At 36.9% G+C, this 72,089-nt stretch overlaps 4 protein-coding genes and 2 long non-coding RNA genes across 8 annotated transcripts in view; 3 read left to right on the top strand and 3 right to left on the bottom strand.

Annotated features, from left to right (window-relative positions):
* Window positions 1-85, top strand: part of LOC147832499 (uncharacterized) — a 3,550-nt gene extending 3,465 nt beyond the window's left edge. The window contains exon 2 of the long non-coding RNA XR_015516614.1: window positions 1-85. This exon is cut by the window's left edge and continues 613 nt beyond it. This is a non-coding gene — a long non-coding RNA (uncharacterized LOC147832499).
* The window catches only part of nudc (nudC nuclear distribution protein), a 12,170-nt gene extending 11,189 nt beyond the window's left edge, over window positions 1-981 (bottom strand). Inside the window, 2 exon segments of the mRNA NM_200919.1 lie at window positions 8-85; window positions 810-981. Of these exon segments, the coding sequence (NP_957213.1) occupies window positions 8-85; window positions 810-884 (153 nt within the window). The 5' untranslated portion in view covers window positions 885-981.
* A 2,095-nt stretch (window positions 982-3,076) lies between these two features.
* Window positions 3,077-5,710, top strand: nr0b2b (nuclear receptor subfamily 0, group B, member 2b). Its single transcript, NM_001386343.1, has 2 exons — window positions 3,077-3,760; window positions 5,331-5,710. Exons 1-2 carry the CDS (start codon window positions 3,277-3,279, stop codon window positions 5,588-5,590), a joined length of 744 nt encoding a protein of 247 aa, NP_001373272.1. The 5' UTR covers window positions 3,077-3,276; the 3' UTR covers window positions 5,591-5,710.
* Window positions 5,711-26,319: 20,609 nt separating this feature from the next.
* LOC147832498 (uncharacterized) lies at window positions 26,320-30,857 on the top strand. Its single transcript, XR_015516611.1, has 3 exons — window positions 26,320-27,879; window positions 27,928-28,236; window positions 29,482-30,857. It is a non-coding gene; the product is annotated as an uncharacterized LOC147832498 (long non-coding RNA).
* kdf1b (keratinocyte differentiation factor 1b) lies at window positions 30,085-45,000 on the bottom strand. 3 transcript variants are annotated; one of them, XR_015516594.1, is made up of 5 exons: window positions 44,769-45,000; window positions 42,383-43,315; window positions 39,312-39,380; window positions 31,394-32,954; window positions 30,085-30,479 (listed from the first exon to the last, which is right to left on the bottom strand). XR_015516594.1 is itself a non-coding variant. In XM_087295562.1 (5 exons), the coding sequence occupies exons 3-5, from the start codon at window positions 43,236-43,238 to the stop codon at window positions 32,875-32,877; spliced, it is 1,005 nt and encodes a 334-aa protein (XP_087151688.1). In that variant the 5' UTR covers window positions 43,239-43,315; window positions 44,581-44,636; window positions 44,769-45,000; the 3' UTR covers window positions 30,085-32,874. The 3 variants fall into 3 exon arrangements, 2 of the variants coding, with proteins under 2 accessions (XP_087151688.1, XP_087151686.1); XM_087295562.1 differs by adding an exon at window positions 44,581-44,636 and having other exon boundaries at window positions 30,085-32,954; XM_087295560.1 differs by having other exon boundaries at window positions 30,085-32,954.
* A 1,106-nt stretch (window positions 45,001-46,106) lies between these two features.
* zgc:175136 lies at window positions 46,107-49,726 on the bottom strand. Its single transcript, NM_001114581.2, has 5 exons — window positions 49,636-49,726; window positions 49,506-49,558; window positions 47,734-49,431; window positions 47,515-47,645; window positions 46,107-46,302 (listed from the first exon to the last, which is right to left on the bottom strand). Exons 1-4 carry the CDS (start codon window positions 49,656-49,658, stop codon window positions 47,539-47,541), a joined length of 1,881 nt encoding a protein of 626 aa, NP_001108053.2. The 5' UTR covers window positions 49,659-49,726; the 3' UTR covers window positions 46,107-46,302; window positions 47,515-47,538.
* Window positions 49,727-72,089: the final 22,363 nt, after the last annotated feature.

The following is a 72,089-nucleotide window of genomic DNA, read 5'->3' as shown; positions in this document are numbered from 1 at the left end:
ACAAAACCTTCTCTGGGGCTCCAGATTCTCCTCCTGTGAAGAAATCCGTTTTCCTCCTTAGAAAACTAAAGAATGTGTTTACCAGCTGCAAAAATATAAGAAATTAAAAGTAAAAAAAAATAGCGGAATATCATAACATCAAACCATTTATAGAGGTAAAGTTAGTTTTATATTCGCACATTTGTTCATTGAGCAGACTCTATATTGTTTACCATGTTACTTTAAATATTTGATCGAAATTAGCATGCAAGTATAACTACTAAACAACATTAACACTATCTGATTTATTGTGAACAATGTTGTACTTTGATAGTCATTGGCTGCTAATATGATTTCCCTTAAATTTAAAATTTGTAAAGAATACTTTTCTGAAAATATATCATTAAGGAGAATGTCTAAATATCCAAATATAAAACCAACTTTACCTTTATAAATTATTCACGTTTTACTGTGTGTGTGTGTATACACACACACATTTATATATATATATATATATATATATATATATATATATATATATATATATATATATATATGGCTGACAGTCGCATTAATTATGGATTTTGAACATTTTATTTTATAAGAGTAACGTTTACCCATAGAAATTACGGTAAATAAATCATACCGTTTACATGTTGAGCTGAACATGTCCTTGTGCTATTATAACTAATATATGCATAAGGTATATAAGTATTGTAACAAGGTATATAAGTATTGTAATATTATTATTTTTAATTATAGCAAGTCATCATGCATCAGTTACGTTAGCTCCTCTGTTAGCATGCAGCTGCAAATATTGACACATTTACCTCCTGAACTCCTCCTTCATGCTGCTGCGCCATTGCAAGCAACATCCCATCAAATCTTTCGTCATCGTCACCCATTTTCACTAATTCCAGAAGAAAACAGCTAAATAAAATAGGCGATTTGACGGGTGATGCTAAGAATCACGCTACCACCGGTGTGTTGCCCTAACTATTTCCTAGATACAACAACCGCCCGTACACGCTTGAGGACCAATCAGATCATGGAGCTCTGAAGGACATGAGCGCAAACCAATCCATTTTATGTATCGTAGTGGGTAAGGCGGCTCTTAGCTTCCAAAAGGAGAGAGAGGAACTTACTGTAGCGGAACTTTCTAGAGACATGCGAGTAACAGAGTGATGTGAAAAATGAATATACATTTTTGAGATTTCATTTTTATAAGGCATATGAAATGCTCTTGATAACGAAAATCGTAAACATATAGAGTAAACTGCTAAACAAGACCATAAATTAAAACGAATCAATATTTTACACTGCAAAAAATGCTTTTCTTAGATTTTTTTGCCTCAAAAAGTTCTCAAATCAAGAAGCATTTTCTAGACAAGCAAAACATTTTGTCTTGTTTTAAGAAATAATATGCCAAAATGAAGTGAGTTTTTCCTTAAATCAAGCTAAATAATCCGCCAACGGGGTAAGCAAAATATTCTTATCACAAATCAAAAAACAAGATTATTTTGCTTACCCCATTGGCAGATTATTACCTTGATTTAAGAAAAAACTCAATTCAATTTGGCATATTATAACTTAAAACAAGTTGTTTTGCTTGTTTAGAAAATGCTTCTTGATTTAAGAACTTTTAGAAATTTGGACAAGAAACAAGACAAAAAATGTAAGAAAAGCATTTACAGTGTATGCAGAAGACCAGCCAGACAAAATAGCTTCAATCAAATCAATTTATTTTCCACTATAGGTTAACTAATTGTACTTTCCCTATATTGACATTTATAAAAGTTGTTTATCATTAATGGATATTACTTAATAGAATAGGCGGTTCATTCCGCTGTGGCGACCGCTGATTAATAAGGGACTAAGCCAAAAGGAAAATAAAAAATTAACTTAATAGAATGCATTGTGTTGATGACAATGTGGTCAGGCTATTTAATCATTATTTATAAATAATACATTGTGTACTAATTATTTAATAAGTAAAACATTTTTGTTGCAAATATGAAATGCTATGATTCAATAATTAAAAGGTTATTTTCATGTTATCATTTTGAATAAAGATTATGTTATTGAATCTGAGGTTACTTATCTCCTGATTTGACTTGTCTGCTTCTGAAGACAGATGGTGATTATTAATATAATAAAGTCAGGTGAATGACCAAGAGTGCAACCAGTGACTAAGATAACAAATCACTGGTTCTGTTATCTCAGAATTTCATAAGGTTTACGCTATAATATAAAATAAGTATTAAGGATATTGAAATAGTTAATACATGAACATACCTTTTAAACATAGCCACAAGCCTCCTGTAAATGTAAGACAAGATCTTGAAACATTGTCAAATATGAGACATGCCATTTTGCTGCAACAAAGTCTATTATCAATTGTTATTTAGCATATTTTGACCATATTTGTACAGATTACATATATTATATTTTATAAATTGTCATAGTCTGGTAAATGTTATGAGTTGTTGTTGTTTTTTTTAGATTTGGATCCAGAATCTGCAATAAATATTGAATTGAACTAAGTTTAAAATGAATATAGAAAGCATGTTGAGATCAATGTGTCAATTTTCCCTAACTTCCATTAAAAATTTCAAGGATGAAATTGAGCGTAAAATTTGGCCATACTTTGATCTTTACATGAGTCTTTTAATGTAATTTATTTGTTCAGAAAACATGACAAGATTTTTTGCCATTTAAACCACTGAATATATTTATTTATTTTAAACAAAATAGCATTTTTGTGGTACAGTTTCTTCTGGAAATCTTAAAAAGATGCATGATATTCATTCCATTGTATAGAAAGAAAAGAATGACACTTTGTTCATCAAAGTGAAAACTCCCTTTTCATCTTAGACCCTTAATTCTTATGTTTAAATTAAATTAAAATAAAATAGCAAGGAAAGCAAAACACTTTTATCAATTATTACTAGTCTTTAATGATACTGAAAGCCAAATCTGAGATAATATGACTCTGTTAGTCCTTGGTGACTTGGCACAGGCTGATTTAATGACCGTTAAACATGATAAATGTCATTAACCTCTGCTTTCCCTATGCTGACCGTGAATCAGCCCCTGCTGCGTGAACCTTACCGGCTCCACGTGGAGGAAACCTCTTTCTTCAAAGCAAACAGTGATACTCTCAATAAGGTCAAGGCTGCAGATTATTCAAGGAACCGCTATAAATAGGTCTGAGAAATCCAACTGGAGTCATTTTAGTGTGCAAAACTAGACCTGAGACAACATCAACCATTTCAAATTGGGAGTAAATCAGCAGAAATGAGAAAACACCTTCATCCTCATGGGATTCTCTTCAATATCTTGACTCGTAAACCTGAATTTGCGTACTTCACTTCTCCAGAACCATGCCACTGTAACTTTGAGTGCTTTGTGAGTTTGAAAAACCCAGAGATCACTTGCCCTGCTGCTTTTCAGGTCCTGACGAAAAGCATTCACTTCATGCAGAGCTCACTTTCCCACCAAAATCTGTCTTCCAGTGAGAGGCTCTGTCTTCTTCAGAAACGATGGGTTCCTCTCTTTATTCTGGGTCTTGCGCAAGAGAACATCTCTTTTGAGGTGATGGACTTTCCAGTTGGCAGCATCCTTAGAAACATACTGCTGAGCGGTCAGCAGAAACCAGACGACTGTCCGCTCACTCTGGCTAAAGTGAACAAACTCAAGATGTTTCTAGACAAAGTATGGAGTCTGCAGCTGAGTTTGAAAGAGTATGCCTGTCTTAAGGGAGCTATACTGTTCAGTCAAGGTAAGATTTTAAACAAAATGACAGTCTCAAATCTGTATCAAAAATATGATGACAAAATTGTAAGCGAAATCAATAAAGCCTACTTAAGTGCATTTAAAAAGAGAGACTTTCATAATTGTATCCTAAGAATCCTAACATATTTTTTAAAATAAAAAAATGACACTACATTGAGCACATTTTCAGTTCATTTCTTTTAAAAAAGATGCTAGTCTTTAAAGTATATAGTCCAGTGTTCAGCATACACCCCTTTTTGAAAACGAATATTTAGGAATATCTCAGTGAATACAGCCAATATTTTGTTTGTGCTAACAAAACAATTAAATCCATTAAAATAACAGTTTGATCACAACATCTTTAGGAATAGATAACAAATTTACTTCAAACAAGTTAATCCAAAAAAAAAGTACAAATACTTAATTTATCAACTAAATTTTATGATTTCTTGATTTTTCCTGTTTAATAAATTTTTATCAAATATTTTCCCCAACATGTTAATTTGGGTGTGCTAATTTTTGGTTTGTGATCTTAAGTTTTTATTTATTTCTTTCTCACCCTCACCCTCAAGTGGTTCCAAATTTACGTTCATGAGTTTCTTTCTTCAGCTGAACTCAGAAGAACTGTAAACCTGCAACTATTGACTTCTATGGGAAAAACAAATACTATGAAAGTCAATGGTTATCAGTTTACAGCTTTCTTTAAAATATTTTATCTTATCCCATAATGGTTTGTAACAAGACAGGGATAAGTAAATGATGACAGAATTATTTTTATGGGTGAATTAATCCTTTAAGTCCCTCTGAAATCAAAATTATTTTTGTGTGTGTGTGTGTGTTTTAGTATCATTATGTTAGCAATGAATTTATAAACTATATTCCCAAAACGCTGACAAAATACACATTTAAAAGTTTTAAAAGTTAGCATTTTCTAACTGGATCAAAATCTGGATCAACAGATTTAGTTTGGATTTTATTAAGATGGTCTGATAAAGCAAATTCTCTCTAGGCTCTAAAGTGTTCTGCCCCATACAAGACACTTTTGCTGCAGCTGATTTTGGTCACTTATTCACATGTAACCGACCTTGTGGTTTGCCTAAACATTTAAATATTAAAAAATATATAACCAGTGTACCATGTATAACTATAGCAATAAGAGAAAGAATCCCAACAGTCTGGATGCTGAAATGCATAGGCACATGAACACTTATAGCACACTCATCAACAAACATAGCTTTTCACAGCTTCTCAGAACCAAAACTGTGAATGTACGTATATGATTTGAAAAATACTAACTATGGACTAATGACATTTAATTTCCTTCAAAATCCATCAGAAAACCTTTTAAAAAATAATGTTGTAGGTTAATGAAAATGTATGTTTTAGAAATGGTTTATAATAATGGAGAAAAAACTGTGCAGCTACAGGAAAATAGCACATATTTTAAAAATGTGCATTTTTTAGTGTAGCATTAATTCTATATTGTTTCGGGTTGTCTTTACACAATATTAATATAATATTTAAAATGTGGAAGTGATCATCACATTATGATGTATATGTGACTTTTGTGCCATCAGTTTTAGATAGCCCTGGACTGAAGAGCTCATTAGTGATAGCAGGACTGCAGGAGGAGTTTGCACATGACCTGCACATGCTTATTCTCTCCCGTCAGCGCTCCGAAGAACACTGGACAATCATGGACGTTTTGTTTACAGCCTGCACTTTACAGATGGAGGCCAGAAGCATGGTGACAGAACTGTTTTTCAGACCCATCATGGGCAAGATGGATATCCAGGAACTTCTCAATGAGATTATCAACAACAATGTAGGATTATAAACACATTTAACTGAATGTTTGACAAACTAAAAGATACAACGTCTTTTTTTTTGGCATAGATATGCATATTACATTTTTACAAATAAAAGCCCAAAATACTTTATACCAAGAGTTGTTGTTATACCTTTTTGAAAAAAGATATTAAACACACCCTTTAAAATATAATAAATATATTCTCTTAAACTATTATTAATTTCCTAAAGCTAATAAAATAAAGAAAGTTCAGTCACAGCATAAGCTTAATTTTTCGTTAAGGTGTCAAAAATCTTTTATGCTCCATAGGAAAGTGAAAGTCAGTCTAGAGTTTGGAATAAAATGTAAATTGTTTGAGTAAATTGTTTATTTACAGATCATTTATTAGTTTATGGAGATTAAACCTATGACCTAGGTGGCTAATATCATGCTCAAACATTTTAATAGCATCAACAGACAAAAAAAAAAAAAAAGTTTGACGTGACATTCATTAAAAAGAAAGACGTAAACTGAAGTCTGGACAACTGCAGAAAACTTAAGCAAAAAAAAAAAAAAAATTAAATAAATAAAATAAATAAATAAATTAATTGCCCCCCTGGTGGCTGGAAGTAGTATCACTCAGAAATCCCACCTTCATCATATCCTCCTACTTGTATTTATACAGGCAGTAGGAGCGCTGTTTCTCATCGATGGTAGGCCACATTTTCAACTGTCGCCTAGACTGCAAAGGTAGACGCCACCCAGCTCTTCGAGCAACGTGCTGTAATTTTTGCTTGTTTAAATCTTAGTTTTATTCCATTTGTAGCTGTTTTAAAGGGCGAAGTGTGCTTCCCACAATGCATTGCGGCAATGAACGACCAATCAAGGGGATTGCTGCGTTCCAGACCTGTCTTTTCTGCCTTCTGTGTGGAAATCATGTCGAGATTGCCAAACAATAACGTGTACTAGGACGTGGGAGTGTGAGGTGGGCCTGGGGGACACGTAAAGGGCCGTGGACACGTACAACTCGCCCAAACTCACCCTCCGTTGGCCGTTTTATTTGACAGATGATCCGGCCGCTATGCTTTGACCACGGCCCGAGGACCATGAACAGAGACCCAGGCATGCAAACGATTAATCCGCCCTCTTACTGTTTCGTAGATCCGTCACTTTTTGTCTTGCTTGATATTTCGTCTTTTTGTGCTTTGAATTATGGTTTGAATTATGGGGTATCGGTATACTTATACAAGTAGTGACTTTATTCTTCAATGCGGAAGTTGTCGTGTTTTCAGTGCAGTTTTTTCCTTTGCTGCTATCTCCGTGGTCTCTGACCAGGGGGAAGCCAAGCCTTCCCCAGCCTAACACACGCTCCGCAGTCTGTCCTTGGGAATATTACAAATCTTCTTTGCTTCTTTATTAACGATGTTCTCCAAACTTATGTAGTAGTCCCCAGTCTCTTGAAGGAAACAAACCGAATTTGGCTTTGATCTAGTTCATCTTTTTTATGCACATGAAACTTGTTCATAATAATAAAAAGTTGCACCAGAAAGATATTTTTTTTTTGCATTTATTGACAAAATAACTGCAAATGGGTCGTTATCACTATAAAGTGCTTTTGATGTCCCACAAGACGGGATCAATCCTTTATGAACATAATGCGAAATAATGAAACTCTCATGTTTCAATATGGTTGGTTAAACCTTCACACACACGCAGGTAGAATTGAATGTGTTTTGAAATATGTTTTTTGTCAATCTGTCCATGTTCTTTCAATAAACGGATGTGATTTTTCCATGTCACACCGCTCAGCCGACTTCAGTGAGTACAAAATGTAGGTCGATTAGATCAAATGAAGAAAGATTTTAAAAAATTCTCATTGTCTCTAACAAGTTATTTGACCAAAAAAAAAGCTTAATTTTAATAACTATTTTGTTTTCTTAACAGTATTATTCATTTTGAATGTGCCCTTGAAATTGCTCTCCACCCTGTCACGATGTGGTAAATGCCCCTTTAAGAAACCGTCTGATGTACTCATTGGCATCCCTGTGCCCGTTTTTCCCTTCCTTCAGAGGAGGGTAAAACATCCGCTGTGACACAGTAACTACATTTATGTTTCCTATTTTTCCTCATGTTGTGTTTGAAATTGAATGTTGTCAAGGTTAACATGTCCACCCTGTCATAGTCAAATAGTAATAAAAAAAAGTCAGAAATCTAAACTATAAGTTACAAACCATCTACAAAGAACTTCCCATTCATTTGCATATTTGCAAAACACCTTGTGTGATTTCTTAATTAGCCAATACGGGCCAGTTAATATTGTTTGAAAGTTTGACAAAGTATTTTAGATCTTGGGTTTTATTTGGAAAAGATCGTGCAACGATTGCATATTTTATAGGGAAATAAATGTTTCGTCCATTATTTCATTATTGTATATAGACAATAATCCATAATCCATAATCTGTAAAGTTGGGCTCCAGGGTTATTTTTTCTACCCAAATGTGAGGCATTACCCAAGGCGTTCGGGTAATTTTTGGGGGTTATTTTTGCAGTCTTGGGTAGTTTTTGGGTAGTGCTATGTAACCCAAACTTGGGTTATTTTCTGGGTTATTTTCATGCCAGCTTCTTGGGTCAACTCACAGCAGGGGCTGACTAGGATGCCACATATTAAATATATATATATATATATATATATAATTTTCCAAACATTTATAGACGTAATGTAATACTGACAGCTATAATACTAATTTGTTTAAATGCAATGAAAATAGTGTAAATTAAACGCAGATTCCTTGCATTTTCATATAATTAAAATGAGATTTATGCCCATAGTAGCCCTTGGTCAGACCTTTCTGAATTTTCAAATTTCTTACTACCACCTTTTGTACACCTGTAATCAAAGCTGCACATCTCCCACCATACTTCAGTGACGCTGAGTCAAAACAACCCACCTGCTGGGTCATCTTTCGCGGGCATTTTTGGATCACGGCAGGAGGAGGAAGGCACATTTGAGAGCAGACTGTCTTCGGCATTTCAGGCCAAATAAAGGTTTGTATTTGTATTCGTATCATTTCTCATCATAGTATCATCTCATAAATCATAGAGATTATAATCCAAGGTTAGCTTTATTCAAGGCGGCCCACGCGCGAATCACGTGTGACCCGCATGTACGTTGTTATATTTTTGTCCCGGTCTAACAAGTGGATCTATTTAATGTTAACCGCACATGATTTTAGTCCACAACATCACTCGAGTAAACCATGTAAGTTATAGTCGCATCATCAAGGGTGTAGTCACATTAGGCGCTCTGTAATGTGCCCGCTGCCCGGTTCGTGAGTGCCCGTGCTGCGTCTGAGGCGAGCGCGGTTAGTTTCGCCGGCCATTGCCCGCTAAAGAGGTGCGTCAGAGCGGGCTTTGCGTGAAGTTTGAGCACCTTACCCCAAGCGAACGCTGAACTGGTAATGTACTTTGTCTGGAACTGGTTGGTGAAAAAGCTGCAAATTTCTCGCTGAACTGCAACTCAGCTGTAACCTTGCAATGGTCCCGAATACCGATAAGCACACGTGAACATTTCTCAGCGACAAAAGAGAAAAGTCAGCAAACTGCTAGAGACAGCCCATCGTCTCCGCATCACAAACTACTCAAAATAATGAACCATAAAGCTATGTTTATTGTTCAGATGTTCTGCTTCATACAGAAACGATCACAACAGAATAAATGACCTTTTTGAGTGTGATGCTTTAACTATGAATAAATTACAACGTGATTCGAGGTAAAAACAATGGATTTAAATTTAGATTCATTCAAGGAAACGTTTATTCTTAGTCATTAAATTATTATTATTATTAGTCATTAAACCCTGTTTAATCATTTCGTAGACTGTTCTATTGTAATAATAGACTGCAGCAATTTTCACAGAAACAGTTAAACTGCATGTTAATTTGTTGAGTTGTGTTTTTGGTGGGACTCATGGTGGGAGAATAGTGATATCTATTTAAATTCAATATTAAATATAGTTAAGATGAATATGAAAAAATAAACTTCTTTCTAAAAGAAATTTGTAAACTTTCCTCAAGAATGGAGTTTTATCATTCTGAGTTTATTCAACTCTTGTGAGTATGAATGCATTTTTTGCATTGATATAATAAAATAAAGATTTAATACATTTTGTCTTTGTTCCAGATTTTAATTCAGACCCACACTAAACTGTCTTGGTGGCAAGCCACCGCCTTTCGCTTTTTTTCACTTTTGTCTCATCTGGCATGTATGTCTAATTTTTTTTTTTTTTTTTTTGCTGCTATGCCCATTGCTACTATCACTGTGGAATTAAAAACTTTGTCATCAGTTACTCTCTTGTATGTACACTATTTAACTAAGTTTAGAACATCATCTACATGAAATCTAAATAATTTTAAATATGATTATGGGGTTTAATCTATAAGAAATTCTGTTTTTAAAATAAACAAATTGTTATATTTAAATAAATACTTTTTTAACTAGGGTGACGCAGTGGCGATGACCTGGTTGTTTTTATGTGGTTAATGATTTTAAAAGAAAAAAAAATTACATTTAAAAATAACCTATTTTTTAAATCAAATCAACCTATTATTTAAGTAAAAATAACCAATTATTGGGTAGAAAAAACAACCCAATTGTGGGGTTAAAAATAATAACCCAATTACTTGGGTTAATTTAACCCCTGATTTGTTCTGTCCCATATTTACCCAGCAGTAGGGTTAAAAACAACAATTTGGGTAGTTTTTAACCCTGTGTTTTTTAGTGTGCTGGTAAAGAGACACGGGTCCTTTCTGAAAAGATACATTTTACAATCACACTGCAATGAAAACATACTTAAACTACTTAGATTTTGTCCATGACATGGTTGACACAATTTGAGGTTTGTTTACTCTTTGTTTGCTTGCAGTTTATTTATAAAAAGGGCCCGAGCTCGACCAACATTCATTTCTTACAGCCTAAAGTCTAATTATTGCAACAGCTGTGTGTTTAATTAAAAAAAGATTTTTTTCTTTTTTTTTTTGTAATTCTGACGTATCAAAGGCACTTTATAGTGATAATGACCCTTATGTTTGTGTGTTAGTGTTTGTGTGTGTGTGTATATATATATTTTGCGCATTTCCACTATCGGGCCAGTGCGAGCCAGGGCTTTTATCGGGCCAGGCCAGGCCAATTGCTCGGGAGGTTGAGCAGTGAGGCTGAAATCATGTTGCGTTTCGACTGTCGGGCTAGTAGCTCGCAGCGCGTCACGCAAACCCCCGAATCGAACGTCACTCAATCCGCCCACTTCAGCGGGAATCAGGCAGATAAAGCACACCATCACATCATCACAAAACTATTAAAATTAGCACAACCAAAACAAACAAATCACATGTTACTGTACAGCAGTACAATGTATGTCTATACGCACATGCCTGTGTGTTCTCATTCATCATATTCATTTACTCGCCGACCGGCTGTTGGCATCGAAATCCAGTGGTCTTGCCACTAACGGAGGGACCCAGCGCAGGGAGTGCACACATCCATAATATACAACCATATATATAAAATTCTCCGTTAATAACTCGATATAAAATGTATTTTATAACATCCTCAGTTAGACAGGCGCTGTCCAACATTCAGCCCAAATGGTCTGGAGAGAACTGAAACATGAACTTTTCCCTATAGGCTTTATGACACTGAATAGGTGATTCCCTTTATGTAAAGATGTTGCTTATTATATCTTAGGTAAAGGAAAGTGTTAAGTGTTTCAGCACATAAGAGCAGCACATAATAAATTATAGCCTATATTGTGTTGCGTTCAGCAGCTATGCACTAACAAAGCTCTTTATGTATTTAAAATTTCCTTTTTTAATTTTACCACGTCATATGAAAACATACACACTTGTTTGAGGACCCAGAACACATTTTGAACTTGCAGTTTTCCCCGATGTGTCTGTAAAGTGCTGCGCAGCTGGAAGACAGAAAAAAGGTCGCCTAGTTTCTGCTTTCACTCACCCCGAAAATGCTCTGTTTGCATGATTTGATTAATATCATCGTTTCCAAATACTTTATAAATAATATTTAAAACATTCTCCGGTGTTTATTGTTTTTAGAAAATGTCTAAAATCTTTTTTTTAGAGAGGCTTTAGAAAAATGAAAGTTTAATATGGCTTTGATTGTTATAGCTAGCTTTTGTTAGTTTTATATTGGTTTATTTATTTATTGTGATTTTATTATATCTGATATTTGTAATTCTTTAAATTATTTCAATATAGCTTAGGCTATTTTATCTAGATATGACAATATATTGTTTTGAGCTTACAAAAGTGGACACGAAAATTGTAAAGTTCAATGTCTTTCTGTTGTATTCATAGTGTATTATCTCCAAAATAAATAAAAACAATAAAAAGAAAAGAAAAAAGCCGCTCGCGGCATCAACAGATCTGTGAAGGGAGCATTCTTTTCCTCTGTCTCACACATACAGGCATCTAAACGCGCACAAACACACCTTTTAAACCTGACAGAAACTCTCGAAAACCTTTACTGTCTGCTGTGTCTTTAATATGGTGTAAAGATTATTATGCATTATTGAAACATCAAGGAGGATGCAGCAAAGAAGTCACTTATAAATTAAAACTACTTTATTTTATGCAACAGCCTTAAGGCTGATTTATACCTCTGTGTTAAACGCAGGCGTACGCTACGGAGTTGATGCATAGCCCTTTGCCGTGGCCGTCGGCGTCGCTGATGTGCACCTCTCAAAAAATGTAACTACACGTCGCAACAACGCGTAGCGCAAGCTCTGTGATTGGTCGGCTTGGTAGCGCTGACGAGTCTGGGCGGGACCGAGAGCCGCACGAGTGGCGCTAGCCCAATGGAGTGATTGTTTACAAGTGTGGAGTCCCGTGAAGGAGCTCTGGATGGAAAGTTTTGTTTTGTGTTTACCTCATGGTTAAAGTTGCTGCACGTCCGCCGGTTCCTGCCTCAAAATGAGCGAGTTTGAGCCACTTGTACATCCCGAAAGTGTTCAGGAAAAGCAAAACAGCAGCGAAGAAACTCGACACAGAGGAACATTTACACCTCACTGCCAACTAGCGTTTCGGAGATGTTAATGCAGACCAACAGAGACAGCGCGCAGAAGTATAAATGCACAGCCACGCGCGTTGCATGCGCCGTGGGTTACGCCGGTCACTTGACGCAGAAATATAAACCAGGCTTTACTTTTAAAAGAGAAACATAAGGGTGATCATACGCAAAAAGACCCCAGCCTATAATTTGTTGCAGATGTTTTCTTTCCCTTATTTATTTATTTGTTTATGTGTTTGGCGCATGTACTTGTGTGCGATCGGAAAACTGTGCCCGTCTCTCCTTTTACTCTGGCCCGAAGCCCCAGTTGGCCCTAGGGGTATTCGGCGGGCCGAAAAAAGGCCCCAAGAAAGCCCCGATTTGGCCCGATTAGGCCCCGGAAGTGACAGTGGAAACGCGACTGGCCTTGGCTCTCCCTGGCTCGCTCGCTTAAAGGCTGATTTATACTTCTGCGTCAAACGGCGGCGTATGCTACGGCGCAGACGCATAGCCCTTCACCGTGGGCGTCGGCGTCACTGACGTGCACCTCTCAAAGAATGTAAGTAAAGGTCGCAACAACGCGTAGCGCAAGCTCTGTGATTGGTCGGCTTGGTAGCGCTGACGAGTCTGGGCGGGAACGAGAGCCGTGTGAATGGTGCGAGCCTGATGGAGCAATTGTTTAAAAGTGTGGAGTACCGTGAAGGAGCTCCGGATGGAAATTTTTGTTTTGTGTTTACCTCATAGTTAAAGTTGCTGCAAGTCCGCCGGTTCCTGCCTCAAAATGAGCGAGTTTGAGCCACTTGTACATTCCTGTAGTGTTCAGGAAAAGCAACACAGCAGCGAAGAAACTCGACACAGAGGAACATTTACACCCCACTGCCAACTAGCGTTTCGGAAGTGTTAATGCAGACCAACAGAGACAGCGTGCAGAAGTATAAATGCACAGCTATGCGCGTTGCGTGCGCAGTGGGTTACGCCAGTCACTTGACGCAGAAGTATAAACCTAAGATTCAAATAATTTTTTTTCTTTTTTTTCTGTGATTTCCTACATCCTTTAGGTTAAAAAAAATCTACAATTTAGAATTTTTTATATATTTTTTTTTACCACAGGACCATTTTAGTTTGAAACGACCGCCAAACTCAGACAACAAAACTGTAGAGGATATGGTAAATGGATATTAAACCAAAATTAATTTAACAAAAACTAAACAAAAGCCCCGGTGACGCGGTGGCACAGTAGGTAGTGCTGTCGCCTCACAGCAAGAAGGTCACTGGTTCGAGCCTCAGCTGGGTCAGTTTGCGTTTCTGTGTGGAGTTTGCATGTCCTATGTGTGGGTTTTCTCTGGGTGCTCCGGTTTCCCCCACAGCCCAAAGATATGTAGTACAGGTGAATTGGGTAAATTGTCTGAGGTGTATGAGTGTGTATGGATGTTTCTCAGAGATGGGTTGCAGCTGGAAGGGCATCCGCTGCGTAAAACATATGCTGGATAAGTTGGCAGTTCATTCCACTGTGGCGACCCCAGATTAATATAACTAAGCCGAAAATAAAATAAATGAATGAATAAACAAAAGCCATTTTTTCCTTTTGTATTGAAATTCCTGAAAGAAGTGATGTTAATCCAAAACAAATTTAACATAAAAGCGATTAAAAACTGATTTTCATTTTTTAATAATCTCTAATTCTCTGTCTGATAGTTAGACTCTAAATCAGAGTCTCCCTTAACTATCTTATAAAGAATCCTCTCTGCTTCAGTTCTGCCCCCTACAACATGCAGTCATTAATTACATTAAGATGGTCCTGGTGTCCACTATGGTGGACATTTAAAAAAGGATGATATTTTGAAACTCAAACAAGTAAACAGCTTTGAAAGCTAAATGTATAGTTCTTGACACTTTAATAAATAAATATATATGTAAAAATAATAGTAAAAAAACATTTAAAAAGCAAAATTTTACATGCCTCTCTCCTTCCCATAAAATGTGCTTGTTTGTATGCCGGCCATTTTGGATGCAGTGTAAGAAGTGCCATGCCAGCCAATCTAATTACAAATCACTAGAAAGCCCAGGATGTATTCTATAATTTATTTGTATAAATTAATTTTATACAAATATATATTTTCACATAATTTTTAAGCATCATGCTGATTTTTTAATAACTGGGTTTTGTCTGTTATAAAATTGTAAGATACCATTATTGTTCACCCTGCTGAAAAAAAAAACAGCTGGCAAGGTATGTTTTGATGCCGGTCTTGCTGGTTTCAGAGCTGGTCACTGAAACCAGCCCAACCAGCATCGAGACCAGCATTGAAATCAGCAAGACCACATACCAGCATTAAAACTTACCAGCATATGCTGTTTTTTTTTGTTTAACAGGGCAGACGACATATACTATTTATTCATAAAGTTTTAATTTTATTTGTTTATTTGTTGTTTTATTTTGTATATATATATATATATATATATATATATATATATATATATATATATATATATATATATATATATTTTTTTTTTTTTTTTTTTATTCAACACAATGGAAAATATTTTTTCTTTTTAGAATATTTATTAGTGATGCATGCAATGATTACAGAATAACCAAAAAAAAAAAAAAAATGCAAAGAATGGCAATCACTGATTTTTGAAATCACCTTCAACAATTGCAAAAAGAGACTGAAAGAGCAGAAGCACAGCTTCATCTGATAGAGGAACAACTGACTCTGACCAAACTGCAGAAAACCAAGGCCAGACTTGAGATTCGCCTCCTAAAGGCTTTGCTCAGCAAGCTGATCTCTCCACATCAGATGAGGAAGTCTGAACTTATTGTGGAGTTTTTGACATTAAGTCTTTTTTTATTTACATCTATATTTGAAACTTATTATAAATATCCTCAATGTACAGTGTTTGTGGTGTAAGTCTCAGATGAGGGGACTGCTGGAAGAGGATGGGGTGTTTTTTTTTTTTTTTTTAAATGTGTGTGTGTTTTCATTTCAAATAAAAATAAAGTTTTATTGACCCCACACTGGCTATTCTACTTGTTGCTCTTTACATAGGCCTATCTGTCCATCTACATTGTGATTGAGCACTGGTAATCCAGATTTAGTGATCCTGAAAAGTTCATATCCGGATCAGATTGATTCAATCCAATGTTGCTTTAAAAAAGTGGCTCAAAAATTAAGCTGGATTACTTGATCATGGATCGCAAAAACAGGATTACTAAATCCAAATCAATTTTATCCAGATTAAACCTTTTGAAAAACCGGGCCCAGAAGATGGGTACACTGTAATCATAAAGGGATGTTCATGGCCAACAGCAACACAATGGCAGGCTGTAGCGTTGACACGATGCTCAATTGATACTAATGTGCCCAAAGTGTGCCGAGAAAATATCCCCCACACCATTATATCAACCACACCCAGCCTGAACCGTTAATACAAGGCAGGATTCATCCATCCTTTCATGTTGTGGACGCTAAATTCTGACTCTACCATACAAAGCACACAGCAGAAATAAAGACTTATCAGACCAGGCAACATTTTTCGATTCTTTTACTGTCCAGTTTTGGTGAGGCTGTGCAAACTGTAGTCTCAGTGTCCTGTTCTATCAGCTAGAACCAGTCAGGTCATTCCCCTCTGACCTCTGGCATCAACAAGGAATTTTTGCCCACAGAATTGCCACTCACTGGATATATTCTCTTTTTCTGATATTCTCTGTAAACCCTAGAGATGGTCGTGTGTGAAAATCCCAGTAGATCACCAGTTTCTGAAATATGTCTGGCACTAACAACCATGCTAAGTGCAAAGTTAATTCACCTTAATTCACCTTTCTTACCCATTCTGATGAGATCGTCTTGACCATGCTACATGCCTAAATGCAATGAGTTGTTGCCATGTGATTGGCTGGTAAGAACTTTGCATTAACGAGCAGTTGAACAGGTGAACCTAATAAAGTGGACAGTGAATGTACTTGTAAGGACAAAGTGTCAAACATGACCTGTGAACATTTAAACAGCCTTTTGCACACTCCTGCAGATACAAAATAAGAATCTGCTGCTTTATCTCCCATACAGTCTTGCTAAAATCTATGCATGTACTTATAGCATTAAACAAAATAAACCTTTAGTTAAAATATAAGCAGCACCGATTAAACATTGATGAAGAACTGCATACTGATGAGGAAAAACCTACACATTCACAGATTTTGTGATGAAATACTTTCTTCATGCAAACCATATTTAAAGATTGAAACTAAATTTAGCTGCTTTATTTTAAAGGTTCAATGAAGGTGCATTGTAAAAAAAAAAAATCACATAATAATCATTAGCAGTTTTACATGTTTTTGGGATTCATGTTTTTTTTTTTTTTTTGAATTGCATAAGTGACTTTTATTAACATTTTTTAATAATATACTGTCTGGGTTGTTGTTGTATATAACTTGCCAGTATCTTCAGTATCTGCCCGTATATTTAACTGGCTCATTTCTATTATTTGATTAATATGTCAACTAAAGTCACTTTGATAAACTGTTTAATTTTCAACATCAAAAATCGACAGAGCAGAGATCAAGGTCCCATAATGCAATAAACACACCTAAATAAACTAAAAACACTTGTAAATCACAGAAATACGGAAACTGTTAATCAACAGAGACGTTTTACAGTGTAGGCTATTTTTGACCTTTAGGACAAACTACATAAGTAGAATTGAAAAAATCACATAAGCGTTAACAGAAGAAAGAAATATAAATGGGCTTAGAACTTTTAAGGTATTATAGACAGAGCTTGACATTAACTTTTTTGATTACCAGCCACTGCAGCTAGTAGTTTTCCAACATAACTAGCCACTCTCCATTTTCACTAGCCACAATTTTATTGTTGGGAAATTATATTTTATACACATAAATATGACTTTGACATGCTACAATTACTTGATTTAGATTTTCTGTTATCTCCACATTAGTCCTCATTCATTTCACTTTTTACAGTATGTGTCATGTATGAGCTTGCTCAATGTTCATAAGCAATTGAGTCATGGTATTACAACTAGTTTTTATTTCACATAATTTCCAGAGCTCAAAATAAAAGATTTACCAAATGTATCTCTAACCACACTAAACATAAACATTTAATTATTTCGTAGCCACAAATTTTAAATGTGTCAAAACAAAGCAAATTATAGTATACTATATACTTTTTATTTAACAAAACATATGCATAGTAATCCATAATCACCGCTTAACTATACTTAAATGGGGGGGTTAATCTCCCATTAAAGCAATGTTATTGTAAAAAAAATTATAATTAAACCATATTAACGCAAAAGAAAGCAGGTAAAAACACACCGTGTGATAATGAAAGAATGATCACACACACGGGTAGTGTTGGACCCATAAATAATCTGTTCAAAGAATGGTTAAAGTGAAAGCAACTGGCGCTACTTACAATTAGTCAGCTTTGGAAATCTTGAAAGCAGTAAGACAGTGGGTGCATGTTCATCACGTTTTGTCTAGTCTATTTGAAAAAGAACTGATCAAATCAGTTGTGTTTAGCAGGGGCGTAGATTTAGGGTGGACGGTGGGGACGTGTCCCCACCAATATCCACCAACTACTGAAATATCCCCACCAATAATTTAATTCACTTAAAAATATTGCGCTGTCAGTATAAACCAGTATAAAAGGGTTAAATCACATTCTCTCCTCGAGTCGCCCCCAAACACATATGAACATTGTGATTGGCTGTACCTTTCCCTGCTGTCACGTGAGAGGCTGCTTTCAGATGCAAGCAGCGGCAAAACTGCGCGGGGGGAATTTCCCGATGTGTGTGAGTTGTGTGACACGCAGAAGGATGGCGGTAGCAAAAAATGTGGACATAAAGAGAGTTTTTCAGCAAAATGTGTAAGACACATAAAGTTCGCTACTGATTGAGCCCATCATGATAATGCCGCTATTTGCTAGTGTTTTCACCACTTTTACGTTCAGTCTAACGTTAAAGCAGACTGATATAGTCTGTGAACAACATTCCCTGAAAACTAGCTGCAGAATAAACACCTGTAAACGTAAATGATCATACCAGTTCTCCTCATTTCTAGAGTAACATCTCCAAGTTCGGGTGAAACAATTTGTCAGAAAAACTACAGCCTGTGCCCCATCTTTTATTTATAATACTGTGAGACATATTTAATTTGTACGAAAATAAACGAAAGTGTTTATTAAACTCTCTCTTTATCAGTTAATTAACAATTTAAGTTTAACATTACACTTCCAGGCCTGTAGCCAGCTTATTGAAAGGAGGGATTATTTGTTTTCTAAAAAACTGAACCTTTTTGCAGTTATTCACCTGATTAGTTATTCATTCTGTTTAATTAAGGTATAAATATTAAATTTTAGTGAAACATTAAGAACTAATTTATGCTGGATTATCTTGTTGGATAGTTTGATTATTGGATATTTTTGATGTACCAAAAATATTTCCTACCATTTTGTCAAATTGCTTTATTTACAAATGTTTATGTCATTAATTACATTAAGATGGTCCAGGTGTCCACTATGGACAAATGTTTAAACTGTACGTTTTATTACAGTTTTATAAATAATAAAAATACTTAGAATTAGAAATTAGAACTTTAAAATAAGAATAAAGAAATGAAGAGTTCAGATACTAAAACCTCAAAATTCCATGTAAAATGACAATTTTTCTCAGCCTCGTATTTTTATGTTCAGGTATTTCTCTTTAACGGCAATGAAAAGAACATATTTGTCACTATAAAAGTTAAATCCACACACAGAAGTTGGAGAAAAATGCTAATTTTAGAAGTAAATATTAAGTGGCATATAGAGGTTTTTGCATCTGAACTCTTGAAATATGAAAATATAAAAACATTTTTATCATAATCTTCTTTGGAAAATCGGTTAAAACTTGATTTAAATTAAAAACTGAAGCCTATAGGCAAATAACAAACTGGCCAGCACATTCAACCTTCCTCAGTGGGAATTTGGCCATTTAAATGATAAGATAAATTCAAATATAAAAATCCAACTTTTGGTCTTTCAAACCACCTGAACCCCCATGCGCCTGTCTATTTAATTTAACTTAATAAATTATATGAAGAGAGGACTAATTTATTAATATATTTAAATAACAGTTAAATAATTAATAGCAATATATATATATATATAAACAATATTCATTCTTGGTGGGGGTGTGGGGGGATTTTATTCACTCATCCCCAGTCCCCACCAATGTCAAGTGCAAACCTACACCCTAGGTGTTTAGACACAGTTGCTTCACGAAAGGAAACGGGAGCGCGCACTGCTTTGCTTGCGCAATAATTTTTGTCAGTCGTGTTGCTTCTCAATTCTAAGATTGCATTTGCATGCATATTAGACCATCCTTATTGTCGAATCCTGCTTTTAAGAATTATTATCTGGGAATATGATTTTCAACCAGCCAAAGTGACGAGTGGAAGTTTTTGTCTTACCCGCCACCGCTGAGATCTATTTGGTAGGTTGGTGGGTGTTAATGTAAAGCCCTATTTATAGAGATGACCAGTTTATCCCTAGCAGTATTGGCTTAATCATGATTTACAGTATCTAACCTTAACTTAAATATTCCCAAAGGTTACTTTTTTTTTAATGTAAAAGCTAAAAATTGCATCATGGCTTGATCCACTAACACCCATTTATCACCAATATGACAGCAGTTTTGTTATTCTTTACCTGAGCTTGTTAAACCTGTTCTGTTTGTTGGCTGTCACCAGAACTGATATGAGACGCATGAAAATTATGTCTGCAGGCTCATGTACTGAGCAAACACATGCATTATTCCAACAAACTCTTCATCTCATGTTAAATTATTCATATACGTCATTTTCCTTAAAAAAAAAAAAAAAGCATAATGTGATTTAACTATTGAACCTGAATCAGGTAAGACAAGTTTCAATAGTTTCGACGGTAAGCCATTGATGAATCATAGCCCTGATGATTCATAGAACATCCTGGATGTAGGTACATTCCACAAACACTTAAATTACCCTCTTATCCCCAGACATACTCCAAAACCCCCTGGGGAGGTATCATTAAACAAGGTTGTTAAACTGAATGTATTTACACTGAATGCCGCTGCTGTGTCTGTGTAAAGTGGAAACGAGTCCAAATGAAATGACACCATGATGCTGCTTAATCATCTCTGGACTTATTTCTTATTGAACCAACAACAGACAGAATCAAAAAGATTCATAAATGGTTGACTCTTGCTGGTTTCAAACAAAACAAGATTAAATTACAACCCACATGACCAAGAGTGTGGTCATACAGGCAGAAATAGTTTACCAGAGGTCCCGCAGATTTGGTTTATGGGTCGGTGAATGTAGGTGAAGAGTCAAAAAAACAAATGGATTGTGGTCAAACCAATATAAACACAGACTGTTTAGATTTATAGGTGAACTATTATTGAATACACTTTCATTTTGGGTTTAAAGCCACATATGAATGATTACATTGAAGAGTTTTAATCAATTAAATATTTAAAATAACAATTTATGGCATTCATTGTGGCACGATCGCCTCACCGCAAGAAGGTCACTGGTTCGAGCCCCGGCTGAGCCAGTTAGTGTTTCTATGTGGAGTTTGCAAGTTCTCCCTGTGTTTGCATGGGTTTCCTCAGGGTGCTCCGGTTTCCCCCACAGTCCAAAGACATGCGGTACAGGTGAATTGAATAAGCTAAATTGGCCATAGTGTATGTATGAATGCAAGAGTGTATGGGGTTTTCCCAGTGGGTTGAAAATGGAAAGGAATCTGCTGCATGAATAATTACTGGATAAGTTGGCAGTTCATTCTGCTGTGGCAACCCCAGAGTAATTAAGAGACTAAGCTGAAAAGAAATTAAATGTATGAATTTATAACAACAATCCTAGCTCCTAGCTAGTTTGAATTAGCATGTTGCTAGCACACTTTAGGCCAACATTGTTTAATGTTTCAATACTACGCTAATGTGAATTAGCACATTACTAGTATGAATTAGCATGTTGCTAGCACACTTCAAACCGATTAACAAAGTTTAATTCAGTACACTAACGTGAATTAGCATATTACAAGCATTAATTAGCATGTAGCTAGCACACTTTAAACCAGCTAACATTGTTTAATTCAATACTACACCCACATGAATTAGTGCATTACTAGCATGAATAAGCATGTTGCTAGCACACTTCAAGTCTTTTAAACAGTTTAATGTTTTAAGACCAGCCTGATCTCACGAGGAAATGTAAGTATTTTACATTTTGCTAGTTAAGTGGCTAATTCATACGAAATTGTACGTTTTTAAAAAGGAGGCGTGGCACCAAACCCCACCCTAAACCCAACCGTCATCGGGGGATGAGCATATCGTACTAAATTGTACGAATTAGATCTTACGAATTAGCCACTAAATGAAAAAGTTAAGAATTGCTGTGAGATTGTTGTTCAAGACGCTAATATGAATCAGCGCATTACTAGCATGTCTTTAACATGATTGAAACTTAGCCCAAATTAGCAGTGTGTTAACATGTTTCTAGTTTGTTTAATAAAGGGGTTCACAAACTTTTTAGCTGGTGACTCCCAAAATAAAAATTCTTGTCCCTCATGACCCCCACTCTCCTCGGAGGTGGTTATAAACACACACACCAGTAGGAACTAAATAAACAAGCTTATTGACAACACAAAAAAGTCAGAACAGTCTAACAACCATATAATATTTTAGTCATTATTCATTTGTGATTAACCTCACTTAATGTTTACAGCACAAGACTATTCTTGGTTTGATTTTGGAGACCGCCAATTGGAGCCTCTATATTCAGTCGTGGCCATTTTTTTTTATGTGTGTGTGCCGTAAAGGCGTCATAGTTTAACATTGTGTCGCATAATCAATCTGCTGCAACTAACACTAATGCTGTGTCAATAATCTAGAGTAAAAACCCCAGGGGTCACAGTCCAATGGAAAAATAATCGAAATGCTGAAGACTTTTTTTTTGCATGTTGTTTTTTATGTAACTATTAAATAATATTTTTTTTTATTTTCTGAAGGTTATGGAAAAAATACTGTATTTCTATGGGGTTCCATTTGTGCCAAAATTCCCATGCCTGCTTTCTACTTCACATTTGTCTTTGTCTACTCTCATTGCCCGCATGTTCCGCATGTCGTCCTGTTGGTTTTTCTCTGTTATGTAGTCATATTCTATTCTGTCATTTGATTTGTTGTCCTTATTGTTGTCTATTCATCTTTACTGTCATCCTTACCATTCTATATGTTGTCGTCCTTATGGTTGTCTGTTCTGTCGTCCTTACACAGAACAGACATCCATAAGGATGACAGTAAAGATGAATAGACAACATTAAAAGACAACAGATCAGATGACAGAATATCCCATAGAATATGACAGTACAAAGCAGAAGAAAAACCGACAGGACAACAGATTAAGACGACATCAACAGACAACAATGCTGATTTGAGATTAGACAAAGACAAATGTGAAGTACAAATCAGAAAGCAATTCAATTCAATTCAGCTTTATTTGTATAGCGCTTTTACAATGTAAATTGTGTCAAAGTAGCTTCACATAAATGGTCATAGTAACTGGAACAGTGTGGTTCAGTAACTGGAACAGTGTGGTTCAGGTTTTAGTGTTTAAGTTCAGTTCAGTTCAGTTTAGCTCAGTTCAGTGTGATTTAATCATTACTGAGAGTTCAAACACTGAAGAGCCAATTCATCGATGCGTAGCTCTACCAATCCTGAACCATGCGAGGCAGTGGCGGAATTTGGGAATTTTGGCACAAATGGAACCCCACATAATTCTGATAATTTAATAACATATATGACATTTTTGGAAATCACCACCCCCACTTTTATGAATCACTGGTTTAATACAGAGCTAAAAAGTTTTACATTTCCATCATGCAAATTACTTTGGTGTTTGCATGTTTCTGCACAGTTAGCAAACGACTACCAAAAACCAGCATTTTTTAAGCAGAACTCATTATCTAGGAATCTGTGAAAAACATTAACACGACATGTAATATAGAGATGACATATCATAATGCCTCTGCAAATAATCTAGGGCATTTTTAACAGCTGTCTGTGTCACTTATAACCTAGATAAAGAGCTAAATCTCAAGACTGATGACATATGGAAACAGCACATTGACTAATAGTTTAAATATGAATTGGCTTCTAAGAGTAAACCATTACAAATGCATGCTGCAAAATAACTGTTTAAAAATGTGTTTCTTGTACTTGCCAATGCTGCATTTATTTCATCCATATAAAGTAGCAAAGAAATGTTGCCAAACAGAATTTATAAATAATGGTTTTATACTTGTATATTAAAAGCAATATATTTTATACTGTAAACAAACACATCATACTGCCTTACCCTACCCCCAAACCCAACCCAGGATTTCTGCAGGTTTCACCAAGTTAAATTTAAGACTTTAAGACCATTATAAATGAAATTTGACTTCTAAAGGTCTAAAGGCTAAGGAATTTTTATATATGCCTTATCAAAAAATGTAATTGAATACATTTAATAATAAAATAATAAATTAATAATAACAAATACAATTTTAGATATTTCTTAGCTAAATATTTTAAGTATTGTGTAAAAACAAGCAAGCTCTACTTCTATACACTGTTTTTCCAACATAAACTCTCATTCAAATAAAAAAACTAACAAATGTTAAAACGTTTTAAAAGATATATTAAAATAAATCTATGCACAACAATCTGTCCAGGTTGGTAACCTCAGCAGTAAATACAGGAAGCACTTTTAAACAAATGTTATTGTAGAGAAAATAATTAAACCATTATGATAAATAGAGTTTAAATGACATTTTTATATGAAAGAAAATTTGAGATGCATTGTTGGTGATTGTTTGGCCAAATTGGGTAGCTATCCATGAACAAAGAAAAATTAAGACGAGTTTAAAAAAAAGGATTTAAGACCTACAACATAATATTTCAGAAAGTTTAAGACTTTTAGGCCTAATTTTTTTAAGACCCTGCGTAACCACTGCCAACCCTAACAGAAGATCTTTTTCCACTTTTCTTATATTACAGCCTTACTCCAAAATGGATAAATAATTTATTTCCTCAAAATTCTACACACAATACCCCATTATGACAATGTGAAAAAATTTTTTTGAAACTGTTGCAAATTTATTTTAAAAAAGCTACCTTTGCTTTGGGTCATTGTCCTGTTGGGAGATGAACTGTCACCCCAGTCTGAGGTCAAGAGCACTATGAAGCAGATTTTCATTCAGGATGTCTCTGTACATTGCTGCATTCATCTTTCCCTCTATACTGCTGAAAAACATCCCCATAGCATGATGCTGCCACCACCGTGCCCACTGTAGGGACGTTATTAGCCTGGAGATGAGCAGTGCCTGGTTTTCACCAAATGTAACGCCATAAGAGTTCTAATAATAAGAGTTCAATTTTAGTCTCATCAGACCAAATAATTTTGATTCTTATGGTCTGAGAGTCCTTCAGATGCCTTTTGGCAAACTCCAGACGGGGACTGGCTTCTGTTTGGCCACTCTTCCATACAGGCCTGATTGGTGGATTGCTGCACAGATGGTTGTTCTTCTGTAAGCTTCTCCTCTCTCCATAGAAGAACGCAGGAGCTAGGACAAAGTGACCATCGGGTTATTGACTAAGGCCCTTCTCCCCTGATTACTCCGCTTTAGATGGCCAGCTAGCTCTAGGAAGAGTCTTGGTGGTTCCAAACATCTTCCACTTATGGATAATGGAGGCCACTGTGCTCATTGGTACTTTCAGAGCAGCAGAAATGTTTCTGTAACCTTTCCCAGCCTTGTACCTCAAGACAATTCCTTTGTCTACATGCTTGGTTTGTGCTTTGACATGGACTATCATCCCTGGGACTTGATATACAGGTGTATGACTTTTAGAATCATGTCCAATCAACTGAATTTACCACAGGTGAACTCTAATTAAGCTGCTGAAGCATCTCAAGAATGATCAGTGGAAACAGAATGTACCTGAGCTCAATTTAGAGATTCACGGCAAAGGCTGTGAATACTTCTGTACATGTGATTTATCAGGTTTTTATTTTGAATAAATTTGCAACATTTAAAAATAAATTCTCTCACATTGTCATTATGGGGTATTGTGTGTAGAATTTTAAGGAAATAAATTAATTTAATCCATTTTGGAATAAGGCTGTAACATAAAAAAATGTGGAAAAAGTGAAGTGCTATGAATACTTCCCGGATGCACTGTATGCTAATTTTGATTTATGAGTACACAAGGCATGTAATAAACCTCCTTAACATTGTCATACCAACTTCAAACCCATGTCATGACACAAATTTGTCCTCATTAACAAGTATACACTGTATGTACTCGTGTGCGTATGTATGAAAATGTGTATACAGCACACACTGAAAAAAGGCTGAAGTTAATGCCTGAAGGATTCAGGAATTCTACTCCGTTTTTTTAAGGCACATTTGCTAAGTGCTCAAACATGACACTTTTACTGCCACTTAACCTTGAGGCAGAAACCGAAAGTGTAATGAGTCAAAAGGTTATTCAGTATATTCGCAATATCAAATGAGAAACAAAGGATCAGTTTCAAGTATTTGTTGAAGCACAAATTCCCCTTTGCCTTTCACCTTAAGCAAATATCAAGTTCTGCTTGACAGTTTCCTGGTATTCTCTACATGGAGATTTATGGTTTCGATATGTACAAGGTATGGTGTACAACTTTTTTTTTTTTTTATATATATAGCACATTTCATACACAGTGGCAATTCAAAGTGCTTTACATAAACAAGAATAAAAGAAACACGTAAAATAAAAATAAAAACAAATAATAAAAAAACAAAACAAAACATAAAAACAGGTAAAATGTGATATAAAAGAATGAAGAAGAGAAAAACATGATCTGTCGGACGCAGCACAGTGCTCATCCAGTAAAGGCACAACTAAACAGATGTGTTTTCAGTCTTGATTTGAATGTGCCTAATGTTGGAGCACATCTGATCATTTCTGGAAGCTGATTCCAGCAGCGAGGGGCATAGTGGCTGAAAGCTGATTCACCCTGCTTTGACTGAACTCTTGGAACTTCTAGTTTCTATGATCCTAAAGATCTGAGTGATCTGTTAGGTTTGTATTCAGTGAGCATATCTGTAATGTATTTAGGTCCTAGGCCATTTAGTGATTTATAGACCAGTAATAATACTTTAAAATCTATTCTGAATGTAACTGGCAGCCAGTGTAAAGACCTGAGGACAGGTGTGATGTGCTCTGATTTTCTGGTTCTGGTTATAATTCTGGCTGCAGCATTTTGGATGAGCTGCAACTGTCTGACTGTCTTTTTAGGAAGACCAGTGAGGAGTCCATTACAGTAATCCACCCTGCTGCTGATAAAAGCATGAACAAGTTTTTCTAAATCTTTACTAGAAACAAAGCATCTGATTCTTGCTATGTTTTTGAGATGATAGTATGCTGATTTACTGACTGCTTTGACATGACTAATGAAACTCAGATCTGACTCCAGAGTCACACCAAGATTCTTGACCTTATTTTTTGTCATTTGACCTTTAGAGCCAAGGTACACATTTACCTTGAGAACCTCATCTCTGTTTCCAAACACAATCATTTCAGTTTTCTCTTTGTTTAACTGAAGAAAGTTTTGGCACATCCAATTGCTCATTTCATCAATGCATTGGCAGAGGGTGTCAATGGGGCTGTAGTCATTAGGCAGTAAGGCTAGGTAGATCTGAGTGTCATCAGCATAGCTGTGGTAGGAGATTTGGTTCTTTCTCATTTTTTGGCTTAGAGGGAGCATGTAAAGGTTGCAAAAACTTAAGCATTTACAAACTGAATTTGCTAACCATGTTTACATGCATACCAAAATATTAGAATATTAAATTAACTTGTTTTACAAGTGCAGACCAACAACCGAATCACAAATCATATTTACATTACTTTATCATTACCATTACTAAAACGGGCCATAAAAGAGTTTCTTTAACCCTACACTACCTGAAAAAAGTCTTTTCGTCGATCACGGCTGTAAGAGCAACAAATAATAACTTGATCTCAACATCATTTGGAAATGTGGCAGAAGGTAAAGTTTTCTGATGAATCATCTGCTGAACTCCATCCCAACCATCACAAATATTGCAGAAGACCTGTTGAAACCCATATGACCCAAGATTCTCACAGAAATCAGTCAAGTTTGATGAAGGAAAAAACATGGTTTGGGGTTACATTCAGTATGGGGGCATGTGAGAGATCTGCAGTGGATGAAAACATCAACAGCCCAAGGTATCAAGACATTTGTGCTGGCCATGACATTACAAACTACAGAAGAGGATAAATTCTTCAGAAGGATAGCATTCCTTCTCATGCCTACACATCACATTTCCTGAAAACTAAGAAGGTCAAGGTGCTTCAGGATTGGCCAGCCCAGTCACTAGATTGAACATTATTAAGCATGTCTAGCGTAAGATGGAGGACATTATTAAGCATGTCTAGCGTAAGATGGAGGAGGAGGCATTGAAGATGAATCCAAAGAATCTTGATGAACTCTGGGAGACTTGCAAGAATGCTTTCTTTGCCATTTCAGAGGATGTTTTTAAAGGGTCACGAAACACCAAAACACATTTTTTGAGCTGTTGACAGTCGTATATGTGTCCCACACTGCTAAAAACACTATTAAGACACATATATTTCACTAAAAAGTGTAAATTGGTTGTTTTTGCGTTATTTCAAGCAAATTCGTACTTCCGGTTTGAAAAGAATTTTTGAAGCTGCGTCACGGTCATGACATAATAGCGTTGTATTCCAGCGTGCAGACTGGGCGTCTGTGCCAGAGTGTGTCTTATTACGTCTTACAGTGTGATGCATTAATGCATTAGTAAGGCTTGGTTCAAACCAATCAGCGCGCTCTATTGTGCAACTTCATTAATATTCATTACTATCACCGCGTTTTCAGGACAGAGACGCCACGTTGTGTTGGCAAAACAAGCGTGAAGTGTTGCTTTTATTGTTTGCTGCAGTCAAGTTTCGTTTTCATTTTCTCTCTGTGAGAGCTCAGAGTCACGTGTGGATTAACAGTGTACGCGACGCGTGACAACAATAACTTACGTGTCTAAGGAGGATTATTGTTTACCTGAGAACTGTTCTCATCTGCAAACGCTGAGATCTGGATTCGTTTGTAGTATTCTCTTCATAAAGACGCGGCTCTAGTTGCTGGTGATTGTCCTGTCTCTACAGATTTGGTAAGTAAGCGACCAGTGCTCTTTGTTTATTCAGTTTGTTCGTATCTAACAAACTATTGCACAGATTGTAACCACGTTAGCACCACAACCAAACTTTAACCTCGTGTAGGGTTTTTACCGCATTTAGTGACCGGAATAACACGCGCAGCTTTCTGACACTACCTGTCGTGTGCATCTAAGTTTCTGGGAAATGCGGAGGTTTTTTTCTCTCATTCGCCGTGCGGTATCAAACATTGCATGAAAAATACACGCTTAGAGCAGCTCCTCGAACCAAATATCTCGTGTGTCGCGAGGGGCATAAATGAATTCCCTGAATGAAAGAGCCAAACTGCAGTTAAAGTCCACCATTTAATAATTTGGCAAATAATTAGACTACAGATGTCCATGTAGGTTAAACACCATCACTTTCTCCTGTATGTGTGTGTGTGTGTGTATTTTGACTCTGAAACTCGCGCGTGCCCAAATAGACACTTCCACACCATCCCACTTTTCTTCCTCCGACACTCCCCCCTAAACAGAGCTGGATACGCCCACTTTTCTGACTTTTTCCAAAGTAGAGGTGTGAAAACACCCTGCTGAAACGAGGGGGTTTCATGGCCCTTTAAGTTATTTGAGCCATTGCAGAAATGTATGAATGCTGATGTATGTCGTCCAAACTCATTGGGGTCATACACAATATTACTTCTTGTCCCTCTGCACCATGACTTTATATTCTATACTCTGCATTATTTAAGTGACAAGACTTTTGTCTCAGCAAAGTCAGACCTTACTGTCCTAATAAAATAATTAAAATCAAGGTGGAAACAATTTATTTTGGTAAAATAAGCGTAATTTAGAGACCTTTGCTTTTCATATAGCCACTTCTTATTAGAAGTCAATTTATTATCTGTTGTTCCTAAAACTTGAAAAGGCAACAAGACTTTTGTCAGGTATAGTGTATATATATATATATATTTTTTTGCTCCATCTCTCAAAAAGTTGACTTTGATTGTATAAATGACCAAGGATCAAAGTTTCAGCTAAAAAATCTTTTAATCTTCTACAAGACTAGAGGACAGATCTTTGATGGCGTGAGGGTGAATAAATTAACTGCAAATTTTGGTTCTGGTTTATCCATTAAGCTGGTTATGAATTTACATATACAGGATGATGTCAAATCTCTTCCATCGAGACACATGCAAATGCGAAATACAGACTGAAACAAACATGCTCTGTAACATGAAGCATATTTATTATGAAATCTATTCAAGTTTTTTTATTGTCATTAAAGCAATCCTAAGGGACACATATCCCCCTGCTAACAAATTACTTTTGCAACATTAAAATATACACATAATTCATAAATCAAACATGCAATTCATTAAAAGCTATCCTAGATTTTGCGTATGAAATTGAAGTGCAGATATTTTTTCTATGTACATTTAAATAAGCAGATAGACGGGCCCATTCATAACTCTTCAACATTCACTGCGGCTCAAAGCTTTTTGTTTGCTCCAACAAACTTCACACAGGCAAACTTTGAAGCACCAACTATATGCCAATACATTCACCAACTAGGCAGAAAAGAAATGTACACTGAAAAAAAATAAATAAATACATATACACTACCGGTCAAACGTTTGGGGTTACACTGCAAAAAATGCTTTTCTTACTGAGATTTTTTTTGTCTTGTTTCTAGTCCAAATATCTAAAAATTCTTATATCAAGAAACATTTTCTAGACAAGAAAACCATATTGTCTTGTTTTCAGAATTAATATGCCAACATTGATTGAGTTTTTCCTTAAAACAAGCAAAATAATCTGTCAATAGGGTAAGCAAAATAATCTTATTTCTCCTTTTGATTTAAGATTATTTTGCTTACCCCATCGGCAGATTATTTAACTTGTTTTAAGAAAAAACTCACTTAACTTTGGCACATTATATCTTAAATCGAGACAGTATGCTTTGCTTGTCTAGAAAATTCTGCTTGATTTAAGAACTTTTAGATACTTGGACTAGAAACAAGACAAAAAAAATCTAAGTAAGAAAAGCGTTTTTTGCACTGCAGGATTTTTAAAAGCTTTAAAATAAGCTTATCCCGCTTTAAATATGCTTTAAACATGTATTTTAAATACAGTACAAATTGTGTATTTGTGAAATGTTATTGCACTATAAAATAACTGTTCAAAAGTACTTTATAATTTAATAATTTATTTCAGTGATTTCAAAGATGAATTTTCAGCTTCGTCTTCAGAGTCACGTGATCCTTCAGAAATCACTCTAATATAAATTATTATTGTTATTATTATTAATGGCAAAACAATAAAATTAATAATGAATGGACTAATAATTTCACTTGAAAGTACATACAATAAAAAAGCAGCTATTTATCATTTTAATAAATATTTAACAATTTAACATTTTTTTTTCACATTTAATAAATGCTGCCTTGTTAAACAGAATAACTTAAAAAAAAAAAACACACACACACAAAACATAAAAAAAAAAAAAAAACTATTTAACCGGTAGTGTATAAACATTAGCCATGTTTCAATCCAAAGATGCGAATTAGTCTTATGTGCAAAAATGGAATATCACTGGAATATAAAAGGTTTGTAAATAAATAGCCATTTGAATCAAACGAAATGGAAACTTCCAAATAATCTGGTGGCACATATCAAAAGGGAAAATGTAATTTGCTGCAGTAGGAATATAATAATATTTAATATACATTTGAATATATAATAAATTACTTGTGCATCAAAAGATAAAAGCAATGATAATTGGCTTTTAGATATTCAAGAAATAATACTGGACCACTTAGATGACAGACTTTATGGATCTGCGGATATGACCAAAACAACATTTCAGATGTTTTACAAAGTGGTTCATCAGCTGTTATGTCCAATAATCCTGTTTCTTGTGGAACAAAATTACTTTGATGCGCAGGCTGGAATGTATTTGGTACATACATTTCCACTGTATATCGCTCAGTTTTTTCTTATCGAGTAAGGTTTTTCTTACTCAGTTGTCCGCATGTTTTTTTAATGCATTTAATGCATATTGCTACTGAAATTCAGCATTTTAACACAATATTCCAAAAGGCGCATAAAAATAAATGGCACCATGGAAACATAGCTGATGTTGAACACAATCCTTCCTTTCTTCAGTGAAAAAAAAACAATGAATTCTTGAACAATAATCTGTACAACAGCTGTCCATATGACTTGTTCCCTATATTACATCTTCTTTAGGCTAACATTGTTTTCTTACATGTGTGGTCAGGAAATAACAACACCACTGCACAACTGAAGCCTCCATTAACTCATTAAGTTCTTCAAAAATGTATTCTTCATTATATGATATAATCCATACCTCTCTGAAATGACACAAGCGTAAATGACAGAATTTTCAATTTTGTGTGATCGAACTCTTTAAAAAGGCAGAAAAGTGTAGAATCAAATCATTATGAAAGAATCAGGCCTATGACGGCAATAATAGACCTACACAGTAAAAAAATCCTGGTTGTGTCAAATTTTTAAGCGGAATCAAATTAACCTAATAAGTTCATTGAACTTATATTGTTAAGCTAAACTAAACATATAAAATTAAGTTAAAACCTGATAAACTTAGTTTAATAAGTTACAATGAACTAACAACATCTGCTGACAGAACTAATTGATCACAGAATTTTTTAGTGTTCAGTATATATTCATATGTTGGTTAGAAAGAGGTCATACAGTTTTTCACAAAACTCAAGCAAAGTTGTGTCACCTGCAACATTCAGATCCTTCACACATCCATAACAAAAAAGCAAAGGACAAAAATATGAATAACAAGCATAAATACAACTACGTTTTGAGAGAAAAAAACTGACCATGAAATCACAATTTTTAAGGGTATACTTCAAAATCATCCTCACTACAGGGGAAGCCAGAGGATATATTCTTCACAGAGATGGATTCATTGTAAATGGACGTTTGAAAATAATTACATATGTACTGTCTGAAAGGATATTCTCATGCCTGAATGCGGCTGTATAGTAAAGGAGTATCTGATGTAATGGGCACTCCAGTTTCCTGGAAACTCCGAGAGAACGCTGTAAGGAAAGAGACAGAGAGAGAAAAAAAGACTTAATACAAAATAAATACGCAGCTCAAAATGATTAGCCTGCTCTTTTATGGAGAGACACATTTTTAAAACATAAAAGTTATAAATAACTAATTTCTAATAGCTATTTTCTCTTGTTTTTGCTTCGATGACAGTGCAAATATTTTAAGACGTTAGTATTCAGCTTAAAGTGCAGTTTAAAGACTTTGCTAGGTTATTATGTTAGGTAGGCAAATCATTGGACAAGGGTTATTTGTTCAGTAGCCATTAGCCGATAACAACAAAAGAGGCTAAAATTGTTTTAAAGAGCCCATATTTTGGGTTTTTGAAAATGCCCTTCCATGTAGTGTGTAACACAGCTCTAAGTAAAGTGAAATATCCAGCTAAGGCTTAAATCTGTTAGTGTACAGTGTTTAAAACTGTTGATTCATCTATAAAAGAGTCGAATCATAGTGCTTCAAACGAGTCATCTTGATAACGAGTCATTAGTGACAACGAAGTTTTTCATGCGCACGTGCAAACCCGGGAGATTTAAAACCTCCGGCCCCGCCCTCTAACACAGAATAAGCCACACACACGCACACACACACACACACACAAACACACAAACATGCCGGTCACACTGCAGATAGATATTATTGAGTCTCTACCCAAAGATGAAACCTCAGCATAAGCCCTGCCTTAAACAGTTGGAAACAACTGGAAACTTCTGGAAACTACATGCTACAAAAAATACTTCGTTAGTTAAAGGAAGCATCAGTTAAGACTATGGAAAGGTTAGGACATGGATCGGTTTCTTCCTCCATTTCTCAAGTGTAAGTACGTGCAATTAAAGTTGTTGCCACGTTTACTCTAGCTTGCAAATGTATTTAGTTGTGATTTGATATTTGTAACCGCGTGTACCGTTTCAGGTTAACTCGCTATATTCTCATATCGCGTGCAAAGCCACGTTAAAAACGCGATGCGTGCCGCTTTGTTTACGCTCCCGTGGAGGAGGGTAATGTGTGTGTGTGTGTGTGTGTGTGTGCGTGCGTTGTCGTCCGGAGGAGGGTAATGTGTGTCTGTGTTGGTGTGTTTGTGCGTGCGCGTTGTTGTCCGGAGAAGTGTTATGTGTGTGTGTGTGTGTGTGTGCGTGATGTCGTCTGGTGGAGGGTTGTGTGTGTGTGTGTGAACGCGTGCGCGAGGACGAGGGCAATATATGTGTGTGTGCGTGCGTGATGTCGTCTGGTGGAGGGTTGTGTGTGTGTGTGTGTGTGTGTGTGTGTGTGAACGCATGCGCGAGGACAAGGGCAATATATGTGTGTGTGTGTGTGTGTGTGTGTCTGTGAAAAGAGCAGAATGTGACAAACTAGGAGATCTCGGCAGTTCTTGGGAGTTTTTGCTTAATAAAATAGTTAGTCGTCTGTATATTCAAGTCCATCGTCTGTATTTGCATTCATCCACTGGCAGCTAAGCTCTACGCCTCACACTATCGAGCGTGTACGCACTGTGACTAATTCTATTTTGTTGATTAGCTGCTGGGCATTTCACTCTGTCTCTCGGTGAAGGCAGTCAGTGTCGACCAATCGCAACAGACTGTCATCGGTCCAATCAGCGCAGATTAGCTTCGCGCTAAGGAGGGGTTTGGGAACAAATGAATCACTGGACGATTCATACAGGAGTCGCTGGGATAATTAGGTAAAAATAAATGCAGATTATAAGACCATGAAAGTCTTTTTTGTCCTTGCACGCATATTAGACTGTTGTTGGAGACCCTTACAACCAACATATGACCCTATTTCATGTATAATATGGGCTCTTTAAAATACAAAAAAGAAAAGAAGAAAAATTACACACTGAAAAAAGCCTCATTTGACTTAAATAAAGCCTCATTTCAACTTAAATAAATAACTTCAACTTCTTACACCTAAAAGAATGAAGCATTTCCAACTTATTTATTAATGAAAACCGTAATAGATTAAGTGGAAGCTAATTAATTCATGTAGTTGCTTAAGTAATTAGTTTAAGTTTTTACAGTGTAAAAAGGGGGCTAATAATATTGACCTTAAAACTGCTTTTATTCTAGCTGAAATAAAACAAATCAGTAATTCTCTAGAAGAAAAAATATTAAAGGAAATACTGTGAAAATGTTCTTGCTCTGTTAAACATCAATTGGGAAATATTTGAAACAGAAAAATAAATAAATGAATAAGTCACAGGAGGGCTTATAATTGTGAATGTTTTTAAATTAACTGTATATGCAGATATTCATTCTTGGCACCTTTAATGTACCTATAAAATGTATTCATTTAATTAACATAGTTAAAAAAAAAAAAAACAGAATTACTCCACTTAAGTTTATTTCTTACGCACACAACATTTCATGTTGACCAGACAGAAAACCCCCAGCGTGTGAATAAATTTCTTCTCACTTCATTTGCATCTCATTTCTAATGTGAATAGCACATTTACATGGCTTCTTAGTTTTAAAAGCACATAAGCATAAAGCCTGTGGCCATATTTTTGAAGGTGACTGTGATTATGTGATTATTACAGTGTCTGGCAAACAGGGAAGAAAACTAATGGTGCATAAAACATGTCATACCTCACGTATGTTAATGCTTAAATAACAAAAGTGTGCTCTCCCAACGACATGCAAAACGCTGTTATTCTCCTGCAAATGTTTCTATAATGGCATCAAGACAAAACCAATAAAATCCAACTGTTGCTTGCCAACATCGCAGAGCATGAAAACAACATCAAGCAAACAGAAAGGGAGGGAGAAATCAGCACTGATGAGGAAAAGAGAGACATTCAAATTCAGAGGAGAGTAACCGATCAGATGGCTTCCAGACAAAAGAGCATTGTTTGTGTCAATGTGGTTGGTTACATCACAAGCCCCTCAAACTCATGAGAGAGAAACCCGCCACACACCCCTCTCATTCTTCCGGAGCTCATGCAGCCTCTCAACAGCCTTTAATACATGCAGGGAGCGGCAAACAGCACTGCTACGCTAATGTACAGAACCAGCTCAGGCTGCCAGCTTATTTGAGGTTAAGTTAAGGTCTTCTCTTAGATTATACAAAACAAACTCTAGGCCAATCTTATGAAAGCCCAGGTCAAATTTCACCACAAAAACAAAAAAAATAAGAAACTGTACTTTGTGCATAAAAAGGGTTTTGTTTCGCCACCTGCAAATTATATTTTATTTAAATTTACACTATATTATTTGAATTTAGAATATAAAATCTAATTTAGTTTATATATATATATATATATATATATATATATATATATATATATATATATATATATACATACATATATATACATACATATACATATATGAATTTAGAATATAAAATCTAATTTAGTTTATTTATATATATATATATATATATATATATATATATATATATATATATATATATACATACATATATATACATACATATATATACATACATATACATATATACATACATACATACATATATACATACATATATATATATATATATATATATATACATATACATATATATATATATATATATATATATATATATATATATATATATATACATATATATATATATATATATATATATATATATATATATATATATGTAAAATTGTATACATTATATTGACCTTATTCTAAAATGCGGAAGTGCACCTGTTTTCGCGATTGTCCTAGAACTTCCGATTCAGTCGCCTATGGGAGAAATGACTAGGAATAATAAACGGCAGAAAACGGTCAAACTACTTGCTCTACAAACAAATGTTTGCATGACTATACAGACCAAGTAGAATAATATAACAAGGAAATGTCAAATTGCAACATCAAGCAGCGTAATGAGCAGTTTTTAATGTCTAAAAATGAATGGAAGTGAATGAGACCGGAAGTCTCGAGCCAAAAAGATTCAAATGGCAGCGCCCGCTCATTGGCGGAGAATAAGGTCAATATAAATAAAAGATAAATAAATCACCCTTATTAAAATGTAGACTCTTGTTTAAAAGTTTTTTTTTTAATTGTTTTTAAAAAGAGCTATTCTCTATTTAAGAGCTCCTTTTAATCGAGAATATTGTAAATACTTTTAAAATGCTTTAAAAATTCTATTTGAATTTTAGCTGCAAGATATTGGGGAAAAAATAGTGGAAATCAGTATTATTAGCCGCCCTTTGAAATTCTTTTCTTTTTGAAATATTTCCCAAATTATGTTTAAATGAACAAGGAAATTTTCACAGTATGTCTGATAATATTTTTTCTTTATTTGATTTTTTTCGGCTAGAATAAAAGCATTTATTTTAAAAACATTAAGGTCAAAATTATTAGCCCCTTTAAGCTTTATATTTTTTTGATAGTCCACAAAACAAACCATCGTTATACAATATCTTGCCTAATTACCCTTTCCTGCCTAGTTAACCTAATTAACAGAGTTAAGCTTTTATATGTCACTTTAAGCTGTATAGAAGTGTCTTGAAAAAGTTCTAGTCAAATATTATTTACTGTCATCATGACAAAGATAAAATAAATCAGTTATTAGAAATGAGTAATTAAAACTACTATGTTAAGAAATGTGTTGAAGAAATCTTCTCTCCGTTAAACAGAAATTGGGGTAAAAAAAATAAACGGGGGCTAATAATTTAGGGGTGTTTAATAATTCTGACTTCAACTGTACATTGCAATATTTTGAATTTCTACGATTTATATTGCGATACTTAAAATTTTGGATAGTTCTCTTTCGAAACAATTGATAATTTTCTATTAATTTAGGTGATTGTGTAGGGGAGTGAATCTGCGTAAAATATAATAAACAAATTACAAGCATAGTGAAAAATAATGAAAATAAAAAATAATAAATAAAGCTGCATAGCCTTCATTGAATAAATTATTAAATACAATTATTGTTTGTTAAATCTACAAATGAAATAATTATTTGTGGCCTATAATGCTTTAAACTCGCTTAAAATGTTTACACAGTCACAGGCCTTAAAGGGCTATTTAACCCCTTTTTCAAGATTTAAGGTAAGTGTTTTGTGTCTCCAGAATGTGTCCGTAAAGTTTCATCTCAAAACACCCATCAGATTATTGATTAGACCTTTTAGAATTTTGGAATTTTCTGCTCTAAACACAATGTAGCTGCTTTTTTTTTTTTTTTTTGCCTGTGCCTTTAATGCTAGTTCTTTCCGTTCCCACATGCCTGTCAAAGTGTCTCTGGCTGCCTTCGATAAACAGAACAGTGAGACATGAAGGCAGATCTCACTTAACCACTGCTGTATGGATATCAGTTATGTTAATGTACAAAATAACCCTGATTTAACGTCCACAAACCGGGATCGAAGCATCTTATTTTATAATTGTACTGAAATGCAGCTGTGGTGATAAAATAAAGACCCTGTAATTCAATGTTTTAAAAACTTCCAAATTTCATTTTTAATCAAATTTGATGATGACTGATGATCACAGAGAGCTGAATTGATCTTTTTCGTCCCAGTTGCTTTGTGCACAGGCTTTGGATACTATTTTAACATCAGGAAAGAAAAAAAGACTTATAGTTTATCACCCCATTATGACTGTGGACACACTTTACCTACACACAGTTCTGTCCAAACAACTTACAAAAGTTGATTGTCATCATAGGTGCCCTTTGAAAACAAGCAATTGATCAACTTTCACTTCATGAATGTTTCACTTCAAAGTAAAATGACTCTAAAAATCTCTGTTCTGAACTCTTGTACCTGGTCAAAATCCTGAATCACGTCCTGTGATGTAACAATGGTGGATTCACACATTGCGATATCGATGCTAAAATGATACATTTAGCAGCCCTAATGTGAATACAATTAAAAATCCAATTTATTTTTGTTGTTTTAAAACATTGAAGCAATCAATATTTTATTCTTCAATCACATGATCTGTATAACAAATCGATCCTATATCGATTTGATCATGAAACATAGCTTTTGAACATTCAAGTCGTAGTTTTGCTATTTTTTAAACATTTTTGTGGAAACAATGCTTTTTTTATTTTTATTTTTTGTACTTCAGAAGAGCAGCATCGTCTTTAATGTCCATTTTCATTAATTCAATATGTAAATGAGTCTACATTTCTTATAAAATAAATGCTTTTATAATTATAATAAATTATTTTATAAAAGGATTTGTTTATATATATATATATATATATATATATATATATATATATATATATATATATATATATATATATATATATATATATATATATATATATATATAATAATAATGCTTGAAATGTAAAATAAATACTAAACATTTTTCCTAGAGCCAAATTCATTTGCATTTTTTTTTTTTTTTGGTAAATCAATAGTTGATACTTACACTGGTTACTGTTGTTGCGAAATTTCCTGGCTTCTATGTCATCAGACCTCTCCATAGAAATCTGCAAGTCTAAGAAAAAAATAGAAAAGGTTTATTTACTTTTGAATGTCACCATGTTCAACAAATGACAAGGAGTTATTTTCCGGTTAAGTCAGGATCCAAATATAGAAAAAAAACTATTTCTCAAGAACTCATGACACAGATTAGAAGCTTGGAAATTAACATCATTCAACTTTAATATCATAAAACCAGCCTTTCTTGTTTCACTAAAAAAAAAAAGATTGTCACAGGTTTGGATTGTTGAGGGTGTATAAATATACAGCAAAATGTTGCACTTTCTAATAATAAAAGAAGATAAAAATTAGAGAAATAGAGAGAAACTGTGAAATGCCAATCAAAATGAATGCAGTGACTGCAGCTACCATAAGAATATAGTTACTATAGAAACAAATAGTGTACTGAGAGGTAAGTTGTGTTTTATAGTAAATGCACTATGGACTCTGCCGTCTAATGAATGAACTTTATAGGGTTATTTCATCAGTCGTCATCTCAACAGTTAAGCATGCTATATAAGTGTATCTTGAGAGTATTTAAAGTGCACTTTTACCAACAAACAACTTTGTTTAATAGACATCTATTCTAAACGTAGACACCTTGGCTAAAACAAGGCTAAACTTGAGCTGTCAGTGAAAGTCTAATAGACATCTATAAGAATTTAGCCTCGTTTCAGCCAAGAAAACTATGTTTAGATGTCTATTAGACATTACCTTTTGGAATTTTCAGTGTGAACAAAATAAAAATAGCTAATTGTGAGTGGCACGATGGCTCAGTGGTTAGACCTGTTGACTCACAGCAAGAAGATTGCTGGTTTGAGTCCCGGCTGGGCCAGTTGGCATTTCTGTTTGCATGTGTTAATGTGGGTTTCCTCCGGGTGCTCTAATTTCCCCAGAGTCCAAAAGCATGCGGTGTAGGTGAACTGAATAAACTAAATTGGCTATAGTGTGTGAATGAGAGTGTATGCTTGTTTTCTAGAATTGGCTTGCAGCTGGAAGGGCATCGGCTGTGTAAAACATATGGCAGAATAGTTGGCAGTTCATTCTGCTGTGATGACTAAACCAAAAGAAAATGAATAAATAAGCAAATTGTGATGGACCGACACTAGTAGGACTGCACATGCAAATTTTTCTTCCTGTCTAAAGTGTTGGCTTTCTGTCAAGTAAAAACATCACTTTATGTGGAATTCTTAAAAATATTTCCAATATTTAGGCATACTGTACCTCCAATCTATATCAGAAGTAAAAAAGGAGTTAAAAAAGTATATCTGAAGTCATAGTATAAAACAATAGGCAATAAGCAGGCAGATGATTGAATTTCAACTAAATATTACAATGCAAGTCTTGAAGAGAGGATTCGTGAATAGCGTGACAAGTGACAACTGACATCGTCACCGTGAAAACATGGCAGATACTGTACATTAGAATTTTATTGATAATACAAACTGTACGTGTTTTCCAAATGGCATACTTATGCACTGGTCAACAACATTTTGTAGAATAAATAGTTTAAGTAGTGACTTCATCCTGAAAATGTAAAGACAAAACACAAAAAGTAGTGATGTACCTACTCAATAGAAGTGTCGAAATGAATTATCGCTTTAGAAACAGAACATTTCCAGTTATATATGATGATGTACTGACAGTTTTCTGATGTCACTTGTTGTAGTAGCATACTATGGTAAGGGACGTGGGTAGTATACAATGGTGAGCAAGGCAAGATGCATGTGCAAGTAATAAAAATGCTCTAACTATTTTTAAGAGCCTACATCTTCTGGGCACATTTCGCTGCTTTCGAGTTTGCTGGGACATTCTTCCACTCACATTGATGGAACTGTAAAATCCAATATCCCCCAACACATTGTAAATAAAACATCTCTCCCATGCACTGAGCAGAGGAACACGATGCTGAAGTTGCCATCATCTTTATTTTATTTGATGTTTTATACATCCATGAAGCAGGCTTCAAGAACAAAAACAATTAAAGGTTTGGTTCATATATCCGACTGTTTTTATTAATAAAATTAAAACCTCAAGTAAATAAAAAATTGAGGACGAAGTGCATTTTCGATCATTTGCATTGTGATATGAATGAATCATTCATTTATTTATTTTTTTGGCTTAGTCCCTTTATTAATCTGGGATCACCACAGCGGAATGAACCACCAACTTACCCAGCACGTTTTACGCAGCAGATGCTTCAACCCATCATTGGGAAACATCTATACTCATTCACACACATACACTACAGACATTTTAGCCTACCCAATTCACCTATACCACTTCTTTGGACTGTGGGTGAAATAGGAACAGCTGAAGGAAACCCAAGCCAACACAAGAAGAACATGCAAACTCCACACAGAAAATGCCAACTGACCCAGCCGAGGCTGGAACCAGCAACCTTCTTGCTGTGAGGTAAACGTGCTACCCACTGCGCCACCGTGCAGCCCCATGATATGAATCTTTTAATTATAATAGCTGATCCCCTACCATGATACCAGTGTACGCTCACACCCCTATTATTCAACCAGAAAAAAAAGTGTGGAATGTTGAACAAAATACACTCAGCAGTTGCAGCTTTGCTCGCATAACAGGACAGGGAGAGGTTTTGGGCACTAAAGTTGAATTTCAATATTTTTTTGAGTTGTGCCAGCAAATTTCATTTATGGAGATGGTTATTCCACCTCCTGATGATGAATGCAGTTGTACTATTTGGTAGTTTGATTTTAACTAATGAACATTTCTTTAACTAATTTGGGAACAGTTGAATGTCAACTGAAAAACAGTTTGAATGAATTCCCAGTCAGAAAGAACATAAACGTTCTATTTGGAACAACAATAATCAATGCAAGACGCATAGTGTCATTTGGGATGCAACTAGCCATATTTTACATTAGATATGTTTTAACATTTTCAAATATGGCCAGCAAATGATCATGCTTTTTTTTTTAAACAAACTTTCACAAACTTTAAAACCAGACTGAGAGGAAATTAAATGGAAATGTTATTTGCACTCACTTTGACCACTCATGGAATTGAAGCTGCTCTTTTGGCTGATGCCTTTGCTGTTCCAGGTGTCATTGCCACTGTCCCGCTGCAATTCCGGCTGCTTGATTTGTGGCCTCTTCCTACTTTTCCGAGTACTTATGCGAATAATCTCTCGAACAAGCCTGCACTCGGCTTCCTTCTCCTCCATTTTGTGCTCCTCCACGATATCCGAGATCAGCTGACTGATTTCCCGGGACCGCCGCAGGAACATGGAGTCTGTGGTGCACTTGGCCAACTCGTTGATCTCAAACTCAGAGAAGACCTCCATAAGTTTCTGGGTGATGAGTTGATCCACATCTTCCATCTTATTACCATTGACTAAATCATCTTCCAGTATTCCACTCACATTTAAACTATTCATTTCAAATGTAGAAGGGGAAACAGAATCAAAGCCATCGACATCTTCAATCACAGATGGGTCAACCTTGACCCCCGCAATGCGGATGTCAGGATAGAAGCCCTCCTGAACCTGTGAAGAGATTGGCTGGATCTCTGTCTGCGCAGTGACCGCTGTGCTTTCATTCGAAACAAGGCAAGGCAAACGCTGGCATATGCGGTACAGTCCACAAGTCAATACACTACAAAAAAGTTTTCTGCAGCTACCCACAGAAGCACAAGGTCCACACATACATGACCCAGATGCGGGCTCCTCTTTAGCAGGGAGAAAGCTTACAGTCTCTGGCCCAGTTGTATTTCCATTGGCATCCTTGTTAACTTTGTGTCGTACTCCATAGCTTTGGATCTCAATCTCCACAGGGTCAACAGAGCGCTCTTGGTATGGCCCTTCCTCAATGGGACCACTGGTCCAGGACGGGTTGTTCTCCATAGGGACAACACTCGACCCAGACCGTCCTCTGTAGTCTGCTTTGTTGGTTACCTAATGCTAAATGGAGCCCTCAGGGACTGTTAAAGACAAAAAGACATAATAGGGGAAAACTGGGAAGGTATGAAGGTTTTACCTTACACTTTCAGCCAATAACAGTAACAAAACTGCAGTGAAATTCCCTTAGAGATGTAAACCAACCAGTTTAAGAATTGTTTTGAGTTTGCCTTCTTGGCTGTTGTCAATGTTAATAAAATAATGAAAGTAAAAATGTACCTCAATTACATAAGCACCTAGAAACTGTTGTGTATGTGAAATAAAACAACTTCTATTAAATATGGAATATGTAGGCCCACACGAAATCTGTGCATGCAGAAATCAGCAGATTTTTTTGCTCATCATTGAGTCTATGTATTTACTTGTTTAAATGTGTACTAATTTATATTTCAGTTTTTAAATTAATTTCACTGATATTATTGTGATAATAATAGTAATAATATATTTATTTACAATAGTTTATGAAGTAATATTTTCAGCCTTTAAGTAGATCTATTATATTAGAGACTTGCTTTTATACCAATTAAGTGAATTTGCAATGTAAATATTAAATAAGTAAAAGATTTATTATTATTTATCAATTTTAAGTTTTTAAATATGATACTCCTAAAATCATTTCCCATTAATCAGCAGATTTTTTTTTTTTACAAAGTTCTCAGCAAAAATAGGAACAAATGTCCGCAGATTCTGTCTGGCCCAGCTATATGTTATTCAGGTCTTCCCCAATACTATAAAAAAATACACTAACACAGTAAAACATTTTAGTGAAAGACTTTAGTAGCTTAAAAAGATTGGCACATTTAACATTATTGTGATCCATTAGAAATACTCTACAGTAAAATGAACATTTTTTAAATCTTGTGACATCATGTACATCACAAACTCCACTTCTGACTATGGATTTTTACAACAGTCCAAGTGAAAAATTATTTACAGTGTACCATTGCCCTAACAATCAATCATTTTTTCTTCTGTTGAAAACCAGAGGACAAAGGGAGACGAAAACCTCAAACTATATACATTTTACCACAATACCTAGCCTAACCATAAATATCTAAAGCTTTATTTGACATTTTAGAAGTGAATCACATATGCAACTTGAGCAAGAACAAGGAAATACTGGTAAATATTTATTATTAAACAATTTCATTCAATACTTCTGCAGCTTTAAAAAGTAAACTAAGATTTCCAAATTAACTATTAATCGTTAGATAGAAAAAGTTATTATGGGATAGAGGAAATCACATAAGCGCACTTTATTATCTGTTTAATAGAAGCCAGTGATTACTTAATTTCACAAAAGCTTCAAAGTTCATTCGCCAAACAAACATGCCGTTCTTTTCTCTAGAAGTAAAGTCAAATAACATCTTTTGGTAACTAGCCTATCTACCAAAGCGGGAAAACGTCAAAAACCGCAAGACATGGAGCAATATTAATTAAAAGAGAACAAACTTTGTTGTTGTTGACTTTACTCACACCATATGGGGGAAATGTCGCGGTCTGTCTGACGAATCTCTTCCGGAAGTCCGCACAGCTCAAAAAGGTTGTTCGACCTGGTTTTAACCTTGCTCCACGACTGTACCCTGCTGATTTTTTTTTTACCAGCTGTCCTTAAACTTTGGCAAAACTAAATTAAACCGAAAGCAAGCCGACTGCCCTGAATGCGCGTCGTCCCTGTGTCTGAACCCACAGGTATATCTAGTAAGCTACCTGATTTAACAGGTACACCAGGATATGGATACTGGTGACGTAATTTGCCAAGACTAAAACCATTTTGTTTTCATTCAGTGCTATTCACATCTGAAAACGTCTGTAACCAAGGTAGGGCTAAATTAACGTTAATACAAATATGTAATATAATACGTTTGTTCATTTACCTATATTTTCATGTGGACTGCAAAAGCATAAAGCTTTGAAACCAACAGATGGCGTCAGTGTTCCACAATACCATCAATCGGTTTCAGCAAAAAAAAAAAATGTATTTCGTTATGAATTATAAAGTTAATATAGAAATATAAAATACCTTTAATTAAAAAGGTATAAATACAATTACTTGCTTGTTTGCAATGCGAACGTTTTAAAACACGCAAACGGCCGTTTTTGCAACATTGCATGTACTTTGAAGGTCAAATGATTTACATGCATTGCAACGTCCGAGTTCTAAGCATACCATTACTATTAACACTAGTGTAACAACAGAGACAAGTTGGTTTAGAGCGCACACATTCAGGGATAACTTGACACGCTCCCTATATTAACAAGGTACTTTGAGTATTAGGCCTGAAATCACATGCAAGTATGATACTGTACATAGAGCGACGTTGTACTGTGATAGTCATGACTGCTAATCACGGTTTAGAATTAGCAAATACATTTCTGAAATATTACAAGTCAGAAAGTGCGAAAATAAACCCAACTTAACCCAAATTGTGTTTAAAAAAATGCAACAGTTGATTTGTTCTATAATAGGTCTACACCATGCATTATCTTCTTCAGATAGACAGATGGATAATTAAATCTGAGGAATCAATCTAATACATTTTGGAAAAAAACAATTACCCAAACATTCATATGCAAAATTTCCAAATCAGCTTTAAAACATAAAAATAAAGCAATTGTTCATTTTTACAGCACATTCAAATGTTTGAATCTGTATACTTCACTTTTTTTTCTAAATTTTTCAACCTTTAAAAACATGTCAAATCGTATAAAAGCGCATTTATTTGAAATGCGGATGTGCTACAAATACAAATAAAGCTACATCACAGCCTGTGATGACCTGTGGTGAACAAAGTATGGGGGGAAGAAAAAGGAGGTTTGTTTTGAAACATTTGATGTTTTATTAAAGGGTTTTACATAGAAGAATCATACATTGCCAGGACCATCCCCTGTGTCCACGGTTTCAACAAATCACTGAAATGCTCAGCACTGGATCAGTCACAGCATCCTAGTCCTTGCAGAGACCTGAGCCTGATGACTGAATGCCTCCCCAATGCACACCCAGGCAAGGCTGCAAGTTGAAAAGAAACCAGTGACATACTAAAATGATCAAAAAAGCAAATCCACAAACTAGAGTATTTAAGCTTTAAACGCTGATTCGTACATGGAAAATGTAGCAATTTGAATTCTTAAAATGTACATTATACACTGAATCCCAGATTTTCAGATGACTTCAACTGTTGACTACTGTATATTATCAAACATTAATACTGAACTGTTCAAAATAGTGACATTTATGTATGTAATGTAGCAAGTGGCAACGACAGTGCAGCTCTCAGTTGTTCATTGTTATTAAACAATTTTACACTAAGGAAAAAATAAATAATATCTATCTATCTATCTATCTATCTATCTATCTATCTAAAATCCTTATTCACACATATGAACAGACAACAATTATTTGAATTCTCCAAATCTAAGGTGCCCAAAGTTTTTGGTATGAAGGGCTTAAAAAAAAAAAAAAAAAAAAAGTTATATATATAAACATTACCATTACAAGTTAAATGATAACTTACTGCAATAAATACAAAGAAGTCACAATGTTACCACAGTGGAGTTTGCTAAATACTCTAGCCAAGTAAAATCTTTGATTTGATCACTAAAGTCTTTGCATTGTCAGTGAAAATATGCACATTTAAGCAAAGCTTTTTAATTTCAGTTAGCTTTTAACAAGTCAAACAAACGAGTAACATTAAACTAAAATTGAAAAAAGCTGGGTTTCATCTTTGATGAGTAATTAAAACTCGACAAACAGATTAGCTCAGTTACTGGCTCCAGTTTTTTTTTTTTTTTTTTTTTTTTTTTTTAAATCAACTACGTCTGCCCTCTAAAGTTAAACACTTTTTAAATCCCACCACTCTAGAGATGGCTGTCCACGCTAGTGCATCACGATTAGACTACTGCAATGCACTTTACTGGGGCATGTCAAAATCCCAGGTTTCTCGCCTTCAGCTGGTCCAAAACGCTGCTGCTAGATTTAGATGTAATAGCAGAAGGGGGGCTAAATCAAATTACCAAATAGTACAACTGCATTCATCATCATGGGGGCTAAATCAAAGGTTTACATAGACCAAATTCGGCCCACAGGCCAGAGTTTGGGCATCTTTGCTCTAAATGAATAACCATTCAACAATTGGAGTTGAATATTGCTTGCAGAAGGCAAATTACTTCCTGCTCATCCAAATATACAAGTTTAAACTCTAGGTAAAGCAACTGTACTTACATTATGGCAGACGTTGAAGTGCTTTTAGACAGACCGGTTCACTTCCTGGAAATTGACTGAGCCCTTTTGACCAAGACTAGAATAACATTTTGGGGCTACAAAATCCAGTCTTTCTTGTCCATTTTGTTTAACTGTGGCAGGAAGAAAGAAGAGTATGTTATAACAATCACATTTCAAACATACAATGATCTTGTAATGATGGTGCACTTTGAAGCAAACCTCGTCTGTATTTGCTGGAAAGCTTAGGAGAAAGTCTTCGAATGGCACCTTGGCCAAATTCACTTGGAATGGTTGTAATGCATCTGATATCATCTGTGTCTTCTTGAGTTTCAACAAGTTGGTTCTGGTTTCTAGAACCATAAAATTGAGCTGAGGAACTAGCAGATATTTGTACCTCCTTACTAGGCATTAGACCCATGTAACTGGAAGGTAAGGAACTTTGATAAGCACCTCTGCTAATGTCACCAGAAGCCCTTTGGCTCTGTACTTGACCAAAGCTGCTTGCAAATGGTTTGTTAGGCCTTACATGGACCGTGTTAATCTCATTAGGTTCAGCAAAATTGGGGTTGGTGGCACTGAACACACTTGTAGAGGACTTTGAGGAGCCTGAACTTGGTTTGTATGAAGTTCCCTTTAAAGAAGAGAAGGTCTGATATCCAGTCTTAGAAGAGCTACCATAAGAGTCAGTGGCTGGCTGGGCATTTCTGGAATTCTGGGTCACTTTGAAAGGTTGGTATTGATGAGAAGTCTGGCCAGAGGCAAATGCTACTTCACGCTCTGAAAAACTAGGATACACATTACGATTATTGGATTCTTTCCCACTCAGAGCATCTGTAGGAGCCTGCTGAACCAGGATCAACCCAGAACTGGCAGTTGTGGACTTTCTACCAACATTCTGTTGAGCCCCATTTTGAGGGGGGTACATGGGTTTAAACATTTGATTTGATTGTCCACGACTGTTGTGAACTTGCTGAAATTTGGGAATAGTTGCTTCATAACGAGGCGGCAACATGTTTCTCAGTGCACTTTCTTGGGTCTTTCGAAGAACCTCACCAGAGCTGGCAATTGACTCAGCAGGATTGTCTTTGCAATCATTTTTGGAAGGTTTTCTTAACTCTGTGTCGAGATTGTATTGAGTTCCACTCTTGGAGTATTGAAGTGTCTTTTTCCATGCCTTTCCCAGACTGCTAGCAGACAAGCTACCATCTCTAGAGGTCTGACTGCCCTTGTAGGGTTTAATGAGTCTATGAACAGGCGGTTTTCCATAATCTGGAAAGCCATTTTGACCTTGGGCACTCTCTTTATCTTGAACTACAAAGACTGGTCCCGAACTAACAACTGAAGGTCCACCCTGAGAGAGTTTTCCTGGATTTATATTTGATTGCACAGGCGATCCTTTCAGCAGTGGGCCAAAACTGTTACTGGCTATCTGGACATTGTTAATACTCTGACCTGCCCCATAACTAGATTCACCTCTAGAGATTTTTAAACTACTCAATTCAGGTACTTTCAAGGTTTTTCTCAATGTGGGCCCACTTTGAGACAAGGCTGAAGCAAGTCGGCTACCAACCTGGACATTTTTGAGGGAATTAGTATCTGTACGAGACTCATATTGAGTAGAGGGTTGACCACAACTTGAGCCACCATATTTTGATAGTGAATTAGAATTAAAATTCATCATATTTTCTCGATTGCCACTTTTAGCTGGAGCCTGACAGTCTTTTGTGTATGATTTAGCATTTGAGCCCACAAACAAACTTCCTTTGGCATCATAACTTTCATGGGTGCCTCGATAATATGGCTGACGAACAGAACCATAGGAAAGTTCATTCCAAATTGCCTTTTGTTTCACCTCAGAACCAATCACTGGTAAGGTAGGTGTTAAAAATCTTTGAACATCACCATCTGGCATGCTTCCTGTAAAAACAATAGACACATACAGTATAAGGTAGCAATGTTCAGGAGAAACAATAGCAGTGTGTTGGTCTTACCTTCATAATTCCCCCAACAGGTTACATAAGCAGGAAACAAGGCAAAAAGAAATCTGAAAGCAAACAAAGTTTCAAACATTGTGTTGACCAATGTACAATTCAAGTCCGCTGCAGACAGACAAATGCTTACATTGAACAGAATCCAGAACCCATTGTTAAGACACCCACAAAAACCAAGTGAGCAGCAGCTTCTTTTATGATGCCCTCACTTCAGCTTTCAGCTCATTCCTCAGTGGAAGTCTCTTATAGACTTTAGTCTTCACCTTTGACCAATCAGAAAGCAGGATACCTGCTAGCTGCAGCTGTTGCCAATTTTCCCTTTACTAAATAGTCAAACCTGTTTTGGAGTAGTAAAAAATGTTTTTATATATATTTTTATTTATAAATTATATATATTATTATTAATATTACATTTATGTATTCTATTTTAAGGTACATACGCTACTCTGAGTACACCACCAAAGAAAATATTTTTTAGAGAGGTCAGTAGGAAGTTGCTGACAACTGCACAGTTTCACTTGTCCTCAATCTGCCTAAAACTCTTAACACAAATTGCATCCCTTTTTTTTATTCATATCAGTTACTTCTGATTATGGATAATAAATAACAAAAATATAAAAAAACTAACTTTGACTAATGACTTAAAGAGGATTTATTATATTTTAGGCAATTTATATTTAACTGCTATTTATGTTTTCCAAGCCTGAGGAAACCATGAGTTTAACCTCATTTCCTAGACTGTGATTAATATACTTTCAGACCTCCTGCACAACCTCAGACCTTAATTACATTTTCATCATGACTCACATCAATAAAACACCATGCATGCTTGTTTCATGAAGTCATGTATCATATTTATGTGTACAATTACAGTCACTTGTGTTAAAGTTCAGAGGGTCGTGAAGTAATCATTGTGTATGTTATACAGAAATGGTACATCCCTACCTTTCTAAAGTGAGCGCTTTCGAAGAAGAGCCTTCTAAAGCATCAAGCTGGAGAACAGACGTGTGTTCACACTGCAGGTTTCATACAGTACCTTAAGGACGTATGAAAGCCATTAATGCAGCCTAATACATAGCCTTCCCTCAAACTCACACACATTGACAATTTCCCATTCCCACCAGTGCACATTTGATAGATAGAGATCATTAGTGTCATTCTCCTGCAGTCAGCAGGAAGGAGAAGCATCCGTCTGTCTCCTGATACCAGGTACTTTAAGTGCTGAGGAGATCTGTCATGCCGGCCTACTTTTCCTTGGCATGTCATTTCATCCTATACATTGTCCTTCATTTACTCCTCCAAGTCGGAATATCGGAAAAGAGTAATTTCCTACATATTAACCGAATCCCTTATGAGCTCCTCATCTGCCATTATGGATATGCAACTGTGTGACCTTTTACACGGAACTGTGATTAATAGCCAGGTTTACATTAAAATGTATGAAGGTAACTTGGTGGCTGTTAATATGCTTTGTGGAACGGAATTGATAAAACGAATGCCTGAACAGGCAACAGATCTAAAAAAAAAAGCGACTTGTAATAGTTTAAAAAAGAAGCTTGTTTTTTTCTCTTGCTAGCATCATCAGAAACTATCATAGTGGCACAAATAAAGTGGCTCTCTATGGAAACAATAGGGAAAAAACTGCAACAAGCCTCATTAATCAGAAAACATGTATTCAGGAAAACACACCTCATCAGTCCGGCAAAATCCTTTGTTTTAGTTCGCATTTGGAAGGATGTTTTTGAGAATAAGCTTCAGTAATGGCCAGCCACACTTGGCAAATTCCACCGTCAGCAGATTCTCCTCAGCAAGCAGTGACATACAGGAGAGAATGTCCTATTGTGAGGTGTAGCGTGAAACTATTCATCATCGGACGTTCAGGGATTCTTATTATAAAGCTCGAGGTAGATTTTGCGTTTTCCCATCAGTCTTACACTCTGCACCACCATCAATACACACATTTCAGTGTATGTCTATATGTACAAAAGCTGGTCATAAGCAGGGCCAGACGAAATCTGCGGACATTTTTTGCTATTTCTGCAGAGAATTTTGGTAAAAATCTGTGGATTTCTGTGGAATTATTTTGGGAGTATCATAACTAAAACCTTAATTAGTGAAATTAAAAGTAATATCTTTTTAACGTGATTAAATTGCAAATCTAATTAGATTCACTTTATTTTGTAAACAAAGCAAGTGTCTCATATAATATCTCTACTAAAAGACAGAAAATATTACTGTACAAACTGCATTGTACATAAACAAATAAACATTTTCATATGTCAATAATATTACTGTAATTAGTAAAAAAAACTAAATAAATTTAGATTCACACACATTTACTCAAGTAAATAAACAGAATTAATGATGGGCTAAAAATCTGCAGAAATCTGCAAGATTCTGTGCGCGCAGATTCCGTGTGGGCCTAGTCATATGCCACACTATTAAAGGAATAGTTGAATATCTTTCTTCTTTTGAACACAAAATAAGATAACTTAAAGGTTCACAAAACTCCAAAACACATTTTTTGAGATGTTGACAGTCATTTATGTGTCCCACATTGCTAAAAAACATTATCAGGACACATAGACAAAAAAGTGAAAATTGGTCGTTTTAGCGTTATTTCGAGCAAATTTGTACTTTCAGTTTGAAAAGAAATTTTGAAGCTGCATCACGGTGATGAGAGTGATGGAGACTGCAACATGACGTCTTTGAGTCTTTAGCATTAATTCATAGGAAGGACTTGGTTCGAACCAATCAGCACCCTCTATTGTGAATTAGGTGCAACTTCATTAATATGCATGATCAAATCAAATAACTTTTATTGTCACATCATCAGCAGCACGTGTGCTATGATGAGTTAAAAGATTAGGTGCTGGCTCCAGACATTGCAAAATACAGACAGTGCAAATAAAATGACAGTGCAAAATACAGACAGTGCAAAATACAGTCAGTGCAAATACAACAGCATTCTCCTTTATTTTTCTTTAGTCCTGTGATTCTTGTCCAATCAAATCGCACATAGAAGATAAATGGCATCATAATGAACTACCTCAAGACAAGGGCGATTTACAATTTCAGCAAACTGTTTGGAAGCATTAAAAGCTTCCAAGAAGATGTCCAAAATCTTTATACACATTGACCCAGAGACTGATTAGATGCATGTCAATGATAAGATGTTTACTGTATGATGAACGAAACAGCCTTAAACACTCAGCAGGCACAAGATGTCAACATGACGTCAGATTAACGTGGAACCGTACTCCAATGTCAAGGAGACGTTGCATTTTGTTTTAAAATGAACATCAGGTCGACATCAGAACTGGGACATCAGGCCGATGTCAATGTCCAGCATCCAAACTAAAATGAACTAAAAATCAATGTCTAATGATGTAACATAGGGTTCACCAATCTTGGTCCTGGAGGGCTGGTGTCCCTGCAGGGTTTAGCTCCAACTTGCCTCAACACACCTGCCTGGATGTTGTTGGCTAGCTAGTAAGACCTTGATTAGCTTGTTCAGGTGTGTTTGATTAGCGTTAGAACTAAAATTTGCAGGACACCGGCCCTCCACGAACAAGTTTGGTGATCCGTGATGTAACATCTTGATGTTATGTGGACGTTACCACTATGATGTCTATCAGATGTGGCATTTTGGTTGCCATACCTGAAAAATAAATGCCAGTATTTGATGTCAATATGCCCTTGCGATTTTTTTTTTTATAATCCTGAACGATTGTAGAATGTTAGACTGCATGAACATACCTCCCGTGTCACACTGTTAGATCTCAGCTGTCATAAAGTCAGACTGAAGGATATTGAAGCCAAATATGACAGATAACACCCCTGGAGTTTGACGTCATCCACGCATGACACTTTCACTATCCTGCATTCTGAAATGATTCCCCACAGCAAACAGAAACAATCTGTTGCAGCAATTTTGCACATAGCGTGTCTCAATAATAAAACCAGGAAGAAAAAAAATTATTTGACCTTTCTCTGCGGTCATTTGAAATTTTGCATGGATTGCATAATCAAATTCAGAGCTCCAATTGGTTTTTGGATTGACACTTATGGCAGCTGTTGTCATAGTGCAAAAAATGTCTGAAATGAATGAACATGTCAGACCAATGATCAAAGATCACTGATTTTAGTCTAGGATTTCAGGAATCTTTTAGGATTTCCCAAATTTGTCACAGATGACAAAATTGTGACTGAAATCTCACAGTGTGAGCAGGGCTTAAGATGTTGGATTTCGGTTACTTTCTAACACAACCTAAAATCAACCAAATACCAACATCATTTCACGTCATTATTGACATCAAAGTAACGTTGTTCTTAGACATTGGCCAGACATTAAATTTTTATCACCTGACATCACAACCTAAATCTAACATAATAACGTCATATGGCGTTGTGTGCCTGCTGGGCAATAACAAGATCCACTACAGAATGTTACGTTTACACACAGAAATAAATTAGATGGAAACACATCAGCTTTTAACAGTGTAATGCTCACTACTCATTACTCTTGAGTACTTTTGAAAGGTCTATTTTTTACTAATACTTTGAGTAATATTTACAACAGATACTTTTACTCTACTTGCACTACATTTTTTGGTAAGAGACTTTTACTTAATTATGTTTTTTCAGTACTCTTTCCACCACTGGTGAAATCCAAATTTGCCACTCATGTCTGATGTCATTAAAGAATACAGTCATTATTAAGGGATATAAAGAGAGGGATCAATTGATCTAAAATATTTCTTTATCATTCCACCGGACTGCTCCGTTGACAGCAGGAAAGACCAGAAAGAAACAAAAAAATGATTGACTTATTAGTACAACACTGTGATGATTTGGAAGCATTTTTTTTTTTTACATTGTGACGAAATGTTAAATTTAACACTGTTTAAAAAGAAATATTCATTCATTCATTTGTTTCTTTATTCATCAGGGTTTTGCCACAGGGGAATGAACATCAACTTATCCAGCATGTTTTATACAGTAGATGCCTTTCCGGCAGCAACTCAGTACTGGGAAACACAGTCATTTACACACATACAGCCAATTTAGATTATTAAATTCACCATACCGCATGTTTTTGGACTGTGGGGGAAACCAGAGCACCAGTAAGAAACCCAAGCAAAGATGGGGAGAACATGCAAACTCCACACAGAAATGCCAACTGACCCAGCCGGGACTTGAATCAGCCTTCTTGCTGTGAGGCAACAGTGCCAACCACTGAGCCACCGTGTCACCCTGAAAAAGAAAAAATGTAATATATAATAAATGTGAAATGTTTCTATTTGTGTAGATATAGTCAGTGAAACATTTTCAGTGTTTATTAAACTTTTCTTTTAAAATTGGATATTAAGCCATGAAGGGCAAATACTTACTTTATGAGGCAAATAATTCAATAAATATTATTCAATAATTCATATAAAACATATAATTAAATAAATATGACCATATTAATTACGTTAAGTTAACATCTGCACTGGACAAAATATTTAGCACAGCCTTGTATGCTTACTTTGAACAAGAAAACATATTAATCTCAAAACAATAAATAAATGCTATGAATATATAGCATCAACATATTGTTACAACACAATCTTTTAAACTAAATTAATAAGCAGACTGATTTTTTTAAGTATTGTTCCAATAATGATTTGCCAGATAGAACCTTATATTTCCAATAGGAAAATTACTTTTTAGAAGGTTCTATCTGCATTTGCCCTGTTTTTTTTTTTTTTACCCCAATTTGCCAATTTATAAGAACTTTGATCATTTATATTTAGAGTACATTCAGGATCTCTGTCATGTTAATGTATAAAAGAGAACTGTTATGCACATATTGTTTGCTATATGGAATGCAAAAACTTTGAAGCTTAGTATCTCAAAATCACTTAGAACGCAGATAGAAACTTATAATTTCAAGGCGACCATGTGTAGTGTTCAAATCCATAGTGAATATTGAGAGGTTTACTGAATTAGTCCCACAATGCCCTGCGATAATGAGTAAACAACTGATGTACACTCAAAAGCAAACAGATACCTATATACACTGTGAGAGTTCATCAACTGAATGAATATCATCATCTGACCACAAGATAGCACCCAAAGTGAAATACTATCAGTGTAAGTTTCTAAATAAATGATGACTTAATGATTAAATTAATATTTATTTACATTACAGTTTTCCAGCATTTCTCAAAATATAATATTTTGGCCTCTATTTTGACGATCCATACGCAGGGTGCAAAAGAATTAAGGGCGTGTCAGATTCCACTTTTGATATTTTAAGGATGGAAAAATCCGCTTTGCACCGTGGCGCATGGTCTAACAGGGTTGAGGTTATTCTCTTAATGAGTTATAGTTGTGTTTCGATATTAAACTAATCAGGGTCTCATCTCCCATTCCCTTTAAGAGTCAGTTGCGTCGTTCCATAGCGCATTTGCTATTTACATGACAGACTTTGTAAGTGGAAAAACTGAATACTTTACTAGAGAGAAAACAGTTAAACAGAGCATCTACAGCGCGAGAATGAGAGATGAGCCTCCTATCGTGAATAGGGAAACGTGTTGTACGCACAGACATCCTTTAGCCTTTAAATAATTAATTTCGTTTATTAAGCGCAAAGATTTGTTTCAAAACTATTTCTAAATTCAGTTCTAATTTCCAGCAAACTAATAAATGAACAATAATAACAAAGTGTGGTCAAAAAACTGAGTTAAATCCTAATACACATGATATGCCTTATATGGTCTAAAACCTGAAAGGTGGACAAACCTAGCTTGTTTTTAATAAAGCAAATATAGAAATGCATATAATAAATAATACTGCTAATAATAATAACATTATACAAAAGCAAATTGTTATGAATAAACTGAAAAAGCCCCCCCAATATGAAGAGGGCATGAAAGTATGGTTTTTGTATTTATGTAGGCTAGAAAATGATATGTTTTGTAATATTTTAATCCTTTAATTCTTTATGTGTATAGCAGTACATTCTGTGTGTATTAAGCAGTAAGCGGGGCGCACAACTAATGCGCTCTGCGCTGGACTACAGACCAGTTTTGATCTGCTCTATTAAACAGTCTATTATAGTTCCTTAAAAATAGCAATGCGCCACAACATGCCACCTTTTTTAGACCAGAACGCCTATGGGCGCACATATGAGCGCAAATGCATTTGCTATTTAAACAGCGTGGCGAAAAACGTTAAAATGACTCTTGCGCCAAGCTGAAAATAGCAAACAACAATTGCATCTCGCCTTGCGCCGCATTGTGCCAGGTGTATGATAGGGCCCTTTGTGTTCAAGAGAACAAAAATCTCAAACTGGAATAAGTCAAGGGTGGAAAATGGAGGCAGAATGTTTGTTTTTGTATGAACTATACCTTTAAGAAAACTTAAATTGAGATTACTAAAAAAGAAATCTTTTTATTTTATATTTTGATTAACCTTAAATCAGATAAATGTTCCATTCTAGTAAGATATGCTTCCTGGATAATCTAAATCACAGCTCTCAGCAACAATGCATCCCTGCAATCAACTAACAAAAATACGAGTAAATATTATTTGCATCTTTAGTCACCCCATCTTTCAATCTGTGTTCAATTTTTATCTATAAATAGTAGTTAGAAAAGTAATATCACGCTCGTCAAGCCACATGATTCATGTCACGTCTTGCATGTTAAGATTGATCGCAAACCTTAAATATATGCAAGATCAATATTAATGGTGTCTTCATGCTGTTATTTCAGCCCTCTTGCTCTTTTATAATAAGCTGTATGATGATGCACTGGTCTGACATGACTATTGATCATAGTCAATCTGTCATGTTTCCCATTGACAGGAAGAACCTCTAAGATCATAATGTGAGTTCGACATGAGTCAGCAGTGGGCCAGATGGTGTCTTCCCTTTGGAAGCATCTGCCCTCTGACCTCTAGAACGTTCTTAGAACTTAGAGCCCCCCTCCTGCTCAGGCATCTGGTCATCTTGAATAATGTACGTAATAACAATAACTTGAGTCATAATGGGATTAAAGCTCAGTGGGAACAAAAGGTCAAATTACCTATAGAGAAGGACACGCCCACCTCTCATTAGACTCATCCATCAAAAAATCTTCATAACAATTGTTTTCCATTTAACTTGCACTCCCTGTACATTACAACCAATGCTGTTGCAGATTTAATAACATGGTAAAACATCCCCTGCGTACATCTAAGTGGTCAGATGAGACCTAATTAAACAGTGTTAGTTACATTGATTTATCTGTTTGTTTGATTTTGTTTAGCAGGTTAGCTTTAGATGCCCTCTACTAGTTGTTGCCACATCTACTCTCTATCTATCTTTTTCTTTTTCACTGGAAACATATGCAGGACCTACATTTTTCTAAATGTAAAATGACATTGCTCCAGGTATGTTTTGTTGCATGTTTCAAACAATAACTCCACAAGAGGATGCTGTCTGCGTTTATGTGAATCTGAAAGATGTTACTTATAGTGCATTTTTTAATGTTACCAATACATGTTCTTCTCATACATGTCCATGAAAAGTTGTGTTTTGTCATACAGATTACCTGGACTAGAAAACTGACCGAAACCCAACTAATAGTGTTTTCAAAAGCAAAAGTAAGAGAAAAGTGCACTGCGACCACATCGATTTAGTGTATTAACTGAGTGTATTAAGATGTAAAGTGTTTTAAATTCAGACAAAACTGAATTATTACTTATTGGGCCTAAATCCTGTAAACAGCAGATCTCACAACTCAACCAGCAATTAGAGGGATACAATGTTACTATTACCTCTACTGTAAAAGATCTTGGTGTTACATTAGACTGCAACATAACTTTTGAAAATCATATCTCCCATGTCCCAAAAAATGCCTTCTTTCATCTGAGAAATATTGCTAAGTTACGAAGTGTGCTATCCATCTCAGATGCGGAAAAACTAGTTCATGCTTTTATGACTTCTAGGCTGGATTACTGAAATGTTCTGTTTGCTGGTTGACCAGCATCCTCTATTTATAAACTTAAGTTACTGCTAAATGCAGCTGCCAGAGTTCTTACTAGGTCTATCCTGGGACAAACAAGATACTGGATGCGAGGAACTGCTGGAAGAGTGTAGTTTTAATAGATTTTGATACCGCACACCAAATGGGAGATTAAACCCTCGGATTTCACGATGCAGGTGTCTGTTGTCTTTCACTGACTTGAGAATAGCTTCAAACAGCCGTGTGTATAAAGAATAGCCTGTCACAAAATGCGTTGAAAATCTTACATGACGGTAATAGTTTGATTAAGGTGTTTACATATTTAAATTCGGAAAGCAGAATTTACAGTGTTTAAAAACTGAAAGAGTACTGTTGATGATACTAACTAACTTTGCCATCTGAATAAACATAAACAAAGAACATTGATTACACATTAACCACACCTGTAGACATGACAATCAACACAAATTGGAACTGAGTGGCAAATCCAGATGCGAAAAGCACTCGAGTAAAAAATGTTCCTTACAAACATATTTTTGTTGCATGTTAGCAGACCACTGTTATCCACACATGTGGGTCCACTTGAGCTGTGCTCTCATCGCGGTAAAATGGAAACAACACCTTGGTTGCGGCACATTTATGAACACAACACTGACAACCCATGTCTCCGAACAATTATTTTTCTTCCACTTGTTTTAATTAAAGTTGGCAACACAACGTGGCATCTCATCTGAACACTGACAATAACTCCTCTCATTCACAATAGAGTGCGCTGATTTGTTGTGAACCAAATTTTTCTCATGAATTAATGATGAAAACGCAAAGATGTCATAATCTCATGATCTCAAACCGGAAGAACGAATTTGCTCGAAATAATACAAAAAAACCCAATTTTCACTTTTTTTTGTAAAATAATTGTGTCCTACGTGTTTTTTTTATAGCAATGTCAGACATATATATGACTGTCAACATCTCAAAAAAGGTGTTTTGGTGTTTTGTGATATTTTAAGATCTCAAAACTCAGGGTTCCTGGTAGTATCCAGAATAGCAAAGTTTACTAAAGGAGGTCGAGGTTTCTTATTTATGGCTCCTAAACTCTGCAATAGCCTTCCTGATAATGTCCAAGGTTCAGACACACTCTTTTAGTCTAAAACTAGATTAATGACCTATCTTTTTAGTAAAGCATACATGCAAAGCATCACATAATGGTATGATGCATGAGTGTGCTCCAGGCAGGTGAGTGGTTTTGACAAACCACCTACAGGACAAACTCTTTCTAACATTTTGTTAGAAATGCTCAAATGCTTTACATGTTTGTTTCTGTTTGTTTATTCATTCATTTTCTTTTCAGCTTAGTCCCTTTATTAATCTGAGGTTGCCACAGCAGAATAAACCGTTTTACGCAGCGGATGCCCTTCAAGCTGCAAACCATATCTAGGAAAATGTTTGTTTATATAACTACTATTTTCATTCATAACACTTTATGTTTGCATCTCTTGTTTAAATATACCATGAACAGCAGCGACACTCATTTTTTTCTTTATTCTGTATTTCCACCTGGGGACACACATCCCGAGACCTTTAGAGATTGTGCAGCGCCATTGATGTGAAGATCTGTGAAGAGATGATGCTAAAGTATCCATGATACTGGACCAGGCCGTATCCTGAGCAGATACTGTGGTGGTCATGGAGTAGCAGAGACCATGAGAGGCCGGCAGTGACCTATACTTAAAACTCTAGCTCTACACAAGAAGGTTTTTTCTTTCACTTTTGATAAAGTTTTTTTCCTCACTTGGTTTGAGACTTGTCGAGCTGTGCATCAATGGATTTGTTCTTCAGTGTTTAGACTTTCAGCAGTGAAAACTAAACCACACAAAACTGAACTAAACTGGACTTCAACTCTGAAAACTGGACTGACACAGTATGAACTTACTAGAACTTCTATGTTAAGCTGCTTTGATATAATCATTTTAAAAGCGCTATAGAAATAAAGATGAAGTGAATTGAATATTGCAATATTAAAGACTAGGACCACCCACTATGTTATATGATTGACAGTTTAACCAACCAAAGTTTTGGTTCATGTTTCTGTATATATATGCTGTAAATAAGATATTTTGAGACTCACACCTGTAAATATGCCTGTAAACACTGAAATTAAACTCAATGGAATGGCCTCCCAAGTTTTCCCCAGGCATGCACACTTAGATTAATTCACTAAAGATCAATGTTAGAACGCTAAAGATCAATGCTAGAACAGTGTTGTAAATTAATGTGGTTTTGACTCACATACAGAAAATACATATTACAAAACCATGCTGTGATACTGTAGACAGATACACTCATATCCTGACATGGTGATGAAAGGTTTTATCACCAACAGTTACTCTCATATAAGCTGTCCTCATACCAACACAATTTGTCATAACCCCACCAATGGCATTCTTCTCCCAGAAACGATGACAAGAACCAAACAACGAGAAATTGTTCCAACTCCTAGTCAAACACACGAACAGACAGGGAGGAAACACAAGAAACAAACCCACATAACAGCAGCCACAGCTGGGCAGAGGGCAGGGAAAACCCAGAGGGATGATATAATTCCTGACTGTGCTGCATTAAGGGAATGCAGTACGGATGCGTATAGAGATCAAAGCGCTTTGATGGCTCTTTTGTTGTTTGGGATGTCAGAGACATTATCCTATTGTTGGATCCGGGGTCACTGGGTTCCACATGCATTTGTTTTTAATTTAAATCCCAGGCCCACATTAAGTCTTTTTGTTTGTGTGAGAGGCCATGAAGAAGTCAGGCTTTGTGCCGTAGAGAGGTCTGCAAGCTTGCAGTCATTATGATTGATTTATTTAGTACATTAACAGATTAAATCACAATTTATACTATTACACTTTTGCAAATAAAAGGAAGACTTATATTTTAATATAATATAATATAATATAATATAATATAATATAATATAATATAATAGAAAATATGGTGACTTTAAAAATTAATTTTCAAAGTGATTTATGTTTAAAAGGTACAGGGATAAAAAAAAGAGTCAAAACATTTAAAACATCAAAACACACACTAAAAATTCATACCCCACCGCTAGGGCAGTCTAAAAATGGGTTTTCACTGATGTTTTAAGCACCCTAAAAGATTCTGCATGTCTCATATTATTGGGGAGTGAGTTCTAGAGTTTTGGACCAAATGGAGACGGAAGCGTAGTCAGCCATAGAACACAGAAGACTTGAACAATTTGTTATAGATTAAGATTATAACCAGATTCTGAGGAATAAATATCAAATCTAGGGTAGAACAGCATTAAAAGCTCTGAGAGATATTGAGGTGCCAAACGCTGCAAGGCCCTATACTGTACTTGAGCATGACAACTTTAAACTCAACAAAAATGTAACAGGAAATCATTGAAGGCCTTCTTCTTCCAGAAACATATATGTTGTTGTTTTATTATTTTCTTCAAGAGTTCTCACTTAGCTGATGATTGGAAATAAGCGTTTGTGGTATGTTGTCCTGGGGAAGAGCCCTGATTTTATAGGATCCTCGAGCCCTGGGAATCCCTCACGTTAGTTAGATACCTCCCATCAGTTAGATGTCGATGAACATCTTTTAAATCCTGGGTTACGTCACATCAACCATTGTTTGCTCTTTGCTAACCAGTTGCAGATGTTGTTAGCAAAGTCATTCTAATTCTAGAGAGCATTAGTTTGGACAAACATTTGTGTGCAGGATGAGTCATCAACATGTGTATGTTTTCCCTAAAGAACAAAACTATGCACTAAATGTGAATTTGGTCAACATCTGGGCATATTACAGTATATAAATGATCTCAATACAACTTATACACAAAACCAAACCTTTAACAATAAGTTAGTATGGCTCTATCTTGAAGGTTCAGTCTACTCTATAATAAAGAATTTGGGGGTAATAGTTTAATGTCAAGAACACTTTTGAAAGTTTTTTTTTTTTTTTTTACCTTAAGAACATTGATAGAATTAGCTCCATGCTAAAAACTTCATAAACACATTTATTTGTCACTCCTTGATGACAGCAACACTGCTAGCAGGTGTTTTAAAAAACACCTTAAAGTTGCAATGAAATCAAAATGTTATTCTTCCTCTTCTTATATAGTTCTTGTTTTAAGCGATGTATTTGTGAATTTCATTATTTTGTAAAAATTTAATCACATATTATAACCTTTTCTCCCTCCTCAAAACAACGTTGTTTTTTTCTTCTGGTCACATGACTACCTTTCAGATTTCTGAAATCAGATCTCATTTGTGCTCTGCCTTCATTTATTTACCAATCTATTTTCTTTATTATTATTTCAGCAACAAATCAATCAGTTCCCAAAGGACAGAATCATGAGCTGTCCCACATTTTTTTTTTTCTAATTTCAGGATCGTTTCAAGTGGTTGTACACCATGAGAGGAAAGAGCAAAAGATGAAAAATAGAGGAAAAAAGACAAATACATCATTAGCGATGCTTCAAGTTAATAGGCAGCGGTAAATATTGTCCCTTTAATGCATTTTGTTGAATTTAAGTTACATTGCATCTACATGACAATTAATTCTCATCAGATTTTAAGTAGACTGTTAGGTTTGGGTTAAGGTTAGTGTAAGTTGACAAGTACTTGCAAAGTTTCTTAGTGTCCATTAAATGTTGAAGGAGCAGTAGCAACAGATAATAAGCAGTCTACTAATACTTAAATGACAAGTATTCGGCTTGTAGTTGCAATGCAACTTTTAATCAACAAAATGTACAATAGGGACCATCAAAATAGTGTTATTAGTGTTTCAACTCAAATTCCTCTAAAAATAATTAGTGGCCAAGCAATAAAAAATAAAACCCATTTCAGGTTAATGTCAAAACAATATTAGAACTTTTCAAATTTCAAGATCAGAATATATTTAAATTTTGAGAATAAAGTTAATAAGGTTTTATTCAAGCTTATTCTCATTAAATGTTGAGTATAAACTCATTAAATTAAAAAAAAAAATGATTTTTTTATTTTAGGACTGTTTCAAGCGAATGTAGATCATGATAAAAATGGAAGAAAAAATAAGGAACAATCTTAATTTACCTTTCATAGCGACTTTAAATGAACTGTAGTATGTCCAAAAATTCAGCCTTCTGGATCCAGACTGTTTGTCAAAAAAAGTAACATTTAATCTGGATTATGTTTTTCACAATGCTATTCTTTTCTTCAGGAAAGTTGTTGAGAAAAGTATTGTGCCTTTGTCTTTTTTTCATATATTTATTAGCTTTAAATAAAATTTCGTAATGCTGTGATTCCAAACCCAGCTTTGATTCTTCTGAAGCATCTGTAGGGGAAAACACATTTTAAAAGGTGTACTAATATTTTATTAGTTTGGACAGGTAATAGTGCACTCCTTTGGTTGTCAAAAAACAAAACAAAACAATAAAATTAGATTATTATTATTATTTATTTTATTCATTTAGCAAGAAAATTATTCATTATTGCCTTTACATTCTTATTATTGTAAAAACTAATCGTATATACATCTATTTATTTATGCTGCTTTATATTTGTGCTGATTGTGCAACTATTTTAAAAGATTACTGTACTGATGTAACAAGAATTATGATTGAGAAAATGGAGAAATATTTATTTTTGATGTTGGAGTAAAACATATCCAGAATGTTCATGAGATTAACCCGATGAGATTTACTCTCTGTTATTGACAGCTTTGAAAGCCTTTCGTGGCTCATACTGCATGCTAATGAACAATAAACATGATTTATTGACCTTTATTAAACCCTCTTTCCCGCAGCACAGCATATTACACAGTGTAGAATGTGGCAATAATGTCTTCAACTTTATTTGCTTATGATTATCTAATTATACACAGAAAGGCCATGGGACGAAAAAGCTAATCTGGTATGTAGCATACATCAGCACATCTGTCATTGGGAATGCACTTGGATATTTGTGTGAGAGAGAGAGAGTGTGTGTGTGTGTGTGTGTGTGTGTGTGTGTGTGTGTGTGTGTGTGTGTGTGTGTGTGTGTGTGTGTGTGTGTGTGTTTGTGTGTGAGATGATTGTTACCAATAACTGAAAATGATAAATGGAGCCTGTACTTCTACCAATAATAAGCCCACTTTACTAAAGCTCTCAAATACAATCACCCATTGAAGCTCAGCTGGTTGGTTAATGAGACACCACCACTGGGATACATGTCTATTGTCTACACTGTAAACAAAATATTCTGACTTAACTTAAAATTGTAAGACATCTTGCTGCACAGCTTTTTTGTGTTGACTCTACTTTTAAGTCGAAGCATTGCATTTAAGGGTGCTTTCACACCCAGACTTTTGTTTCAGTACCTGTCTCATTTGCCCAGTTGGCGCGGTTGGCGTTAGTGAATCCAGCAATCGCGCTCGGATCCACGCCAAAACAATCAGTCCGAGATCTCTTGAATAAGGGGGTCTCGGCTCGATTGAAATGAACTCTGGAGCGGATCGATTGTGAAGAGCATGAGAGATATGTAATAGGCATACGGCTATATGAAGAGAGAATTATGAGTAGGGCAGGAGGTCATTCCAGACATCCCAAGTCTCCCGGAAGTTTTACGCGTCTCCCTCCTGGTCCTCAAATACGTTGCGCACCCTTCTCACCCCTCCCCAACGCATCCCTCCTCGCTCTTCAGACACATTGCGTACACCCTATCAAACACCACCCCAAAAGCTGAGCAGGACTCTGCTAAATAAACCGTCAAACTACTCACACATGACTTGTTTTAGCTATTTTGGTCCGTTTCGAAACTTTGCAGTGTGAAAGCAAACCGCACCAAGAACAACGAGCAACAATGTAACAATTTTAATCCCTGATTCGCAACAAATGAATTAATTCACAGGTGTGAAAGCACCCTAAGTCAAGTCGAGTGAACTCAAAAAGCTCTGCAGCAAGTTGCCTTACAATTTTAAGTTGAGCCAACTATTTACAGTGTATGACCTGGTTGAACAACTGGACAAACCAAACAGACACACATTGTAAAAAAAATCCATTATTTTACCTTTTTTCTGGCAGCTGAAGTGCCAGGGGAAAAAAACCTAAAATAACAAACGTTAAATTAGAGAAATGTCCTTAGATTAAAATTTTCAGTAAATTTCTGTAATTTATCGTATGTTATTTTACGGTATATTCTGTAATTGAATGGCCATTATTTTATGGGGTTTTTAGCACTCTAGCTGCCAAAAAAAACCCTATAAAATAATGGATTTTTCAAGAGTTCACACATAGGTATTGCTTGATAATAATAGCAGGTTTGGTATGCTGTCCTGGGAGAGAACCCTGAGCTCGGAGATAATTGAGCCCAGGACTCCCGCCTGGTCAATGAGCATGTGAGGGGGTATGAGATCAGGAAATTCTTGAGAACTCCACCTGGTAAAGGAGGAAAGGGTGAGATGGGGTGGATGGGGGGATTCTTCCGAAAACAAAGATAAGAGAGTTATGCTTGTCTGGCTTTTTATAATGAGTTTGGAATGATCTGATTGGCTTATTATTGATTACAGATGTGGGACCAGCTGCAATCAGTCATATCACGTGCTCTTCTCGAAATTAAGCTGTGGTCACACTAGAGTTTGATAATGCGAAGTTCTGTCGTGCGCAAAGGGGCGGGATTAAACAAGATTATTAGACATTAAAAAAGTGAGCGATTGCTCCATGTTTTAAATTTCTGTCCAGAGAGGTCATGTTTTGATTCTCGATTGGAGCAGTCAAGTGATGCGATTTCGCAGGTCAGAGTTCACCAAGCTTGAACTTTGCACCGCAACAACCTACGAATCTTGATGCATGACCTTGAATTTCCGGTCACTTACGCGTGCATATGAATGGAAGTCTATGGGGAGGAGAGTCCAGCGGTCACAGCTTTAGATTGTGAAACAGTACTTTCTACAGTGCCTGCAGCTGAATTAACTATAGTATCTGCCTGCTGACTTGCACATGCAGTCTCAAACATGCAGTCACATACACATGCACACTCTAGTAACATCATTTTGAGGGGTGGGTTTAGGTGCGTGCATTAAAAGCATTGCATGCAGCTTTCATGTGCACCTGGCCTGCGCTTTCTCTAAAATAGCATAAGTTAGTAAGAATTAGATAATTTATGTGTCTTTGTAAAAAAATCTATTTTTTGTTAGCATGTAGCATCCATCCAGAAGAACACAAAGTGCGTAATGCAATCTTGTTGTAACCACAATGAAATCATTAGATTTACAACATCTTGCAGGCATAAAATGATCTAGACTCACCCAAAAATGAAATATCTGTCATCATTTACTCTACTCAACTAGTTCCAAATCTGTATGAGTTCCATGCTTTAGCTGAACAACCACAAACACACACAGTTGTTCTGTGAAAAGGATTTTTTTCAATCACTTCAACTTAAATCAATCAAGTATAAAGTTAAACATTGAATTACTTAAAATAGTATTAAAAAAAACTGATTAGCATAAAATAAATTAACATAACAAATATATTTGGTGTCATGACATGTTTTACAGTGTATAATGTTCTTCTAATGTTCACCTAATGTTCCCAAAACATTTCCCCTAAGCACTTTACTATAATCTTGCTGTTTGTCAATCAGCACTAAACGTTCGAGGTTACAGAAGTAACCCTTCGTTCCCCGAGGAGGGGAACGGAAGTGCTATTAAGTGGATTTTATCTTTGTGAAAATCCACGAAATGGGAGGATTCGGTTCAGAAGCCGCTTGTCTGAAAGAGTATTGAACGGGCCAATGAATGCAATGAATTGGCAGCGTAAGCTTGCACAGGTGTGCTTCATTGCCAATTATCCCAGCATATAAGCACACCTGGAGCGAGCAAACGCCATCCTTTTAAGCTGAAGAGACTTTCAAACAGCTAAAGCCTGGTTTATACTTCTGCGTCAAGTGACTGGCGCAACTCACGGCGCATGCAACGCGCACAGCTGTGCATTTATACTTCTGTGCGCTGTCTCTGTTGGTCTGCATTAACACTTCCGAAACGCTAGTGGGCAGTGGGGTGTAAATTTTCCTCTGTGTTGAGTTTCTTCGCTTCTGTTTTGCTATTCTGAACACTTCCTGGATGTACAAGTGACTCAAACTCGCTCATTTTGAGGCAGGAACCGGCAGACGTGCAACAACTTTAACCATGAGGTAAACACAGAACAAAACTTTCCATCCGGAGCTCCTTCACGGGACTCCACACTTGTAAACAATCGCTCGCGCCATTCGCGCGGCTCTCGGTCCCGCCCAGACTCGTCGTTGCTAGCAAGCCGACCAATCACAGAGCTTGCGCTACGTGTTGTTGCGACGTGTAGTTACAATTTTTGAGAGGTGCACGTCAGTGATGGCGACGGCCACGGCGAAGGGCTATGCGTCAGCGCCGTAGCATATGCCGGTGTTTGACGTAGAAGTATAAATCAGCCTTAAGGGACAGTCATTATGGCGACGGAGTATAGCACTTCCGTTCCCCTCCTCGGGGAACGAAGGGTTACTTCTGTAACCTTGAATGTTCCCCTTCTGTTGGGGAACTTCAGTGCTATTAAGTGGATTTGATCTTTGTGAAAATCCACGAAATGGGAGAACTATGTAAAGCGCCATAATGACTGCACCTTACCAACGCCCCCGATGAGGGGATAGTCAAGCAAGCGTGACGCACCCACATCATTGGAGGCGCGGTCCTCCAACGTGTCCCTGGCCCTAATTTATCCTACTTCAACAGAAGTCTTACGGATTTAGATATATTTTTTGGGAAGTCGTGAGCGTCTAGATAATTCTAATACGACGTTGGGAAGCGTGCAATCCCGATAGGGAGGACGCTGCAGAGGCCATCCGTTACCCAAGGGGGGATAGATGGCAGAATTTACATATGGACTAGCCCTAAAAAGGGGGAGTACGCATAGCAAAGAGTGGTTAGTGGAGAGGGAAGACACGGGTCCGCCCAGGGGGGGGACTTAACCGTGGCGGAATAAGCATATGGGATCGCCTAGTGGGGATCACGCATAGCAGGCACCTATACCCAAAACGCGAGCTGACCAGAGGGCAGACCTACAACGTAGTGGGCCAGCAAGTGAATCCTCCGCTGAGTCAGTGCTGGGGGCCACGGAGGAATCTGCAGGGCTCACCTGACGGGGAACTTTACTTACAGATAAAAAGGCGCACGCACCTCCGTGTTAGGGAGAATGGCGCAGCAAGCGTGTTTCAACACCCTACCGAATTGTCTCCTCAATCACCAAGGGTTACCTAATACCCTTGAGGCAACCGGCTCCACTCGTAGATTGTAAAACCTTGCAAATGTGTTGGGTGTCACCCAGCCCGCAGCTCTACAGATGTCTGTTAGAGAGGCGCCGCATGCGCGCGCTCGAGAGGATGCGAAGCTCCGAGTGGAGTGCTCACGCACTCTCGGGGGACGCGGCTCACCTCAGCTCTGATAAGCGAGAGAATGGCATCCACAATCCAGTGGGAAAACTTATTTCGGTACGGCACTTCCCTGCTGCCGACCGCCATAACAGACGAAGAGCTGCTCAGATGATCTAAACTCTGAGTGCGGTACGGATAATACGCAAACGCGAACTGGACAATAAAGAAGGGCTGGGTCTGCCTCCTCCAAGGGCAGCGCTTGCAGGCTCACTTCCTAGTATTAAAACGGAGTGGTAGGAACCTTGGGCACATATCAGGACGTGAGAGAAAGCCAGCCCAATTACAGGCACGAGTCACTGACCGAAAAATGCCTCCGGGTCCCCGACCCTCTAATCGATATCAACGCGACCAGCAGAGCTGTCTTCAGGGACAAAAAGATACTGAGTCGAGGATCGAAGGGATCTGATGCGACTTGTGTAGCGAGGGCGAGATCCTAAGAGGGCATGAGAGGGGGCGGGGTGGATTATTCGCTTAGCGGCGCTGAGGAACCGGATGATGAGGTTATGCGTTCCCACGGTGCTGCCAGCCACCGCGTCATGAGAGCGGAGATGGCAGCCACATAACCTTGAGTGTGGAGGGCGACAGCCTGCTCTCCAGCTTCTCTCGGCGTAAGAAAGCACAACGCTGATCTGGCAAATTACGGGGGTCTTCTCTGCGAGAGACACACCATTCAGTGAACAGACTCCACTTCAGGGCATAGGCGCGCTCGGGGAGGGGGCTCTAGCCCGAGTGAAGGTAATAGCCACCGCAATCGGAGGTTACATAAGTCTTCCTCGCGTCTAAGGACCTCCAAAGATCGGCGAGAGTGCCAGATGGTGCCCTGTCCCTGAGAGAGTAGGTGCTCTCTCGAAGGGAACTGCCAGGGGAGGGCTATCGCAAGGGAGAGCTCTGACATCCAGGTCCGGTTGAGCCAGAGGGGCGCAACCAGCAACCTGTTCCTTGTCCTCCCTGACCTTGCACAGTAACTGCGCGAGCAGGCTCACTGGGGGAAGCGCGTATTTGCGCATGCCCCGAGGCCAGCTGTAAGCCAGTGCATCCGTGCCGAGAGCACTTGGTCAGGGAAAGAACAACTGGCAATGAGCGAACTCGGGCGAAGCAACAGATTGATCTGGGCTTCCCCGAATCGCGCCCATATCAGCTGAACAGACTCGGGGTGGAGTCTCCATTCTCCAGGACGTAAGGCTGCCGTGAGAGTGCATCGGCTGCACGGTTGAGCTTGCCTGAATATGAATGGCGTGCAGCGATTTCAGCCGCGGATGACTCCAGAGGAGCAGACGGCGGGCGAGCTGAGACATGCGGCGAGAGCGCATACCCCCCATACGGCTGATATACGCTGCCGCCGTACTGTCCGTCCTGACCAGCACGTGTTGCTGCTCCAGCACCGGCAAAAAACGGTGGAGAGCGAGGAACACTGTCAACAGCTCCAGGCGATATGCCAATGCAACTGGGTACCTTTCCACAGGTCCGCAGGCGCATGCCCGCAACGCACAAGACTGGACGCCTGTCCTAGAGACACCCAGGCCTGTAGGAACGAGGGGTCGCTCCAAGGGCTGAGGGTGCGGCGACACAGCGCAGTAACAGAGACTCTGCCATGCGCGTCTGGGGACTCGATCGTGAAGCCAGTGCTGAAGTGGTCTCATATAGAGTAATCCACGGGGGCGAGTTTGCTCTTTTCTCGGTTGACCTGAAACCCCAACAGGTGGAAGTGCCAGAGCACTTTGTCTCTGTGCATAATCAATTGCTCCGAGAGAGGGCAAAAATCAGCCAGTCGTCAAGAAAACTGAGTATGCAGATGCCCGCGAGCCGAAGGGGCGCTAAGGCACCCTCCGCGGGCTTGGTGAGGACCCGCGGAGACAGAGAGAGCCCGAAGAGGAGGGCTTTGTATTGCCAAGCTCGACCTTCAAACGCAAACCGCAGAAACTGACGGTGGCGAGGAAGAGCTTCTGCGTGAGCATTCTGAACGGCAGTTTGTGCAGACAGCGGTTCAAAAACGCGCAGATCTAGGATTGGCCTTGACCCACCGCTCTTTTTGGGCACGATGAAGTGTGGGCTGTAAAACCCGCTCTCCATCTCGGCTGGAGGGAGCAGCTCCATTGCATCCTTCGCCAGGAGGACAGCAATCTCCTCTCGCAAGACAGGGGCGGACAGGGGGCTGACCCTGGTGAATACACACCCGTGACTTGGGGAGCCGTTTCGCGAACTTAACCGCATAGCCGAGTCTGATTGTGCGTATGAGCCACCGCGAAGAGCTGGCCCGCGCTAACCAGGCAGGCAGAGCTCTCGCTAATGGACTCATTGCTACAATCGATGACGTACCAGCAGTGGGGCAGCGCGGAGTGGGTGTGCTGATCCGGGAAGCAGGCGGGTCCCACGGAAAAGCTGGAGGTGAGATATTTGATCTCACTCCGCACCCGAGCTCCGGAGGGGAGGCTCGAGGGGTGGGAGAAAGGAGACCGTCCTCCCAGCCCTCGTGAGCCACTGGCGAAACGCACCGAATCTGCAAGCTAGAAAGCATAGCGTCCCAGACTGGCAGATTTCGGGCTGTCACATCCGGGGAAGTGGAAAAGTGCTCTTTCATGATGTTTTCATGGTAATAAAAAGTGCCGTTGGAAATGGGGCCCCGCCCTTCAGCGGGGAAAGAGTAAGTTCCCTCTTCTCCAGATGGCCTGTCCCAGGGACGCTTCGCGGTCCGTTGCCGGACGTAGCGGCGTTCTGGGCAGGGGGGGCTGCCTGCTTCCGAGGTGCCCGACGTGCTCGCTTCGCCAGAGGCGTGTGCGGGGGCGGAGCAGCTCTCGTAGGCGGGCGCCTTCGGCGAAGAGCAGGTATGAATGGCACGACGGGCAGAGCGGGCTACCGACCGCCGATAAGACATCACCCATCAACTGCTCTCTCACCGCCTTGAATTCCTGGGTGAATTCACAGACGGTGTCGCCAAACATGGCTTGGAATATGGGGTAGTCAAGAAAGCGGACTTTGTCGACTTCGCGCATATCAGCCAGGAGTGGCGCTCCTGGATCACTAATGTGGACATCATCCTCCCCAACGCACACGCAGCGGACTCAGTAGTCCGAAGAGCTAAGTCGGCGGCGGTGCGGAGCTCGTAAGCCTGGGTTGGACCCACCCTCGTGCAGCTCGGCCAGCGCCTG

The sequence above is a fragment of the Danio rerio genome, chromosome 19, assembly GCF_052040795.2.
Source record: "Danio rerio strain M-AB ecotype USA chromosome 19, GRCz13ab, whole genome shotgun sequence".
NCBI lineage: Eukaryota > Metazoa > Chordata > Actinopteri > Cypriniformes > Danionidae > Danio > Danio rerio.
Note: the sequence above shows the minus strand (reverse complement) of the source record. Positions and strands in the feature narration are given on the sequence as shown.

What these genes read in the sequence shown, in the direction of transcription:
- nr0b2b (NM_001386343.1), top strand. Translation starts at nt 3,277, where the DNA reads ATGAGAAAACACCTTCATCCTCATGGGATTCTCTTCAATATCTTGACT. An exon ending in AGCTATACTGTTCAGTCAAG is followed by an intron (nt 3,761 to 5,330) that starts GTAAGATTTTAA and finishes TTGTGCCATCAG; the next exon opens with TTTTAGATAGCCCTGGACTG.
- kdf1b (XM_087295562.1), bottom strand. Translation starts at nt 43,238, where the DNA reads ATGGAGAACAACCCGTCCTGGACCAGTGGTCCCATTGAGGAAGGGCCA. An exon ending in CAATTCCATGAGTGGTCAAA is followed by an intron (nt 39,381 to 42,382) that starts GTGAGTGCAAAT and finishes TTTTTTTCTTAG; the next exon opens with ACTTGCAGATTTCTATGGAG. An exon ending in TCGCAACAACAGTAACCAGT is followed by an intron (nt 32,955 to 39,311) that starts GTAAGTATCAAC and finishes CTTTCCTTACAG; the next exon opens with CGTTCTCTCGGAGTTTCCAG.
- zgc:175136 (NM_001114581.2), bottom strand. Translation starts at nt 49,658, where the DNA reads ATGGGTTCTGGATTCTGTTCAAT. An exon ending in GGTTCTGGATTCTGTTCAAT is followed by an intron (nt 49,559 to 49,635) that starts GTAAGCATTTGT and finishes GTTTGCTTTCAG; the next exon opens with ATTTCTTTTTGCCTTGTTTC. An exon ending in TTCCAGCAAATACAGACGAG is followed by an intron (nt 47,646 to 47,733) that starts GTTTGCTTCAAA and finishes TTCCTGCCACAG; the next exon opens with TTAAACAAAATGGACAAGAA.